At 43.6% G+C, this 72089-nt stretch overlaps 1 long non-coding RNA gene across 1 annotated transcript; it reads left to right on the top strand.

The window, feature by feature from the left end:
* Positions 1–35011: 35011 nt before the first annotated feature.
* Positions 35012–58733, top strand: LOC117513623. The gene is made up of 3 exons (XR_004561653.1): positions 35012–35022; positions 50572–50579; positions 58568–58733. It is a non-coding gene; the product is annotated as an uncharacterized LOC117513623 (long non-coding RNA).
* Positions 58734–72089: the final 13356 nt, after the last annotated feature.

Raw genomic sequence — 72089 nt, 5'->3', positions numbered from 1 at the left:
CTCTCCAGCGAGGCGTCCAGGGGGCATCCGGAAAAGATGCCCGAGCCACCTCAACTGACTCCTTTCGACGTGGAGGAGCAGCAGCTCGACTCCAAGCTCCTCCCGAGTGACCGAGCTCCTCACCCTATCTCTAAGGGAGCGCCCAGCCACCCTGCGGAGGAAACTCATCTCGGCCGCTTGTACTCGCGATCTCGTTCTTTCGGTCATGAGCCAAATCTCATGACCATAGGTGAGGATCGGAACGTAGATCGATCGGTAAATCGAGAGCTTTGCCCCCCTACTCAGCTCTCTCTTCACCATGATGGTCCGATACAGTGACCGCATCACTGCAGATGCTGCACCGATCCGTCTATCGATCTCACGCTCCATCCGTCACTCACTCGTGAACAAGACCCCGAGATACTTAAACTCCTCCACTTGAGGCAAGGACACTCCACCGACCTGAAGAGGGCAAAGCACCTTTTTCCGGTCGAGAACCATGGCCTCGGATTTGGATGTGCTGATTTTTATCCCGGACGCTTCACACTCGGCTGCAAACCGCCCCAGTGCACGCTGAAGGTCCTGATTTGACGAAGCCAACAGAACCACATCGTCCGCAAACAGCAGAGATGAGATTCTGTGGTTCCCAAACCACATCTACACTCTGGCTGCACCTAGAAATTCTGTCCATAAAAATAATGAACAGAACCGGTGACAAAGGGCAGCCCTGGCGGAGGCCAACGTGCACTGGAAACAGGTTTGATTTACTACCGGCAATGCGAACCAAGCTCCTGCTGCGGTCGTACAGGGACCGGATAACCCTTAGCAAAGGACCCCGGACCCCGTACTCCCGGAGCACTCCCCACAGGGTGCGTTGAGGGACACGGTCGAATGCCTTCTCCAGAGCCACAAAACACATGTGGACTGGTTGGGCAAACTCCCATGAACCCTCGAGCACCCGATGGAGCGTGTAGAGCTGGTCCAGTGTGCCGCGACCAGGATGAAAACCACACTGCTCCTCCTGAATCCGAGGTTCAACCATCGGTCGAATTCTCCTCTCCAGTACTCTGGAATAGACCTTACCGGGGAGGCTGAGGAGTGTGATCCCCCTATAGTTGGAACACACCCTCCGGTCCCCCTTCTTAAACAGAGGGACCACCACCCCGGTCTGCCAATCCAGAGGCACTGTCCCCGATCGCCACGCGATGTTGCAGAGGCGTGTCAGCCAAGACAGTCCCACAACATCCAGAGACTTAAGGTACTCAGGGCGAATTTCATCCACCCCAGGAGCCTTGCCACCGAGGAGCTTTCTAACCACCTTGGTGACTTCGGCCTGGGTAATGGATGAGTCCGCCTCCGAGTCCCCAGTCTCTGCTTCCTCTTCGGAAGACGTGACGATGGGATTGAGGAGATCCTCGAAGTACTCCTTCCACCGCCCGACAACATCCCCAGTCAGGGTCGACAGCTCTGCTTCCGCGTTCTGAGGTGTCGGACGGTTTGCCAGAATCTCCTCGAGGCTGACCGATAGTCCTCCTCCATAGCCTCCTCGAACTCCTCCCAGACAGTTTTTGCCTCTGCGACTGCACGGGCTGCGGCACGCTTGGCCTGCCGGTACCTGTCAGCTGCCTACCAACAAAGATAAGTAGGACTCCTTCTTCAGCTTGATGGCATCCCTTACTTCCGGTGTCCACCACCGGGTTCGGGGATTGCCGCCGCGACAGGCACCAGAGACCTTGCGACCACAGCTACGAGCAGCTGCATCGACAATGGAGGTGGAGAACATGGTTCACTCGGACTCCATGCCTCCAACCTCCCCCGGGATCTGGGAGCTCTCCCGGAGGTGGGAGTTGAAGACCTCGCTGACAGAGGGTTCAACCAGTCGTTCCCAGCAGACCCTCACGATACGTTTGGGCCTGCCAGGTCTTATTGGCTTCCTACCCTCCCAGCGGATCCAACTCACCACCAGGTGGTGATCAGTCGACAGCTCTGCCCCTCTCTTCACTCGAGTGTCCGAGACACGTGGCCGAAGGTCAGATGATACGACTACAAAGTCGATCATCGACCTCCGGCTCAGGGTGTCCTGGTGCCACGTGCACTTATGGACACCCTTGTGCTCGAACATGGTGTTCGTGACGGACAAACTGTGACTAGCACAGATGTCCAACAACTGAACACCACTCGGGTTCAGATCGGGGAGGCCGTGCTTCCCGATCACCCCCCTCCAGGTCTCACTGTCGCCGCCCACGTGGGCATTGAAATCCCCCAGGAGAACAATGGAGTCGCCAGTTGGAGCGCTATCTAGTACCCCTCCCAGGGACTCCAGGAAGGTCGGGTACTCTGCACTGCCGCTCGGCCCATAGGCCGAGACAACGGTGAGAGACCTGTCCCCAACCCAAAGGCGTAGGGACGCGACCCTCTCGTTCACCGGAGTGAACTCCAACACTTGGCGACTAAGCTGGGGAGCAATAAGCAATGCGACCCCAGCTCTCCGCCTCTCCCCGTGGGCAACGCCAGAAAAATGAAGCGTCCAGCCCCTCACCAGGAGTTGGGTACCAGAGCCCAAGCTGTGCGTGGAGGTGAGCCCGACTATCTCTAGTCGGTATCTCTCAACCTCCCGCACAAGCTCAGGCTCCTTCCCCCCTAGCGAGGTGACATTCCACGTCCCAACAGCCAGGGGCTGTGAGCATGGACCGGGCCGTCGGGCCACCCGCCCTCGACCGCCACCCAATCCTCTCTGCACCCGACCCCCATGGCCCCCTCTGCAGGTGGTGAACCCACAGGAGGGCGGGCCCACGTCACTCTTTCGAGCTGAGCCCGGCTGGGAAGATGGGACCTGATTATTCAAAAGCTTATAAGTAAGAAGAAGAATTTTAAATTCTATTCTGGAATTAACAGGGAGCCAATGAAGAGAAGCCAATATGGGTGAAATATGCTCTCTCCTTCTAGTTCCTGTCAGTACTCTAGCTGCAGCATTTTGAATTAACTGAAGGCTTTTTAGGGAACTTTTAGGACAACCTGATAATAATGAATTACAATAGTCCAGCCTAGAAGAAATAAATGCATGAATTAGCTTTTCAGCATCACTCTGAGACAAGACCTTTCTAATTTTAGAGATATTGCGCAAATGCAAAAAAGCAGTCCTACATATTTGCTTAATATGCGCATTGAAGGACATATCCTGATAAAAATGACTCCAAGATTTCTCATAGTATTACTGGAGGTCAGGGTAATGCCATCCAGAGTAAGGATCTGGTTAGACACCATGTTTCTAAGATTTGTGGGGCCAAGTACAATAACTTCAGTTTAATCTGAATTTAAAAGCAGGAAATTAGAGGTCATCCATGTCTTTATGTTTGAAAGACATTCCTGCAGTTTAACTAATTGGTGTGTGTCCTCTGGCTTCATGGATAGATAAAGCTGGGTATCATCTGCATAACAATGAAAATTTAAGCAATGCTTTCTAATAATACTGTCTAAGGGAAGCATGTATAAAGTGAATAAAACTGGTCCTAGCACAGAACCTTCTGGAACTCCATAATTAACCTTAAGCCCCGTTTGCACATAGACGGTAAGAGCTCCCGGAAGCATCCCGGAAGAGTTTTTGGCCGTCTTAAGGATCACATGCCGTTGTTAACGCCGGCACTGTGGGGCGTGGCTTAGTTCCGGCTTTATCGGGAATCGTCGAAAAAATTATTCAACATGTCGAATAATTCCGGGAGCGCTCCCGGAGAATTTGCGTTACGACGGAGACAACGCGAACAACGGCGTTTGATACTTTTTAATCGCCGTTTCATCCTGCCACTTCCTGTAGTGCCGCAGTTTACACCGCCGTAATTGGCGGCCGGCGTTGAATCCCTAATCAGCGGCATGTAAAACGGCAATAGAGCCCACATCGGCGTCCTCAAGGGCGTTTTAACCGGCGACAGAGGCAGACAAAATGGCGGTGCTAGTGGACAGTACACCGTTCTAAACGCCACCTCCCGGTTAACGGCGTTCCAAACGGCCGATAAGTGGCGGTCAATATAAAAACGCTAGGCCTCTCACTTGCGGCCAGCTCCAGATATTTTTGCAGAGAAGCTCCAGTATGCCTCCTAAAAGAAAATTGGCAGCGGCAAGGACTTACCAAGAGGTCTGGTTCAGAAGCAGAGGGCAGCCCTGTGGTGGAGACGGAGCAACACGTTGAGGAGGGGAAAAGGAAGGAGAAGAAAAGGCTGAGTATGATCTCCCTCCCCCCGCAGTGACAGAGGCATGTATTCCTGCTGCTTCAGCCTATTATACTCTGGGGGCGGTGCCTATATGCAAAAGTTCCTGGAGTAACGCAGGATTTGCCTGGATAAATCCAGCGGTACACAGGGTATTATCGGCGGCAGCCTAACACCACCGTTCTCACGCACATCTTAACCTGCGATTGTAAAGGATAGAACTGGGTATTAACCCCGTTGCCTGACATGTGCTGGATGCTACGGCGACAAAACACCGCTTTATTCGGTGGATTTAGTGGCATTTTATCCGCGTATTTGCGGCTAGTACGGCGGTCAAAACGCCGGCGAAATGCTCCACCCCTTTCCACCGCGAAAACAGTTGGAACTACAGCGAACTTCGGTCTACGTACTACCCGCCGACAAAACCGTCTATGTGTAAACGGGGCTTTAGTCCGTGAAGAAGACTCCCCATTTACATGAACAAATTGTAATCTATTAGATAAATATGATTCAAACCACTGCAGCGCAGTACCTTTAATACCTATGGCATGCTCTAATCTCTGTAATAAAATTTTATGGTTAACAGTATCAAAAGCTGCCCTGAGGTCTAACAGGAGGAGCACAGAGATGAGTCCACTGTCTGAGGCCATAAGAAGATCATTTGTAACCTTCACTAATGCTGTTTCTGTCAAAAGATGGATGATCAGTTTTGTAATTGTGTGATCAGAGCCCTGATCACAAATCAGGCTGAAGAAGTTGGTCTTTGGTGTCTGGTTGGCACAGATGTCTCTGGAGTCAGCGCACAGATACTGGCAGACCAGAAGGACTGAGGCAAAGTCTGTGATGAGAATCAGCACCTGCAAATCTGAGAACATCAGAAAAGGGTGGCATGTCACCTCTGGGTCAGAGAAGAGTTATTGCCCCAAGTGGAGGAGTTTTAGTATCTCAGGGTCTTGTTCAAAGCCCCTAAAATTTCCTGGCTCTACCACTTTTTTCACCCTAAAATTTGAGGGTTTTTTTTTCCAGATGAGACCCAACCATCAAACCAGCTTGGCTGAGCAAGGGCTGATTTGCACAATGGTAATAAACAAATAAACAAACAAACAAAAACAAAATGTTCTGGCTCTGCCCCTTGAACTCATCAAGTAGCTTATCACCAATGTGTGAATGTTTGAGCGAATGAATAAAGTAACTTGCTTTAGGTGTCTTGAAAAGCGCTCTATAAATCCAAGTCATTATTATTATTATTATTATTATTATTATTATTATTATTATTATTATTATCACACTCCAAAATTTATTAGATTCCAATTTATATATATATCTTTTCCAGGATCAATCCAATTATATCTTCATGTTTCATGATTTTTAATTTTTTTTTTTTTTTTGGTACTACAATTTGACAAAGATTCATGACCCTCCTTCCTGTGTGAAATTATGGGTTTTTTTTTTTTTTTTTTGGACCTGTTACTCCTCCTAGCAACAACTCAGAAGAACTAAAATGCATGTAAATGTTCAATATTACCTTAATAAAAGTTAGTTCTTTTACATTCGTGATGTTATTATGAAATAGCCTGATAAATGCAGACATATGAAACCTGGTTTTAAGGTTGGATTCAGAGTTTGCTCTTTGTGTTGAGTCAACTCATTAAAATCACAGTGCACTGATTATTTTTGATTGAGTCGGCTCCCAGTGGCTCAGAGTGTCACTTTGCAGAGTCTTTGTGTGTGTTCTGGTGAGACATCGTCTATAACGAGTGCTGATGAGTTAACGTGTTTAAATGTCTTCTTCTATTTCAGTCAGACGTCCCTGCAGCTCCGTCTCCGGACGCTCCCTCATCACTGGCATTGTCCTTCAGTGTCTGAGCCACAGTTCAAGGTGACCAGTGGGCCAAATGTCAGCAGGTCAGCACCATAAAGTCTTATTTTGTCCGTCAGTGGAGCTTTGATTTCAGTTATTTATCCGTTTTTGTTGATGAAACAAAGTTGCAAAAATCATAAAACATGGTGAAATGATTAGATCTGACCTGGAAGAGAAAACTCTGTCCAGCGGTCATACGGTTACAAATAAAGAGGCAGAACCAGGAATTTAATTTTTGCTAACAGGTACCATGTGCAAAAACACAGTGATCTCAAAAGGAGAGATTTGTTTCTATTTGTTTACTGATAGATGAAACCGATTCCAAGATGGGCCTTAATGGATTGATTGTCCGTGAACACTGGTGCAAAGGTTTGATCTGGACTGATACGGAAACACTCAACTTTGAAGTGAATCCAGACGAAGGAACGGAGCCAGAAAAGGTTTTATGATTTTATGTTTTAAACATCGTTGCATGATGAGGGTCTGGACTGGGAGAATGTGCTGCTTCCACCACATTACAGAATCACTTTGGCTCCTGGATGGCAACCATCAACGCAGACGCCCAGTCCATCCCCACCTCTTGAAAGTAACCATCTGTTTTCCACAGCCAAGTGAAATATGGGCGTGTCCTTGGCCTTCTTCAGGCATTGGGATCCTGAACACCAAGGCATCTCTGTGCTGGATCAGGCTCAGAGGAATATGTCACAAGGACCAAATGTTGTATAGCTGATGTTCCCGCACAATGCAAGTGATACTCCTTGTCTGAGTCTCACTAAGTAACTGTCATTCCAAAAGTACCCAAGGCTCCTCTGAACAGACCACTTGGACCTTCATTCTCCTGCAAAGGCATTGTTATTGCTGAACACCTCTGTCCAAGGACCTCACGAATCCATAATATTTCCAGAGTCATCTTTCACTCTCAACGACCCAGAATTAGGAGCACCACTACCAAAATAAGTTTGTTTCCACAAATTCCACACTTTGTCCTCATACAGACACACTTTGATGGCTGAGTCCAAGTAGTTATTGAAGGTCTGATCTTTGTCTTGATCCAGGACAATCACTCTGACTCCTTGCTCACCTTCTCAAATGCTACAGTCAGGATATTCATTGATTCATCTACCAAGTCAAGGCCTGTAAACTTTTCCCGGCAAACAAAGACACCTACTAAGCTGCTGGGTTCCTCAGAATTACCTAACTCCCAGTCCATACAAATGCTGAACAGTGTAGGAGCCAGAACATAGCCCTGAGGCACACCAGTATTCACAGAGAAAAAGTCAAACACTCAGCCAGCCAATACACATGGATTTTGAGTGTTGTGCAGAGTGGGGCCAATTATGTCCAGGAGCTTGTTGGAAATGCTGCACATTGCAGGATATCCCAAAGAGCAGACCAGTCTGTCAAAGCAAATGCATTGCAAAGATCAACATATGGTTTGACAAACCAACCTCAGTGGACAAGGAGGTTAAATTTGGGCAGTGATCCGGTTGACATTAATTTGTAGCATAAGAAATGTGACAATAATTGGATATTTGACAATAATTGGTGTCAAATAGTGAAGATTGTCCAGATGATGCAAATAGCTAACCCTGGTTATAGTACATAGCAATATATTCATGAATGCCTGGTTTGCCTTGTTCTCAATCTGTCTAACCTCCATTTCCCTACATTTTAACAGCCTACAGATGTGAGGAGGGGGTGTTTGGGTTTGGCAGTTGCTGTGCTGCCTCACCCTCCCGAAGCCACCTACGACAACAGGACCTCACCCTCGGCCTGTTATTCTTTCTAGCAGGGAGGTAAATAAATGTTCTGAGGGTGCAGAGGAGGAAGAGCTGTCATGGTCCACCCGTCTGGCTCTGTGATGCTGACAGCTGTTTATTTGTCTTCACGGCGTCATTCCCTTCAACCCAGAAGGACTAAAAATGTTAGCGACAGACTCGGCAGAGGTTGGTCTCAGGTCGCTGAGATGAAAATCTATTTTTGAAGTGAGTGAACTGCTGTTCACGCATAATCTGAGAAATGTGTGGTTGCCTGAATTGAAGTCAAGCTTGTGACACTCGAGGGGATTCTGTGCAGCTTCTCACAGCCCCGTTCAGTCCAATTTGCGTTTCCTGCTTAAACTGTTGGGGTGAATGTTGTAAAACTGGCCACGTTTCATACTTCCATTTGTTGTTTGTGACTCCTCCCAGCTGGGCAAATCGTTTCATTGAATGTTGATTTGGCTTCCTGCTTATTTGCACCATTTCCAACCAGTACCTAAAACTTGACCAACTGGTTACTGGGGTAAAGTGAATGCAGGAAGGAAATCAGTACACTCTAAAATATAACACAACACTAAAATACCCTCAGCCGTATGAGCCTTGTGTTCTTTATAATCTGCAGTTGTTTAATTATTAAGATCCTGTTGTCTTACATACAATTTGTACATGTTCAGTAAAGCCCCTCTATTAATCAATCAAAACAAATATTTACATTTTAACAGCTTCTGTAGGAGGCTTTGCATGTGCGTGTACATGAGCTTTTGACAAAAGCAGAAGTTATGGAAATCAAGGAATATTTGTATATCACCCTCTGTGCATTTGCTGGCATTAATGAGACAAACGTAACTCCATAGGAAGTTAGCTTTGAGTTAGTGGAAGGTAGCGTGCACGATAACGCCACAAAGTGTGCTATCAGGTTACAAAAAGAGTGTCTTCAGTTTTAGAAATGCATATTTCTCCCTATCTTTTACATAATATATGACAAAGAGGATATATTTACACACAAAGGAAACAGAATTTTGCAGCTGGTGACATCACCATGCTATCGTCCGCGAAATAAGTTCAAAGGGGTTATTAGGGTCCAGAAATGGCGTTTTCAGTTTTAGAAATGTTCATTTCTTACTAGCTTTTACATAATATATGAAAGACGTACATATAAACACAAAGCAAAGCAATTTTGAAGAGACCAGCCACTGACATCACGGTGCAGCGCTACGCTGACTGGCTATCATCTCTGTCACTCAAAAACAAAGCAGAACAGATTCAAATAGAATGTGACTTTTTAACCTCTTAAAATACCTCTTAAAATATGTCAAGGTTAGCCATCTTTGAACTTGTCCAAGGTCTGTGTCCCAAGAATCTTCCCTGTGAATTTGAAGACTGTGGCAGTAACAGAACTGGACTTATGCTGAACACAGAAGGACAGACAGACAGACAGATGCTACGCCAGGTCTTTGCAATACCTGATGGCCATATGTTGGCCTTGGGTAAAAATGAACTGCTGTCTCAACAACAAAAAATGATGTAACAATTTGCATAGATTGTTTTTTCAAGTTATTTCAACTTAACTAGAGAAGTCTTGTGGCATTAACTCAGTTGAAAGTTGAAATAACTAAGATGAAATTACTTTGAAAAAAAAAATGTATGCAAATTGTTACATCAATTTATCTTGTTGATATTAGGGTATGGAAGACTCCGCCAAATGTTGGGGGTGATCCAGATTGGTGGACATCACAAATCTCTGATTGCTCTTGTTAACTGCTGCAGGGAATTAAACATTATGACTGCTGTGTTCCATTTCTGCTAATAAGCAACCCAAAATCAGTCACACTGAGCAGTTCCTTTTTTAGAGTGCAGAAAGAAGTTAACAGTGGGTGTAGATCAGGGTTCTAGCTATAGTGGGCCTCAGTACTGCAAATTTCCTCCCGGCTCTCGGGTTCAAATTTCTTCTCCCGGCTGGCATGGATTTTCCAAAAAATAATTTGATCATATTTCAAGCTTAACGTGATGTACTTTTGTTTTATCTTGCAATTTCAACCAAATTATTGAAGAAATATGAAATATATTTCTCATTTTCTTCATATCTCTGCCGCAAACAGCAGAGATCAGCAGTCAGCTGCTTTCAGTGTTCACTGAAAGCAGATCAGAACAGAGATGCACAGCGTCTGTCTCCGCTCTGACTTAAAGGAAAAAACTCCATTAAAATGTTTCATTAAAATAATCCAGAGTGTCAGTGTTCGTAGATGCTCATACATTCAGAGGTTTACAGTTTATTTTACAGTTTAAAGGCTCCCGTTTCAAAAAAGCTCAGGAAAATGCATAGACAGTGAGAGTGAGGAGGAGGAGGAGGAGGAGGTGGGGGAGGGACAGGAGAGAGCATGCGCGAGAGAGACGGGGGGAGCTTCAGCTCTTGTTCAAACAAGACAATTAGTGGTTATATTGTTTTTGTTGTTTTTAAAGTAATGCAATCCCACTCAAACATGTTGGAAAAAAACTGTCATGACAGAAAAACTCTGCCTGCTTCACTTGATGAAATAAGAAGAGAGCAATTGCTATATGCCCATCAAATATTGTGTTTTTAACCTTTTCAACATTATTTATTTGATTAACTTAGACTTTGACAGAAACATTTTAAAAAGAACTTTGGTATTACAAATATTACAGAATAAATGTAATTTTTTGTCAATTATTCTTGCTTTCAATGCATTTAAAAGCACTCAAAATTGCTCAAAATAGGGTGTGCCAATAACATTTTAGAGGTATAAAACCCTGTAGCTTCAGGGGGTTCTGCCCCCTTAACCCCCACCGGGGGCCCCTACACCCCCGGCCATGAGCTGCAATCACATAATTTACCTGGCACTAAAATGATTCTAGCTAGATTCTAGCTACAAGACCTGTCATCCACTTCAATCCCAGTCCACTCAGAGGTAGTGGCTTTTATTGGAGAAGTAACCTGTTATAGAACTGGCGTCCCATCAAACTTCTATATCCGGTGATAAGCACTGACCCAGTGGGCCACAAGGGCTGTATAGGACTTACTTTACTTCTTCTATTTCTGCCTACTTTGTCCTCACCTTCCCCCAATTCTATGCGCAGTACATGCACAGCCATTTTGCAGCCAGAACAACCACAAACGTGTCATTGGTAAATGATTGGTGAACTTGATTGCATTCTCGTTGTGAATTTTATGGAAACATACAAAGCAAAAGTTAAAATTTATGATTTCCTGCTGTGGTGTGGAGATGGTGAGTGTTAGATGGATTATTTGTAGGTCGTGGCTATTTTACAGAACTGTTATTTGTTTTCTTGGCAGCTCGTGAGTCGAGGTAAAACTAAGGGAGGCAGAGTGGGAAGAGTACACAGAACCAAAATGCTGTTATGGATGTTTAAAAACCTTTACAAAACCTGTGTTTCACTAAAACAATTCTGGAGTCAATATCGAAATGAAGATGTCATGAAATCAGTTTCTATTTTTCTGAAAATGGCCACCACTTTCAAGGGGCCTCGATACATCAACGAGTGCTATCTAGACTTAATCAACGGAATAGTTTTGACTGTGTTGAATGTTTGGTCTCCAAAGTAAAGGTCAAACAAGCTTGACGTCAACTAGAGTCTACGGCATAAGACATGTTATCTTGTAATATAATAACTCAGCTCAGTCTCACTTTTTTTTTTTGTCCTCCTGTCATGAAATTATTCAAATTTTCATGACGGTTTTTTTTTTTAACTCACTATTAGTAACCCTAACCCTACCATAGCCATACCATAACCACCTCCGACTCCCAGCGCTGCACTTTTGATTACGTACAGCCATCACGGAATGTATTGGAATGAATTTGCGCTGCCATGACGAAAATATTGCATGACAATTGTGACAATATGACGAACCAATAGATTAATGTATACTCAACAAAAATATAAACGCAACACTTTTGGTTTTGCTCCCATTTTGTATGAGATTAACTCAACGATCTAAAACTTTTTCCACATACACAATATCACCATTTCCCTCAAATACTGTGCACAAACCAGTCTAAATCTGTGATAGTGAGCACTTCTCCTTTGTTGAGATAATCCATCCCACCTCACAGGTGTGCCATACCAAGATGCTGATTAGACACCATGATTAGTGCACAGGTGTGCCTTAGACTGCCCACAATAAAAGGCCACTCTGAAAGGTGCAGTTTTGTTTTATTGGGGAGGATACCAGTCAGTATCTGGTGTGACCACCATTTGCCTCATGCAGTGCAACACATCTCCTTCGCATCATCCGTGAAGAGAACACCTCTCCAACGTGCCAAACGGCAGCAAATGTGAGCATTTGCCCACTCAAATCGGTTACAACGACGAACTGCAGTCGGGTCGAGACCCCGATGAGGACGACAAGCATGCAGATGAGCTTCCCTGAGACAGTTTCTGACAGTTTGTGCAGAAATTCTTTGGTTATGCAAACCGATTGTTTCAGCAGCTGTCTGAGTGGCTGGTCTCAGACTATCTTGGAGGTGAACATGCTGGATGTGGAGGTCCTGGGCTGGTGTGGTTACACGTGGTCTGCGGTTGTGAGGCTGGTTGGATGTACTGCCAAATTCTCTGAAACGCCTTTGGAGACGGCTTATGGTAGAGAAATGAACATTCAATACACGAGCAACAGTTCTGGTTGACATTCCTGCTGTCAGCATGCCAATTGCACGCTCCTTCAAAGCTTGCGACATCTGTGGCATTGTGCTGTGTGATAAAACTGCACCTTTCAGAGTGGCCTTTTATTGTGGGCAGTCTAAGGCACACCTGTGCACTAATCATGGTGTCTAATCAGCATCTTGATATGGCACACCTGTGAGGTGGGATGGATTATCTCAACAAAGGAGAATTGCTCACTATCACAGATTTAGAGTGGTTTGTGAACAATATTTGAGAGAAATGGTGATATTGTATATGTGGAAAAAGTTTTAGGTCTTTGAGTTCATCTCATACAAAATGGGAGCAAAACCAAAAGTGTTGCGTTTATATTTTTGTTGAGTGTATATTTCGTGATGCTGAATCACGACAATCTGTGAGACTGGGTTGGATAACTAAGCATGTCGGATGGCGCAACCTATTCCTTTTTAGAATCCAATTAACTCGACTGTAATTTGCATTACTTTTTAAAAAATTTTCCAAATTAAAGAAACTTTAGCTTTTGACCCCTGTACAAACTGAAATTGACCTTTGTCACAATTTTTATTGTTTATACCTTATAACATTCAGTCAGATAATGCAGACTATACCTTTTTGGAATTCGTATGATGATACAAATAATGTGGTATAGTTTTCAGTATATTGGAGCTTTTTAAATGTTGGCACTTGTGTAATCCTTCATTGATCTCTACCAGTCTATAGCTACCCTGGGATGGCCTCCACTACATTTTATGTAGGACATGGTATACTAAGGCTGGACTGTAAGTGTTGTTGGCCCAGGGACTCATTTGGTAAATTTGATAAGTTAGTTAAGAAACCTGCTTCAAGTCAGTTGCCTTTACTTTATACCTTAAGATGCCTTGAAAAGCCAAATAATAACAGTTAGGGTGGCATGTAGGATTTGTTCTTTCTTTCTTCCTTCCTTCCTTCCAGTAGCCATCAGGTGAAGAATCTAGCAATCTTGGTACTTTAATACTTTCCAATTGTACTTTATCCAGTGACAAGAGCCCAGAATCTGGTGACTTTAATACAGTAAGCCAAGCTGAAGTTCTGGGCATTACAAGTAGCAGAGCAGCTTATCTCTCAGGTCGAGCTGTACTGTCTTTCTTGTCTTGTTCTGAGCAGGGTAAGTATCTGAACTCGGTGTGTGTGTGTTCACGTGTGCACACTTGTGTTGGAGTGCCTGCCTGCTGCGAATGCTGCAGCCATGGTGTTTGCACGCACAATAAATAGGTTTTTATCTGATGGATGGGGGTGTGTGTTGGCTGTAGTGCAGCGAGGTGGATGGGGTCTGCCTCCAGAGAAGCTTTAAGCCAGCCAGAGATAAAGCCTCAGAAGTGATGGGTTCTCTCTGATGCCCTTTTGTGGGAGGAAATTTAATGGAAGTGGAAACATTGGTAGCAGATGGAGCAGTTTCCTGGATCTTGGTCATGCTAGAAATATTACCCGCCTCATACGCACACCATCCACTCCTTTTAAATTTGTTCCCCAGATTCACAGTGCGATAGAGTAAAATTCAAAGTGTTTATTTACTTGGGACCTAAGGCGCAGAAGGTTCATGTTTTTTCTCTCCTTGTTTTCTGAATTCTCACAATCCCCTTGGTGGATCCTGTGGACGGCGGAGCTGCAGGGTGACAAATTTGGTGACACTTTGAGGAACGGTTCTGGTGAAGAATGGATGCATGAACACATTTACGGATGGGTTGAAGAGAGAGTTGTAATTTGTCTTTTCCTGCATGTGGGAAGGCGTGCATGGAGGGGTGGGAGTGAAGGGTGGCGTGGGAGGACTTTGTAGTGGTTGAGTGGGATGACAGTAATAAATTTATTTTAGTACCTGTTGATTGCGTCATCAGTCACATTTATTGATCACGTGTTTTGCAACGGCTGCTAACTGACAAACCAACGGATGTCAACATGTGACGCTTTTGACCACTTTAAAACAGCTGATACCACACTGAGATATCATTTAACCCATCTCCCCCCTGGATACTCTCAATCCAAACTGAGTGGGATGTTTCAGATATTCTCCACACCTCAATCTGCCCCAAAACCAGGAGATGCAAATAAAGCAGTGGCGGTCCTAGAGTGATTTACTCCCCGGGCGAAACCCCCTGCGTGCGCCCCCCCCGCACGCACACTAACGTGGCCACCACCTCCGCCCCACCACCCATGAAAACACTAACTTCGTCCAGAACACCCACAATCCCACAAATTAACTCACAACAGCTATTTTCAAGAACAAATTTCCGGTTTTAATGTCTATTGCAATAACAAACACAAAGATAAACAATACTTACTTCAATAAAGTTTTTGAACATAAAAAACAAAAGACTCAGTGACTTCACATTACAACTATGTACAGTACAGGTATTTAAGAAAGCACAACTGCACTACAGCACCACCCGATGGTCAAAATATTGCACATCATTCAGTTTTACCAACAGAGTGCACTTTGCATTATCATAGAGTACCGTTCACCATAATGAACAAGACTTAAACCTCCATTAAAGTCGCACCATATAAATAACAAAAGAAGTTAAACAATCTGTATATTACAGAATACCATGAAGTGACAAAAAATGTACAAAAAACCCCCCTATACATTAAAGTGGAAAAAATGGTAAAGCGCAATCATGTATCATAAATAAATGAACTAACGACAGGTAAATTCTATACCCATTACTGTACACATAAGAAGAAATAACAAACACTATTGTGTATCATAAGTAACAGGAAGCAACAAGTGAAGAAGTTAACACTCTTTAAAGGCAAAAATGGCAAACCACAATAATTTGTCATAAATAACAAGAAGTGCAAAAGAAGTAAGAGGAAAACAGTCTATATACAAAAGTTTGCAGGAGGACATCATAACTGTTTGCCACAGTGCTCACTATTTATTTATTCATTCAATAAATAAATCAATATTTCTGGGCAACCTTGAGCAGCCTGCAGACTCAAGAAAAGACATCCTCTTTGTGGATTTTGAGAAAAAATGTGGCAAACCCAGAGAGTGAAGCAAAAAATATTCTGCACTCAGATAAGCATTTAGCCCCCTGAGACAGAACCAGATTCAGTCTGTGTGCATAGCAATGCGCAAATATTGCACTGGGGGCTGTTGCTTTAACTTTGGCCTGCAAACCATTGAGAGCTGAAGCCATGACAGCAGCCACGGCTTCTTCGTAAGGAAGACTATCAAATGGCATCGCCAAAATACGGTCCACAACATTCAAATTGTCTGCCATCATGTGCAGCTTGTTACCTAGCTAGCTCGCTTGCTGGGACTGGCGCGAGGCTAGTGTGAAGTGTGTCCGCCTGTGAGTGCTTTGTGACGGTGGAGGAGCTCAGCAGCACCCGCTGCTCGGTAGAGACAGAAACTGCGATAGAAGTCAGAAAGAGTGATATTAGTCAGTCTCCAAACACAAGCAGCTACAAAAAAACCCCCCACCAGAAATCGAAGCTCGATTTGTCGCTAGTCGTTTTTAACAAAGAAAATGCGGCTAAGACGACTAAGAAAGTCTCCGGTTCAACTCAGAACAGAATGAAAATTAAAAAATGCTCCCACGGATGTTTACACCAAAAGATCGCTGATTCGCTCATTTCGCTGTCAATCAAAAAGGGATTCAGCCTCGGACAGATCATCCAATCATCATGCAGAAGCTGAGCATCCGGGCCGGCCGAGGCCAGCCCACTGCCCCATAGACCCCCAGACACGCTGAGTGTCCGATGGGCGGGACAAAGACCAGCATTTATCCAATGACTCGTCTCGTTTCGCTGCAGTCTTTGCTTCGCTAAAGCACTGTGAAGCTGCGGGAATACGTAAATCGTAAAACATTTCTCCTTTTCTTCTTTCTTTTTCTTTCGAAATTGGGCACTTGATGGCTTTGATCGTTTCCTATCCATGATTATGTCTTACTCCGTTTCGACCACCTCCTCGTCCAAACATTGAATGATTCCCCCCTCCCCCTGCACAAACTCTGCACTGTGCAGCGCTGCTCACCTAACACCAGAGGTGAGATGGGGGGGGGGGGGGGAGCGCTCTGCCGTTACGTAACCACGAACTCCCCCGTCAGGACAACCCCACCCCGGTTTTATTTATTTATTTTGGACAGTTTTTTTGTTTGTTTGTTTGTTTTTGACCGTTTTTTTTTTTCGCACGCTCGTCGGCCCGCCTCCAGGACCGCCCCTGAAATAAAGTTAATGTTGTGAGGGGATTTTAAAATTTATTTCATGCTAATTTGTTGTGCTGAGGCCAACATCTGTAATGCTGATGAAACTTACTTTTACACTCCCCCTGGTTTTGTTTCTGATTTATATTTACAGTGTTACTTGAAAAAAAACGGTAATAATGCCCATTGACTTAAAGACAGTAACAGCTGGCAGTCTGACATTTGACCCCAAAGACCTTGTTCCCAATAACTGATGTTTGGAAATTTGACTTGGGCACTTCCATATATGTGTGTTAGGTTTGATGGTTGACTCCCATGACTTTGACCCCAGTGAGTGACCTTTGGCAGATCTGACTGCATTTGGGTAATTCCAGAACCCACCTCTATATGTGTAAGAAGGTCATGATTTTTATGCAGGACAATGCTCCATCATGTGCATCCAAGTTCTCCATTGCTTGGCGAGTCAGCAAAGGCCTCGAAGATGACAGAATAATAACATGGCCTCCTTCCTCACATGACTTAAACCCTACTAAGAACTCATGTTGGCCCTTAAATGAGATTTACAGTGAAGGAAACCCATACACCTCTTTGAACAGCATTTGGGAGTCTGTGGTTACTGCTGCACCAAAAAGATGATCTTCAACAGATCAGGAAACTGACAGACTCCGTGGATGGAAGCCTCATGGCACTGATTGAAAAGAAGGGTGACTATAGAAGTCAATGAATATGTTGTAATTTTTGTCTTGCATGGAGTCAAAAGTACCTGACATGTACTAGAAAACACTCCCTCAATGGTTGCTGACTTTAGTGTTGTGATATACAACACACTCTTAGGGTAATTTCTTATCACGTCTTAAAGGTGGGCCCGTTTCAGGCATTCGACATACAGCCATCGGCACGTCTCTCCCACGTGTATCTCTCTCTCATTCTCCTTCAGTCCTCTTCAGCCTGCCACCTCCTTTTCTGCTTCTGCTCTGTTTGGGAAAGCTGTGTGTGTAGCCCTGTTGATGACCTCTCAGGGAGGTCATAAATTTAGTGATGACAGACAACACAGTGAAAAAAATGAAGGATGGTTGGTTGTAGAAATCTTAGTTCTTGTAGCGTAAAATGTTTAACGGTCAGTATCTTCAAAGTATTCATGATCAGGAAGGGCATCCGGCGTAAAACCTGTGCCAAATCAACGTGCAGATCCTCCTCAGATCTACTGTGGCGACCCCAAGTGACAACAAGGGAGCAGCCGAAGGGACTTCCTATCTTCAAAGCATTCATGACGGTTAGAACATCTCTCATGAGTGCACAGACGTCCGTCACAGGCAAGTAGTCCCAGCGTTCCAAGCATCTTATTGTTAAAATTAGCTTAACTCACATTACACTGAGAATTTCAGCATTAAAGCTACACTTTATAGGATTTAGTGCCATCTAGTGGTGAGGTTTCAAATGGCATTATGCTCTCACTGCTTACAATTTTGTTTCTCTTCACATTTTTTCTTCTTTTCGAGACGGTAATTGGATGTGTATGATCGTCCATTTCTCAAAAATGAAAGTTCTCCAACTTGCTAGCCTGCACTAGCAATCAGCCCGTAGTGTGCACGAGAGAAACCATTGATTCCTCTTCTTTTGTCTTCAGTCTTCTGGGCGGGCTGCACAATGAGAAAGGCAGAGTCAGTGTGTCCTTTTGGGCTACTATCATCATGGTGGTACAACATGAGGTGGCCCACTCCCATCTACATGTGAAGGGCTCATGCTTATTACATCCACTGGGACCTAATAAAATCATTGGTGTTTATTTATTGGTCTGTCTGTCTGTTAGTAAGATTACATCAAAACTACTACACGGATTTTGCTGAAATTTTCACCACAGGTACATATTAGGCCGTGGAAGACTCCATTAAATGTAGGAGGTAATCCAGATCCAAATCCAGATTCTGGATCAAGTTTCACTTTATACAGGCTTTCAAGGATTACGTTAAAACTAGTTCACGGATTCTCACCAAATTTGCACCACAGATAGATATTAGGGCATGGAAGACTCTGCCAAATTTTGGGGGTGCTCCAGATTGGTGGACATCAGAAATCTCTGATTGCTCTTGTTAATTGCTGCAGGGAATTAAACATTATGAATGCTGTGTTCCATTTCTGCTAATAAGCAGCCCAAAATCAGTCACACTGTATCTTAAAAATCTTTCATTAAAATGGGGCCAATCAGATGTGTCAAATAAATTTTTACACACACACACACACACACACACACACACACACACACACACACACACACACACACACACACACACACACACACACACACACACACACACACACACACACACACACACACACACACACACACACACACACACACACACAGCTTCAACAGCCCTGCACCGCCCCCAGGGGCAGTGATGTGTTACAACAGACGTCCTCAGTAACTAGACTTAAAAATGAAATAAGGTGCAAGTAAGACATATGAAGGTTATTGCAAAGAAAAAAAGGGGAAAGACGGGGCAGAGGAAGGTTGCTAAAAGTGATTGGTACAAATAACTGGCACATGGTTTGGTACAAAAGCGGAACTTTGGTACTTTTGCTTCTCAAAAGAGTCTTTGAGAAGCAATGATGGGCAGAGGATCTCCAGTTTGTCAGTAAATGCATGTGGAAATTATTCAAATATTTAAAAACAATGTACCTCAAAGAAAGAATGAAATGTATTTGCACATAATATTTCTCCCTCTAAAGTACATAATATGAAATGATTGAGGAATCTGGATTTATTTCAGTGTGTTCAGGGCTAAACTGAATGCCAGTGATCTCTGACTCCTCAGGCAGCACTGCATCAGGCATCGTCATTCATCAGTAGCTGGTATAATCACACCTTTGTCAAGCACTGCAATACAGAGTTAGTTACGTTCATGAATACCACATCAAACGTAACTGTGCAAAACACAAGCCTTATGTTAATCTTGTCCAGAAGCAGTCTTGAGTTCTCTGGGCTCAGAGGTATCTGGGTTGGACCATCACACGATGGAAACATATATTGCTGTCAGACAAATGGGATCTTTTCCAGCTCTTTTTTTTTTTTTTGGAAAAAATGAACACCGTGTGCTCCAGACCAAAGACAAAAGGGACCATCCAGACTGTTATCAGCATCAAGTTCAAATGCCAGGGTATGTCATGGTATGGGGTTGTGTCACAGCCCTTGGCAAAGGTAATTCGCACTTCTGTGATGTTAGCATTAATGTAGAAAAGTACACTGATGTTTTAGAACAACATTTGCTGCCTTCAAGATGACATCTTTTCCAGGGACGTTCATGCACTTTGCAACAGGGCAATGCAAAACCACATTTTGCACATGTTACAAAGGCATTGCTGCAGAAGAAATGGTATGGATACTGGACTAGGCTGCCTGCACTCCTGACAGTTCTACAGAGTGTGTGAAGGGTTTTGAAATGAAAAAGGCAACCGTGACCACGTACTGTTGCACACCTTAAGACACATTTACAGGAAGAAGGGGACAAAATAACACCTGAAACATTTCATCTCTTGGTATCCTCAATGCCAAAACTTCTTTTCAGTGTTGTGAGAAGGAAGGCCAACATTACAAAATGTCAAATATCTTCTCTTACCAGCCTTTTTGGAAAGTGTTGCAGGCCATGTTAAAGTAAATGTTGGAATCAGTGTGGTGTTTTATTTTTACCTTCACCATTGAAGTTGGAGAAGGTTATGTTTTCACCCCTGTTTGTTTTTCTGTCTGTTTGTGAACAGCCTGGAACCCACAGTTTATCATATATTGTTATGAAGTTTTTACTTAGGATTCATATCCTGATAGGCAGGAAGTGATTACATTTTCAAGGTCATAGGTCAACAGTCAAAAGTCAGGAAAAAATCTTGGAATATTGGAAAAATCCCTAACCTTCAACATTCAAAGAATTTTCAAAACTTCATATCTCTGTCAAAAAAGATCGACTTCATTTCATATTTGACAGCATTATGTAGGATGGTATCTTTTATTGACTGACAAAGTTTGATTCAGATCTGATCCATATTCCAGATTTTGTGGTCATTTAAAAAACACAGAAAACCCCATTTAATGTATATTTTGGATTAGATCTTAATCAAATGTGCCCCAGTCACTCTCATATTTGAAGGTGAGGTGCAGACTGGTGCTCACTATCACCTGACAAAGTTTGATCAAGATCTGATCCATATTCCAGATTTTGTGGCCATTTAAATTTAACATAGAAAACCCCATTTAATGTATATTTTAGATTATATCTTAATCAAACGTGGCTCAATCACTCACATATGTGAAGGTGAGGAGCAGACTGGCACTCAGTAATGCCTGACAAAGTTTGATCCGGATCTGTTCCATATTCCAGATTTTGTGGCCATTTAAATTTAACATAGAAAACCTCATTTAATGTATATTTTAGATTATATCTTAATCAAATGTGGCCCAATTACTCTCATATTAGAAGGTGAGGTGCAGACTGGCACTCACTATCACCTGACAAAGTTGAATCTGAATCTAATCCGGATTGTAGATTTTGTGGACATTTGAAGTTAATATTGAAAAACCCATTTGGTGCACAGTTTGCATAATATCTCAATCAAAAGTGCCTCAGTCACTCTCATTTTTCTGTTATGGATTTACCTACACCACCAAAATTGGATGGAGATTCCAATTTTAAGTCTAGCTTCCAGTTACCAGTCAGACACCAAGTGCCAAAAACCAGTGACAAAGTGTGCATAGCAGAGCTCATCAACATTCTGTGAAAATTATCTGAAAAGAGAATTTAGAAACCAAAAAATAAAAAAAAACCTGACAACACCAAAAAAATAAAAGAAATGCCCCCCCCCAATAAAACCCAAACAAAACTTAGATTCCAGTGCATGAACTAAATACACACTCCTGACATTTGATCATATCTAATGTAGCCTTTTTTCCAAGGTAAAATTTTGTGGAATTGGAAACTAGTGTTGACAGAGGGTTGTGCTCTTTGAGTGCGGTGCTCCAGTATAAAATGACCATTTTCCTTATTCTCCCAACTTTCTTGATTTGCAGTTGCATCTGTAAAGGGCTTGAAAAGAAGGGCACCTTCAAATCTTATTAGCTTGTTAATCTTGGTTTCACTGATCCAGACAGTGCTAATGCTAATTCAACAAATGCACTGTGCCAAGCGTGTCTTATCACTGAGTGATGTGTATGAGACCACTGATATCTTTAGATGGTGTGAGAGTCTGAACACGCAGACAGGTCTGTACGTAACACAGGGGCCGGTCTGCTCCGCACCACATTCCCACATATCCTCATACATCACATCCCGGCACATTCCCGGACTGCTCACAGATAATGATATCACGCCTGATGACTGCTTTTGACCTGCTCCTCACTTTGACCCCATGGTACGCCCCGTAGGTTGGGCCTTCGGTTTTCCAACAGCAGATGAGTTTTAATGGGGTGATGAAGACAGCAGTCTGCCCCGACCCCATTTGATCCTCATCCGCCCTAAACACTAACCCCCATGTCTGAGGTGGCCAGACTACTGCATAGATAGACCACAATGTTAATGACAAACCCTGACTCAATCACCCACCACAGGAAAGCACGAATCCCCTGAACACCCTTGATATTATACCCCACAACCATTTCTATTTTGATAGCTGCTGTTGTCGTTCCAGACATTTTTTCACAAATTAGGGAGCTGAAATTACAGGGCTGACTCGTCATGTTGTGCCAGCCGAACGGCAGCTTAATCCCTAATATCAAAGGTTGGCTGGTGATTTGAGCATTATGGGATACAGTGGCCTCCATCCGAACCCATCAACCATCCCCCCGGGCTGGTATTTGAAGTGACAGAAAGTTAATGCAGAGTTCCAGCAGCTACGTGAGTGTAGGAGAGGAAAGGGGTTGTTACAAATCACTGAATGATAGCGGTCTTAGAGGGGGAGCTGAGGCCAAGGGAGTCTCAGGGATGTCAGTGCTGCCTGGCTGCTTTTTGTTGGAGGAGAGCTCCACAGAGATGGGAGATGATAAGATTACCAGGGGTTAGAAGTAGATGCAGTGGAGGTAGGGATGAAACAGAGCAAGCATGGGGTGGTGGTGGGCCCTGGGGGGGTGGGGGGTGGGGGTGCTCTTAAGTCTTGGTATTACTCATTGGAGGGAAAGCCCATGGCTGCCTGGAAACCAGAGGGAAACACTTGCAAATATAGCCATGGTGCATTCTCGATCCTGCTGGAGATAGCATCCTATTTAGGTGATCGGTATTCAGTGTGGAGAGTACGAGCCGCTGTCGCACCAGTACAGGATTAGTAGACTAGTGGACAATAAAGTCTTCCAGTACATCTGCCCCCAAATTTTATCAAACACTTTTTCGGGTGGAATCAGATTGTAATAGCTTTGAGATACAAAAATGGGTTCTACATCTTGTCAGAGATTAAACATTCCACTGCATTTGGTTGAGACTGAAGTTTTGGACATAGTTTTGCTTTTAAAAAGAAAAAAAGACATTCTGGTTCAAATGGAAACACACTACTTCCGGGGAGGTGGGACTGTGTGAGTCTGTCCAGGTTTGAAGACTAGTATCATCATTTGAATGATTCTCCTTGAAATCAGCAGTCAGCTGCTCCAGTAAAAGTGAATAAATTTATCTTGTAAGTCATTGTTGGAGGTCTCGAGGTAGATCGTTTTGGTGCTGTGGCCTCGGCCTCCCAACGTAATGACTCGGTGTTGGCCTCAGCATTGTCCAGCCTTGAAAGATAAGCCGAGGGCACTTCAAGACTGCTTGTTTTTACTTATTTTTGGCACTAGTTATTTTCCATCAAACAAAAAAGTACACAGTAAATTTTGCAGAGTAAAATATACTCTGCCAGGATAACATTTGGTCCAAGTCCAAATAGAGTTAAATATACTCAATCACAGCGCTAAACCAATTCGAACACAGCTCCATCACGCTGTGAATGACTGTTATTGGAGTTGAAAAATGTGATTTGATAAGGCGGTAGAGCTGATTTCACTCTATAATAGAGTGTATTCTTTCAATATTTGTACCATTGAACTCATAAGCATTCATTATTTGTTTTATATAACACTCGCCTCAGCCTCGAATTGTTGTAATTTGTTCTTGGCCTTGGCCTCGGAGACCCAGGCCCCAGACTTGGCCTTGGAGGGAGGTGGACTAAACCATAACACTGTTGTAAGTGTTGCATTTAAATAACTTTATGTGGATATGAAGTTGACGTTATATTTGACTGAACAGTTATTGTTTGATAAAATATAATCTGCGCCGCTGGTGAAAATAGTTTGAAAATGTTTCAGCCACGCTGTATGCAAACGTATGACCGCAATTGTAGCCACACTTCCCATGAAGGTCAGTGTCCCCTGAAAGGCTGTAATTACCGTCATCTTTGATATTGACTTTGTCATTTTTACAGGTCGTCTCGATGGTTCTCATGAGCGCGCTGCCAAGACGGCCTCATTGGAAGCACCGGCGAGAATGTTTTCAGACATTTACTCTGTGTGCCCTGCTGCACGGCGAGTGCCAGCCCCGCCTGTGTGTGTTGTGAGCGCGTCAACGCGTGCGTGTGTGGATGTTGGAAAGGGCGGCCTCGGTTATTATCAGGGTAAGCCTGAAATTGAAGTCAATATTAAAGTTGGGCATGTCATTTCAAGGGCAGGATTCCTCCGATGGATTGACTCCTGTCTCTTCTCATTAGACAAAACATTTCCTCAAAGCTGTGCAGATTGAGGAGACTAATGCACCTTTTTTTTTGGATGAACACAGTTAGCTAAGATGAAAAAAGAAAAACATCTAAATTGTTCCAAGAGTATGACAGCGTCCTCCATAACCTCCTTTCCTTCCACTCTCGTCCTCACCTTGGGACCCGTCTGTTGTTTTCCCATGAATCCTTCTGTAATAGGTGTGGATATTAGCTCGACCGGTGCAGTGTCGGGTGACCGCGCGCTCAGCTGTGGCCTGTGCAAGACTGCAGACCTGTCACACGCTCCTCTAGACGCTGCTGATTGAGTCATTTGTTTTTGCACATTAATTCAATTCTGTCCCCAGACCAGGGTCAGACACCTGCTTTCCATTGCAGCAGGGAGGCCATGGATTGGTGGGTGGGGGGTGGGTGTAAACGGCTAGCTGGGCCATCTGATGATGTTATTACTATTATTAAGTTATTATTTTTAACAGCACAATATGTCTGAAATGTGCATGTTGCATGCACTTAAACATTAATACTTTGCTTTCAATATTCATTCCATTTGGATGACTTTTCTGCACAAGTTCTAAGTGCACACACATGTTTTGGTAACCTTTTAATTCTTAATACAACCCTGAAACTCTGCAGAGTGGATGGATTTTTACTGTTACGCTGCAGCGAGGCCTCCTCTCGCACCACCAGTTGTACAAATTCCATCCGTGATTTCCGCTGGTGGAGGTGAGGAGCGCTCCGGGTCCAACACCGCAACAGTCAGACTATTGTTAGCCCAGCTCACCCATGTGGAGCGTGATGGGGCGTGTGGTCGATTTAACTCTACAGTACACTGCCCCCCAGTGCTCACTAACATATGTCTGAAATCAGAGTCACGGACGCCTACTGTTCTCCCGCTCACCGTGTGACCGTCATCACTGGAACCCTCATATTTCCTCTAAAAACAGCCACGTAAACATGGGCTCACACGCTTGATTGCACACATTCACAAAAAAAGAATCCCACGTTAACATCTATTAGATATGGCTCGGCTCATCACTAGTAACCCGCAGGTAGAAATCTAATCTCCGAGCATGTGACTGAAATCTGGCAGCGCTTAGCAGCCTGGTCCCTGGTTACCCATCAGAACGGGGCAAGTACATGTGGTGCAGTGGACACGTCTGTCTGAGATTTTACGATATATTAAAGCTCTGTGCATAAAATGTCCTCTGGCGAGCCGCAGAAAAAGGTGTCAAAGAGAAAGCTGTGTTTCCAATCAAGGCCCCTAGAAGGGGAACGCGATGACGCTTATGGATCAAGTTTAAGGTCAAACATGCTCGTGCAAAGTTCATTCATGTTCCAACGTTGTATGTATGTGAAGGCGTGAAGGTGATGGTTTTCTTAAATGTGCTGTATGTCCAGAATCAGCAGGTTCAGATTTATGCTTCATGTCCCATTTAAAGTACTAAATGAGGGTTTTCGGTCCATGCGTTGAAATTATTATTTGTAGCATCTGTGAAGGCTGATGTTCAACATTCAAGAACATCATCATTGAAATGCGATGGAGTCAATTTGAAGCCTTTAGTGTATAAAATAGTCCCAATGTTTGGGTCGTGACCCCGTGAGTAATGACTTCACATTAGAATAATTAAGTTCTGTAAAGGCCCTGAGACCTATTTGTGCCCATGCTTGTCCCCCAATTCTGTAGCGTGAAGGGGATAAGAGTCCAAAACTCCCTCTAGACAGGTTATCAGTCCATCACAGGTAACGTCCCCAACCAAGCTGGTGCCTTTTTACAGCTGGGTGAACTCAGGCAATGGAGATGAAGTGTCTTGTCTCAGGACACAGACAGGTAGTGTGATGAGGAATCAAACCCAGGTCTACACATCAGCCACCCAACTCATTATCCCACTGAGTTACCAATCTGAAAGACACATCATATATAAGACAAAATGGAACTGGGTAAAAGTAGAGGACAATTTTAAGTTAGTGGGGAAAAAATATATGGTAAATTTTTCTCAGCATTGGAAAAGCCCAGATATATAACGTGTAAAATGCAGTGAGCGAGCAGACGTCCATCCTGTGCCATCTGTCAACAAGCAGACTCAAATACAAGAAATTCTGTTGTGTGAGTTTCTGCATTAAAAGGGCAGATAATGAGGATAAACCACCAGAGTTAGTTAGCTGTCCAGCTTCGTTCCTGTAGGTGGCACTTCGTCAGAATTTTCAAACTGTTGAAAAATATGAACGTATCCCAACGATAAACTCAATTCATCTGTCTGTCTTGACGGTTCCTCATTGACTGCATAGTTCCCCTAACATCAGCGTTCCGTTTCTCTGTTGGCCAACTTCGTCCAACCTCCTAAGTCTGACGTCTTGCACGAAAATTGGAGATATCTGAACGGATCAATAACTAAAGATCCGACGAGCTGAACGTGACTCGTCCATGTGTGAGACGAAACAATGTTGTCATACAGAAACAATAGTGGCAAGAACGTTTTATCAACTACTGTAACTATTTACGCACGTTCTGGCCGTTTGTGGCTGGCCAGCGTGTGCGCACATGTTGTTGTCAAGGCAACCAAACCCCGCACCTGCCAGTGCTGCAGACACGAGGGAGCGGCTGGCTGCACTCGGTCTCATTACTCACTGTCAGTCACATCATCATGAATGTTTCCTTTTTATTTAGTTTAAAGCATCAAAGTCGCTGTTTGCTTCATTTTTCTTTTGTTAGTTTTGGTTTTGTATAGTTACTTTTGGCGCTCTTGACTCACAGGCTTTTCAGTGATGGGAGAAGTGCTGGATCATTCGTCCATTTTTTCTCAGCGATTTGTGACTTTTTGCTTTTGTTCAGCTATCGTCGTGTGCCGTGTGACCGGGCCCTTACATATTATACCGTAGATGTCTGCCCCCTGCTGGACATGTTTGGGATAATCACATATATGATAGAAATTAGGAGCATGCATGGTTGAAGATACATTTAGCCAGAAATGATCTTGATTTTTAATTTCTTCGATTTCCAAAGCCTACAGTAGGTTTGGTGGCCACCAAGGTTACCGCTAAGTGTTTGCAGTACATTAATATAAAATCTAAATATACATATTTATAATATAAACTCAACTTTGCTTATGGAAAAACAAATTTCTAAAAGTAGAGGGACAATTAATAGCCTAACATCATCTGCCAAGGAACAGAAAGTCAATCTTAAGTCCAGCCCTTCTACTACATGTGTATTTTTTAAATCAACATTTGTACCTAATGCCATGAGGGGTCCCAGAAAAAAAACCTGAGAAGAATTTCTGGATGTTTCATAATTCTCTTAAAAATTGCACAAAGATGGGGAGGTGATGGTCTAGTGCAGGGCTGCCCAAACTTTTTGCCTCCAAGGGCCAAAATGAAAATGTGACAATGGGCCGTGGGCCAAATATAGCAATTTTACTCATGATGCAGAAATAAATGTAACAACGTTGCTTTAATTAACATAAAGGAATGAATGTTTAATTTTTCAACTAAGTGGAAATCAAATGCAACGCAACAAAAACAAATTGCAAAAAAATACTGCAAACTCAATCTCAAACTCAAACTCCACTAAACAGCAAACCACTAGTCACTAGTGGTTTGCTGTTTAGTGGAGTTTTTTCATTTAACCTTTATTTTACCAGGGAAGTCCCATTGAGATTAAAAACCTCTTTTTCAAGGGAGCCCTGGCCAAGATGCAGCAATAAAAATAATTATAGTAAAAATACTAATAGTTTACATCAATGTGTCTCACTAGTGACTAGTGAGACACATGAAGCTAATCTTTGCACATTATTAGCCTCTCAATGTTTGGTTGGAGCTTCAATAGATTGCAGAAAGCGTTACCAAAACAATTTATTACTCAAACTCAAAACATACTAGAATACCATCCTATAACCCCACAATTAGCCACTCTATCTATTGAAGGTATCTCATTCACTGACAAAAAAATTTAATAACCACACAATTAGAAACCATCTAAATGAAACTTTATTCCCAGGTAAAGTAAATAAAAATAACATACTTTATAAGTTTGACAAAAAAACAATTGAAAAACTACGAACCCTATATTTAAAACTTCCTATACAACCAAAAGCTAAAGAAACACACTTTAAAATCTTAAATGCAATTTATCCATCCAAGGAACTTTTAAGAAACCGTTTCAACATTGATGATAATAAATGCTTCTTCTGTGAAAATGATATAGAGACAACAGACCATATTTTCTATGAATGTGACAAAACCAGAATATTTTGGAATAACTTGGATCTTTGGCTGAAACAAAAAATAGTACTTCCAGAATCTATTACCAGAGACATAATAACATTTGGAATATTATTGAAGAACAAAAATGATGAACTCTGTAGCAACCTAATCTTGTGTTTAGCCAAATTTTTTATTCATAAGTAAAGAGTGTTAAAATCACCCCCTGTCTTTCAAGTCTTTTTAAATGACTTCCATTTATATATGAAATCTCTGAAATATGTTAAAACACATGAAAACCTGTATGAAGCCTTACTCGAATTTCCCACAAATATGGACTAATCTGAATATCTATACCCCCCTTGTAAATGTATTTTATTTATTTTTTCTTTATTTATGTTTTTGTATGCCTCTCTTATGTCTACTTCTGGACTTGCGATTCAACATTACCATTCTTGTTTGTACATTAGTACATTGTTAAATAAAAGTTTAAAAAATTAAAAAAAAAATGTTTGGTTGGAGCTGGCTAACTGCCAAGGTAAGTATGTCATCCAGGTGTGAGTCAGTCAGGGTACCTCTGAGCCTGGACTTGTTTAGGTTCATCACACTAAAAGTCTGTTCACAAATGTAAGTGCTGCCAAACAGTGAAAGCATCACCTGTGCATGTTTCTTAATGTGTGGGTAGTTTTGTAGTGTAATCTGTGTGTAGAAATCCTTAAGACTCAGTGAAATGAATTTATTTTTTAGCTCAGTATCACACTGAAAGTCAATTAACTCCATCTGAAGGTGGTCTGGGACAGAGTCTGGGCTAACGCTGAAGGGTTGTGAGAACAATTCCATATCTCCAGCACTTTTTCTGAAGTCCATAAACCGCACATCAAACTCCTTGTTCAGGTTGCTGACAAGTCCTGCATATTCACGCAGCTTCTCCTCAACCAGGTTTAGTTCTCTCAGACTAGGGAAGTGAGTCACGTTTCCTGGAAACAAATAAACAGCCTAAGTTTTCACTACAATTATCAGCACAACTACCACATAAGCTCATAACAGTAAATGCAACAGTGCATTTCAAGTAAAACACGCATCTATACTGTCTCCCACACAACGGAGAACTCAGATGTACAATGGCGCACAGACATGACCTGCACTACTTTACATCAAGTATAAATACAGACCATTATATACATGTATACAGCATGCGATTTTTATGATCAGTCTTACCTGCTGACAGATGTCGAGAGAGTAGCCCCAGCTTCATTTGAAAGGCCTTGACGTGATCATAAAGCTCACTGATAATCTGCTCCTTGCCTTGAAGCTGAACATTCAATGAGTTAAGGAGGTCCGTAATGTCCACCATGAAAGCCACGTCACAAATCCCACTGTCTTCTGTAGGAACTTGGATGTTACTGTCCTTGGTCATCAGAAAGTCTGCGATGAGATGGCGCAGCTCAAAAAAATCTTTGAGCACTTTCCCTCTGCTAAGCCAGCGAACTTCTTGGTGGTACAACACATCTCTGTATTGAGCATCGACCTCGTCCAAAAGAGCTCTGAACTGGCGGTGTGAAAGAGCTTTTGAGCATATGCAGTTTATGATTTTAATGACGTTGCGCACAACATCTCCAAGCCGATTGATTTGGCACACAGCTGTTCTTGGTGCAGGATACAGTGGTATTGGGTCAGCTTACCTCCACATTCGGCAACCTTTTGAGACATCAGTGTGGCAAGACCTGCTTTTTTGCCAATCATTGCAGGGGCACCGTCCGTCGTGATCCCAACCATTTTGTTCCAGCTCAAACTGTACTTGTCCAATACTCGTTCAACAGCCGCAAATAAGTCCTCGCTTTTTGTCGTCCCATACAGCGTCTCTATTCCAGCCAGCTCTTGAGAGATTTCCAAGCTGTCACTCACTCCTTGGATAAAAACTAAAAGCTGTGCTGAATCAGAAATATCCGTGCTCTCATCACACGCCAGTGAAAAAACTGAAAATCCGTGTGTTTTTGCTTTAAGTTGTTCCTTAATGTCCCGGCTCATGTCTTCAATACGGCGTGTCACCATGTTGCGGGAGAGGCTGATTTGAGAGAAGAGCCTTGCCTGGGATGGACACACAAGTAACTCCGCTGTGGACAGACAGTCTTTGACAAACTCGCCTGTTGAAAATGATCTTCCAGTCTTGGCAATAAGGGCTGATATTTCATAGCTGGCCCGAGTCATGCTGTCCTGGACAGAGGATGGCCGTGGTAGGGCACTTTGTTTTGAACGAAGTTTTGCTAATAAGTCACTAGACGTCTTCTTACGTGCATCTCCTTGGTACGTTGAAAAAGCTGCATGTTTTGTCTCGTAATGGCGACGTATGTTGTACTCCTTTTGTACAGCCACAGACTGATTACAAATGAGACAAACCGGCCTACAATTAATGTCTGTGAAAAAATATTTTTCCTCCCACGTTTGTTTAGAATGCCTCTTGTCCGTATGCCACTTCCTTTGGTGCTCCATGTCCACTGGTTTAAGACCGCAAAATTGATGCTGCCAGCGCAAAGGTACATGGGAAATCTTCCCAAATAAGTAAAATATATATTTTGTAATATAAAATTTTAAAAAACATATTTGAAAATAGAAATAGAATGCACAACAGTGTGACATACCCACTGTGTTAAAATAATGTATTTTAAAGACCTTCCAGTTTGGTATGAACAGCGCACCATGACTGAGAAGAAACTGTCCATGCAGCCCTATATAAAGCATTCACTTTGTGGGGAGGGACACAGGTTGGCTTTGCAGCTGAGCAAGAGTTATTATGTCAGCACTTGTGCAAAGAATTATCAGCTGAGGCCCGGCTGGCCAATCAAAACATCCCTGCGGGCCAAAGTTGGCCCGCGGACCCCACTTTGGGCGCCCCTGGTCTAGTGGTTAAGCGTTCAAATCCCAGCCTAACCGAAAAATCACTAAAGGCCATTGGGCAAGGTCCTTAATCCTCTAGTTGCTCCTGGTGGGTAGTGAGCACCTTGTATGGCAACAGCCTGGCATCGCGGTAAATGTGAGGCATTATTGTAAAGAGCTTTGAACGTCTGATGCAGATGGAAAAGCGCTATATAAATGCAGCTCATTTATGAATGACCTCCAGACACAGGTGAAATCTTTACCTTCTTTGTTATGTGATGTCACAAAGAAACCTTTTTATTCACCAGAGGCAACAGGTGCACAGAATTTGTTGTGGTGTCAGTGTCAACATACGTACATGATTAGAGGAACGTCTTCCAAGGATTTTTACTGTAATATTTTTTACATTGGTTTCATAGAAATCAGCACCGTGAGAATATGTTTGAGTGTGTGAAATTTCACTCACTGACTTTCTGTCAGGAGAAATGCATTAGATTAATGCATTACTTTGATAAATGACTAAAGTGTTGAAAGATGCTGATATTAAAATAAAATGAAAGGTGATTTAGTTCACATCTGGATCCTAATCGACACCATAATGTCCTCTTGATAAGACTGATCATTCCGGCAGGTTTCTGGAGGCCTTTCCAGCAAATACAAACATGCAACCTCTTCACTGGACCAAAGGATTACAACAAGAATAAGACGCATGGAAAATGAATACAGCAACACTGAGAGCATTTAAAGCTACAGTGTGTGGGATTTGGGAGTGCTTATTTACAGAAATGAAATATAGCATCATAACCACTGGTTCATTAGCATATAATTACCTGCAACAATGAATTGATTTATTTTATTATCTTAGAATGAGCCCTTCATATCCACATGGGGGCTGCTCACTCATCTATAACACTCCGTAGGTCATTGGCCAATATTTTGGAAGCAAATCGACCACCATATTACCACTCGCATGTACCACTCATGAACGGTCTTTTCAACCGTTCTTTAACCAGGGGCACGCAATTTTATTCTTCATGATTTTGCCAAAAAAAGCCTTTATGTGCAGCTATAAACTGCGCAAACTGCCACTTCAAAGGCTGTGGATGAACAAGTAATGAGTAAAGTAATGAACAATAACTTGAAGAGTTCTATCCCTTATTCCAGCGTAAAGGCCTAGGCCTGTTAATTACCAATCAATTTTCTTTGATTCATTTTGTTTCTTCAATACATGAATAATAAGATGACATGCAAGGCGAAATGTCAAAAATTTACATGATTTACGTGATGAAATAAATCAACTTTGTTAATCATGGCAGACATAGATTAGGAGAGATGAAGGTTACATTAAGTGGAGAACAAAAAGAAGGAAATGAGAGAATCAGCTCGGTTATTACTCGAAATTGTTGATGTAATAAGTCGGCTAAGTGCGGTCCACATACGTTATGAGTGGTAATATGGCCGCCCTTTTGCTTCAGTGGTTTGTATGGCGTGTGTGGGCCAATGAGCTACCCAGTGTTGTATACACATCAGTGGGGCTGCCGTGTTGCAGATCTGGGTAGCTACAGTAGCCCAAAATGGACATAATGACTCAGTCTTTTGCATTTTGCAATGTTGCAGAAAGACTGAAGAAAAAAGAAGAGGAATCAGGGATTACTGCTCTATACACCATCTACTGTAGCTTTAAGTAAAACTCAATTTTACACACACAAATGCATAATTAATAAAATGAAAATACACACATGGAAATGTCTCATGAACGAATGAACCCTGAATGTCGTGTTAGTCTTTGATGTATTTTTTTTGTTCAATGCATCATTTTTTGTAAAGACATAAATCATAATAACAATAAACAGTAAATGCGACACAATGCAAAATCAGTTTTTAAATAGAAAATAGGTTAATAAAGACACAAATAAATATATAAAACCATGAATGATGAAATGCTGCTGTTGGTCAGAAGACAATAACGTAAGATAAATAAATTCACATTTTTCAAATTGCCAGAGTCCCTCCAAAATATGAGATTTCAACCTGCACCCATGGAAAAAACAAAAGGTTTGGAACCTTTTTTAAGGAAAGAAGATCAGACTCGTTGCTTCGCTTCTGTTAGGTAAACAGGAAGTAGATGGAACATGGCGCTGCTCCGTCATCAGTGCGCTGACTGCTGGGACTAACCCGATCAGTGCCTGCCGCCCAGATGGAGCCTCTGTTTAAAGACTCCGCTTGTTTTTGGGGAGCGGGAGGCAAACCGAGGCTTCCTCTGGAAATGACCAATTAGGGGGTAATATGGACCTTGTTTCCTCGGTGCCACTTTGAATCGGTGCGCTGACGCTAAACTGCGATGTGATCTGTGAGACACGTGAATGGAGGTTGTTTGGGATAGAATGAAACAGTTATCCTGCCCATCCTCCACCAAACGGCCTCCGTCTCCCCCTGCATGAGTAAAGTGGACTTCCTAATTGCTGCACGTGAGTCTAATTGATTCCTGCCTCCCTTTGGCTACTGGCAGAGAACTGTGTCGGAACGAATCTGTAGTGGCCACACATCCAGTTTTTGCTGCGCTCCTCTGTCCAGGATCTCATTTCTGTGCTGAATTTTTTTCTTAAAATGAAATATATTTTGCCTTCTGTCAGCTGGGGTCAGATTGTCAGTTGAAACTGGGGTCAGACTGTCAGTTGAGGCTGGGGTCAGATTGTCAGCTGAGGCTGACCCCAGATCCTGACCCTAGATTGTCTGGTATTGAAAGTAAAAGTCATAGATCAAGGTCAAAGCCTATGTGTGCATGGTATGTTTGAATTAAGTGACCTTTGACCTTCATTTTTGGCATGTGCCTGGTAATAACCTACAATACAATGACCTTGTCTGGCATTGAAAGTGAAGATCATCAATAAAGGTCAAAGCCCATGCATGCATGCTTTGTTTGAACTATACTCAACAAAAATATAAACGCAACACTTTTGGTTTTGCTCCCATTTTGTTTGAGATGAACTCAAAGATCTAAAACTTTTTCCACATACACAATATCACCATTTCCCTCAAATATTGTTCAAAAACCAGTCTAAATCTGTGATAGTGAGCACTTCTCCTTTGCTGAGATAATCCATCCCACCTCACAGGTGTGCCATACCAAGATGCTGATTAGACACCATGATTAGTGCACAGGTGTGCCTTAGACTGCCCACAATAAAAGGCCACTCTGAAATGTGCAGTTTTATCACACAGCACAATGCCACAAATGTCGCAAGATTTGAGGGAGCGTGCAATTGGCATGCTGACAGCAGGAATGATAACCAGAGCTGTTGCTTGTGTATTGAATGTTCATGTCTCTACCATAAGCCGTCTCCAAAGGCGTTTCAGAGAATTTGGCAGTACATCCAACCAGCCTCATAACCGCAGACCACGTGTAACCACACCAGCCCAGGACCTCCACATCCAGCATGTTCACCTCCAAGATAGTCTGAGACCAGCCACTCAGACAGCTGCTGAAACAATCGGTTTGCATAACCAAAGAATTTCTGCACAAACTGTCAGAAACTGTCTCAGGGAAGCTCATCTGCATGCTTGTCGTCCTCATCGGGGTCTCGACCCGACTGCAGTTCGTCGTCGTAACCGATTTGAGTGGGCAAATGCTCACATTTGCTGCCGTTTGGCACGTTGGAGAGGTGTTCTCTTCACGGATGATGCGAAGGAGATGTGTTGCACTGCATGAGGCAAATGGTGGTCACACCAGATACTGACTGGTATCCCCCCCCAATAAAACAAAACTGCACCTTTCAGAGTGGCCTTTTATTGTGGGCAGTCTAAGGCACACCTGCGCACTAATCATGGTGTCTAATCAGCATCTTGGTATGGCACACCTGTGAGGTGGGATGGATTATATATTATACATACATTATATATTATATTATACATATTACACTAGAAGTCTTTCAGAAAGCGCTGTAACTAGGTTTAAGGATATGATTCCTTCTTTATGTTCTCTAATGCCATATACCAACACAGTGCAGAGTAGCTACCTAAACTCTGTAAGGGAGATAGAGTATCTCGTCAATAGTTTTACATCCTCATTGAAGACAACTTTGGATGCTGTAGCTCCTCTGAAAAAGAGAGCTTTAAATCAGAAGTGTCTGACTCCGTGGTATAACTCACAAACTCGTAGCTTAAAGCAGATAACCCGTAAGTTGGAGAGGAAATGGCGTCTCACTAATTTAGAAGATCTTCACTTAGCCTGGAAAAAGAGTCTGTTGCTCTATAAAAAAAGCCCTCCGTAAAGCTAGGACATCTTTCTACTCATCACTAATTGAAGAAAATAAGAACAACCCCAGGTTTCTTTTCAGCACTGTAGCCAGGCTGACAAAGAGTCAGAGCTCTATTGAGCTGAGTATTCCATTAACTTTAACTAGTAATGACTTCATGACTTTCTTTGCTAACAACTTTTAACTATTAGAGAAAAAATTACTCCTAACCATCCCAAAGACGTATCGTTATCTTTGGCTGCTTTCAGTGATGCCGGTATTTGGTTAGACTCTTTCTCTCCGATTGTTCTGTCTGAGTTATTCTCATTAGTTACTTCATCCAAACCATCAACATGTTTATTAGACCCCATTCCTACCAGGCTGCTCAAGGAAGCCCTACCATTATTTAATGCTTCGATCTTAAATATGATCAATCTATCTTTGTTAGTTGGCTATGTACCACAGGCTTTTAAGGTGGCAGTAATTAAACCATTACTTAAAAAGCCATCACTTGACCCAGCTATCTTAGCTAATTATAGGCCAATCTCCAACCTTCCTTTTCTCTCAAAGATTCTTGAGAGGGTAGTTGTAAAACAGCTAACTGATCATCTGCAGAGGAATGGTCTATTTGAAGAGTTTCAGTCAGGTTTTAGAATTCATCATAGTACAGAAACAGCATTAGTGAAGGTTACAAATGATCTTCTTATGGCCTCGGACAGTGGACTCATCTCTGTGCTTGTTCTGTTAGACCTCAGTGCTGCTTTTGATACTGTTGACCATAAAATTTTATTACAGAGATTAGAGCATGCATAGGTATTAAAGGCACTGCGCTGCGGTGGTTTGAATCATATTTGTCTAATAGATTACAATTTGTTCATGTAAATGGGGAATCTTCTTCACAGACTAAAGTTAATTATGGAGTTCCACAAGGTTCTGTGCTAGGACCAATTTTATTTACTTTATACATGCTTCCCTTAGGCAGTATTATTAGACGGTATTGCTTAAATTTTCATTGTTACGCAGATGATACCCAGCTTTATCTATCCATGAAGCCAGAGGACACACACCAATTAGCTAAACTGCAGGATTGTCTTACAGACATAAAGACATGGATGACCTCTAATTTCCTGCTTTTAAACTCAGATAAAACTGAAGTTATTGTACTTGGCCCCACAAATCTTAGAAACATGGTGTCTAACCAGATCCTTACTCTGGATGGCATTACCCTGACCTCTAGTAATACTGTGAGAAATCTTGGAGTCATTTTTGATCAGGATATGTCATTCAAAGCGCATATTAAACAAATATGTAGGACTGCTTTTTTGCATTTACGCAATATCTCTAAAATCAGAAAGGTCTTGTCTCAGAGTGATGCTGAAAAACTAATTCATGCATTTATTTCCTCTAGGCTGGACTATTGTAATTCATTATTATCAGGTTGTCCTAAAAGTTCCCTAAAAAGCCTTCAGTTAATTCAAAATGCTGCAGCTAGAGTACTGACGGGGACTAGAAGGAGAGAGCATATCTCACCCATATTGGCCTCTCTTCATTGGCTTCCTGTTAATTCTAGAATAGAATTTAAAATTCTTCTTCTTACTTATAAGGTTTTGAATAATCAGGTCCCATCTTATCTTAGGGACCTCGTAGTACCATATCACCCCAATAGAGCGCTTCGCTCTCAGACTGCAGGCTTACTTGTAGTTCCTAGGGTTTGTAAGAGTAGAATGGGAGGCAGAGCCTTCAGCTTTCAGGCTCCTCTCCTGTGGAACCAGCTCCCAATTCAGATCAGGGAGACAGACACCCTCTCTACTTTTAAGATTAGGCTTAAAACTTCCTTTTTGCTAAAGCTTATAGTTAGGGCTGGATCAGGTGACCCTGAACCATCCCTTAGTTATGCTGCTATAGACGTAGACTGCTGGGGGGTTCCCATGATGCACTGTTTCTTTCTCTTTTTGCTCTGTATGCACCACTCTGCATTTAATCATTAGTGATCGATCTCTGCTCCCCTCCACAGCATGTCTTTTTCTTGGTTCTCTCCCTCAGCCCCAACCAGTCCCAGCAGAAGACTGCCCCTCCCTGAGCCTGGTTCTGCTGGAGGTTTCTTCCTGTTAAAAGGGAGTTTTCCTTCCCACTGTAGCCAAGTGCTTGCTCACAGGGGGGTCGTTTTGACCGTTGGGGTTTTACATAATTATTGTATGGCCTTGCCTTACAATATAAAGCGCCTTGGGGCAACTGTTTGTTGTGATTTGGCGCTATATAAAAAAAATTGATTGATTGATTGATTGATTATCTCAGCAAAGGAGAAGTGCTCACTATCACAGATTTAGACTGGTTTGTGAACAATATTTGAGGGAAATGGTGATATTGTGTGTGGAAAAAGTTTTAGATCTTTGAGTTCATCTCATACAAAATGGGAGCAAAACCAAAAGTGTTGCGTTTAGATTTTTCATGCACCTGATAATGACCCTACCATATCTAACGTTAAAGCTCACGGTCATAGGTCAAGGGTAAGTGGCAAAGTGTACATGGTCTAAGGGTTGAACTAATTGAGCTTTGTCGTTAATGTTTTGGCATGTGCCGGGTAATGACCTTACCTTCTCTGGGCTTCAAAGTCAAGGTCATAGGTAAAGGTCAAAGTCCATGTGTGCATGCTTTGTTTTTAACTAATTCACCTTTGAACTTGATTTTTTCAAGCATCTCTCTGCGATTGAATGTTTAGACAACTGAATGTTTAGACAATAGGTCAAGGGTCAATGTCAAAGCCCATGTGTGCATGCTCTAAATTTTCACTTCACAATAATCTGAATCACCATAATGTGTAATAACACAGTAATAAATTGACCATTAACTCATGGAGCCACATGATGGCACAGTGGGTTCTTCTCTTATACAGTCCAGTTATCTTTGACTGTTGAGTGTCAGGCAGCGGTTAGAGAGGTCAGAGAGGTGGGCTTGTGACCAGGGGATCCTTGGCTTGAATCCCCATTAGACAAGAAACTCACCAAGGTGCCCTTGAGCAAGGCCCTTAATCCCCAAGCCACTCCCGTTGTGGAGTAGAACATCTTGCATGGGAGGAACAGAACATGCTTTCAGCATCTGCATTGAAAGAATTGTAGAATTGCAACCCAACAACAGTAACTCCATCAGATATTTATTAATAATGATAATAATGATGATGGTGATGATGATGATTACATAAAAACAAGCCTGTGGGAGAAAGAACCAGAACAAGATCAGGTTACTGAATACATTCACAGACGGTTTCATCACGGTTGTATGATTGTGTGAGTGCAGGTCAGCAGAAATTTGGTTTCTGCTTCTGCCACTGGTTCTTATGAACCTGTCAGAAACCCTCTGGGTCTGGGGCCCCCTGCCTCGGGTCCAACACTCGAGGAATCTGGCTGGTGGCAAAGGCAATGAGCCGAATCTCCCTCTCACAGCTGCACACACAGCCGTGACATGCACCGGAACGCCTGCATGACTTCACACAGCCGGTGGATACTGCAGCTCTGCAGACACACATCAGACACCTGCAGAGGAGCCTGAGACTTTGTTTTAATGGGGGATGAATATCAGGGAGGTGTAGGATTTTATCAGCCTCACAGGCACCATGAACAAAGAATTTGGAGTTTTGATGGATGGCTGCAGCTTCCATCGACCAGCCAAAGGTTTGAATCTGTAGACTGTTACCGTGTTGATGACATCACAAGGGCTGTGATCTCATCCTTGAAGAAGAGTTGAAACAAGCAGCACTTTGAAAATCTCATCGGCCCAGTGTTCTGAACTCCATCCCAGACCTGAAAAGCTTCACAGCTTCAGCTCAAGGCAGCAACATTCTTCCAAACTCAGCACAGCTCTGATCAGAAGATCTCAGCTCAGCTCCTTTCACCCCAAAACAAATGTATTCGGCTTTACGCCAGCCAAAGAAAGTTGGGATGGGGACAGTTTATTCTAAATATAAGGATTAAATCATCACTTTTACAGCCAGTTGATGAACACAAAAACATTTCCAAGTCACTGAGCATGTCTTGAACTTCATGACCATAGGTAAACTGAGGGTTTCCCCTTCGGGCTCAGCTTGGTCTTCACCACGGGGGTCCGGTAGAGTCCACAGGACCTCAGAGGCTGCCTCAATCTGTCTGTCGATCTCACACTTGTTGTTGGAGTGTTGTCCTCCCCCCCAACCATTGTCATATTTTATATTAATGTTGCCATCTTTTAGTCTGTCACAGTCTGCACTGTGCCACAAATTCAGTTAGTTGAGGTGATTATGAGACGTGGACGTCACTCTCAAACAGAACCAGACTCAGCTGTTTCACAGCCCGTCAGTCTGTTCAAAGCCTGACTGAGTTTCCATTTGAAGTGACATCCAACCCGCCCGGCGTCTTTTAAATGATTTTTTTCCTAAACTCAGCAGCAGTAGCTCTCATTTTGGAGCGACTTCAAAGAGCTGCTGGAAGAACCTTGTTGTTGCACGTAGTCAGGAGACTGAACCCCCCCGCTCGCTCTGAGGGCTGGTGCCTGCTTCATGAGATTACACTGGTCAAAAAAAATTCTTGCATGAACTTTTGCAATGGATTTAGGGTAATTTTGGGGTGCTGAATCCAAATCTGAGCTCAGATTTCTTCTATCACATCACGCTTTTTGCAATCTGCATGTTCCATATTGGTGGATTACGCAAAAGTTGCTCATTCACTCACAAGTTTGACGTCACTAATCATGCACAAAAGCAGCTTCAAAAGCATTGTTTTTAAACCAGGTTCATAAAATGTGAACACGAGTTGTAATACGCCAAAGAGGAGTGCGAGACTGCAGCTTTTGCTTCCATGCTTGATATGAGAAGTAGCCACAAAGTTAGAAAAATAGCTGTTTCAAGACAAAGTGGTAAGGCTAAGAAATGTTGCCATTTTAAAACATATACGAGGTCTGTTAGAAAACTATCTGACTTTTTTATTTTTTTCAAAAACTATATGGATTTGAATCATGTGCGGTTGCATCAGCCAAGCTTGAACCTTCGTGCGCATGCGTGACTTTTTTTTACGCCTGTCGGTTGCGTCATTCGCCTGTGGGCAGGCTTTGAGTGAGCACTGGTCCACCCCCCGCGTCAGATTTTCATTGTCAGGAAAATGGCTGAGCGATTGGAGCAGCGCTGAATCAAATTTTTCCAGAAACTGTGAGAGACAGCCAGGTGGAAACCATTCGGAAGATTCAGACAGCTTTCGGTGAGGATACTCTGGGCGTCACACAGATTAAGGATCATTACAACCGGATTAAAGATGGCCCACAGCGGCGCAGGGTGCACCGCGCTTCGAGCGGCCATCGACAGGCTGAAACGACCAGATCATTTCCAAAGTGAAGGCTGTGTTGATCCGGGACGTCGTCTGACTACCAGAGAAATTGTGGAAGAGTTGGACATCAGCACTTTTGCGGCACATTCCACTGTTACAGGAGATTTTGTAATGAAAGACGTGCGGAGGAATCCGCGCGTCAGGACGGAGCTGCTCATGGAGCACAACAAAAAGCACGTCCGTGTTGGAAGTCTCACAGGACAAGTTGTGACATGTCCAGCTGTTACACAATTTCTCGGATACTCACTCGACTGATCCTGGATGTAACTTTCAGCATTGATGGTGCCATCACACGTGTAAGTTGCTCATGCCATGGGCACTAACACACCCCCATACCATCACAGATGTTGGCTTTTGAACTTTGCACTGGTAACAATCTGGATGGTCTTTTTCCTCTTTTGTCTGGAGGACACAACATCCATGATTTTCAAAAACAATTTGAAATGTGGACTCATCAGACCACTGCACACTTTTCCACTTTGCATGTGTCCATTTCAAATGAGCTTGGGCCCAGAGAAGGCGGCAGCGTTTCTGGATGTTGTTGATGTATGGCTTTCGCTTTGCATGGTAGAGTTTTAACTTGCATTTGTAGATGTAGTGACGAACTGTGTTAACTGACAATGGTTTTCTGAAGTGTTCCTGAGCCCACACAGTAAGATCCTTTACACAATGATGTCGGTTTATAATGCAGTGCCGCCTGAGGGATCGAAGATCACGGGCATTCAATGTTGGTTTTTAGTCTTGCCGTTTATGTGTAGAAAGTTCTCCAGATTCTCTGAATCTTTTGATTATGTTATATAGATGATGGAATCCCTAAATCCCTTGCAATTGAATGTTGAGAAACATTGTTGGACTGTTGGATTATTTTTTGACACAGTTGTTCACAAAGTGGTGATCCTCACCCCATCTTTGCTTGTGAACAGCTGAGCCTTTTGGGGATGCTGGTTTTATACCCAATCATGACACTCACCTGTTTCCAATTAAACTGTTCACCTGTTGAATGCTCCAAATAGGTGTTCTTTGAGCATTCATCAACTTTTCCAGTCTTTTGTTGCCCGTCTCAGTTTTTTTGAAATGTATGCAGGCATCCATTTCAAAATAAACAAATATTCGCACAAAAACAATAAAGTTTATCAGTTTGAACATTAAATATCTTGTCTTTGTGGTGTATTCAACTGAATATAGATTGAAGAGGATTTGCAAATCACTGTATTCTGTTTTTATTTACATTTCACACAACGTCCCAACTTCATTGGAATTGGGGTTGTATTTGTATACTTTGGTCAATAATGTTCAAAAAGGGTGCAAGCGTAAAAGCAGCTTTGTAAATGCATTCTTAAGGGAGTAAATGGCTTCCATTGCAAACATTATTCCATATATGAGTGCTTAAACGCAACATAATTTTTTAAGTTTCTGCAAAAAATATAATTCTTTTAAAACTTGTTTTCCTATCTCAAAACACTGGCAAAAACGAATACCAGATTTGGATTCAGTGTCCTCAAATGACCTAAAATCTGTTGAAACCCTCCATGCAAGAAAAGTCGTGTTGACCAGTGTTATCTCATAGTATAGCAAAGGTGGACAAGCATGATGTCCATTAACTTAAAGGTCGGTTGTTCAGTTCCCACCTCAGGTGCCTATAAATTCTTCTTGCTCCCAGTTTGCTGTTCATCATCTGGCATGGCAGCACCTGACGCTGGTGTGTTAATGAGTGAATTTATGAATTGCTGTAAAGCACTTGAAGGATCGGCCGTCACATGAATCTGATTTTTAGAAAACATTCCATTTACTGTAATGTGCGTGTAGGTTGAAGTCAAGAGGAGAGTTTGCCAACACCAAAACTATTCCCACTTTGCTAATTTTTAGGATTTGATCAATTATAAGTTGGCATAATGGGGGTATGCAGAGCAGGCAGCTCAGTGGGAGAGATATTGGCTACCAATATGTCAAACTGGCTTTGATTCCCTGTCACGCTACCTGCCTGTGTCCTTGGACAAGACTCTCCATCAGTCTTGTTCCAGTCCATCCAGCAGGAAACAGATACTGGCCTTGGTTGGGGAAGTAACTTCAATGGACTGGAGGCCTGTCCGGGGGGAGTTGTAGCTTCATGCTGTAGTATCTGGGGATAAGCACCGGCACCAGTGGACCTCAACGCCAACATAGGACTAACATCCTTATTCTATTCTTCATAACAGTGTCTAACTGTAAACAGAATGGTTAAATGCAGAGGACAAATTTCATTATATCTACAACTACAGTATGTACAGTGACAATAAAGATGCTTCTTCTTCTAATGGAAATATGACACATTTCAAAAATAGATGAAATGGGGATGGATGGATGGATGGATGGATAGATAGATAGACTTCCTCGTCACAGTTGGAAAGCTTTATAAAGTTTTTTTTGGACAACAAAATATAATTTTGATAACCAGCAACAAGTTTTCTCTTTAAAGTTCAGCAACAGCAGGAAAAGTAAAATCCAAAGTGTTTTTGCTTCACTAGAGCGGTGCTGATGTGCATCGCTCTCTCTCACTAAGTCCTTTATAGACCCCAAGACCTGCTGGTGCATATCTCCAGATTCTGTACAGTGAACCGGATGAGAGCCTGTGACTCCCCCTGGGTGGGACGTCAGTCTGACGTAGGTTATTTCTCCAGCCAATGTCAGCACCCATTTACAAAGCATCTTGTCCAAGGACACAGACAGGAAGCATGAGTGGGATTCGAACGCGGGTCTACATGTTGGCGGTCCAGCTCCTTGTCCACTCAGCTGCCCACTCTAAACTCTGCAGGCTGCTCTCTTCTGCTGTCATGACAACCAACTGCATCATATTGATGAGTGAGTGAGTGCTGTTTTTCTCCTGTGTGTGTTACCTTTCCTTGAAAGCTCCACTTAACTAAATCCATTCGTTGTAAGCTATGACAGCAGTGGACACACAGACACAGAGGGAACAGAACACACAGACACACTGACACTGAAAGGTCACTGCTGCTTGATGGGGTGATTTTTCAATCTATTTCATTCCTGTGGAAGTAATGATCTCGGACAGATCGGTGCTTTTAGCAGCTGAGATGTTTGACCGAGGACACTGGAGGCACAGCTGGGAGCGCTGGTCATTTCTGGCTCGTGGTTCAGACTGGGTCTGATTTCTGCTCTTGGGCTTTTAGGTCACCTGCAATTTGAAACAGCACCACGAGATGTCAGTGTTGCACCAGCTATTTCTACATTAGCAGCTTTGGTGTTTTTGTGATTTACTGTGGACTGGCCTTTGAGCTGCACTGTCCTAGCAAACTGCATCTGTGAGACACAGCAGATTGTGAAGTGGGTGTTGTGATTAAAACAACTACACAACTGAGAAACAAATGAAATAGAGAGAGACACAGAGAGAGAGAATTCTGGAGAGGGAGAGGAAGGGACATGGAAATAGAGACTATAATGAGACTCAACGCCATAAGTTCTTTTCATTAAGCTGCGTTCACATGCATACAGATATAGAAACAAAAATGTTTAAATATATTTATGTATATATACTTGCAGTGTTGTTTAATATAATATGTACACGGTGGTCACAGGCGGCATTTAAATTTTAACTGTGGTTGGAGGGGATGGAGGAGGTAAAAGCAGCAAAGTAAATGAGCACAATGGCAAGGCATAATTCAGATTTATATTTTAATCCATAAGGATTGTTTATCCAGGCATGTATGGGTTAATTAGAGCTTTGAATCAGCTTGAATACAACTTACAAGGCCTCATTCATAAAAATCCATCAAGAATCATGATGACAGGAAAAAAAACCCATCACAGTAAATGAACAGAATGGCATATTTTCCCCCCAAATTTCCACACTTTACATAAAACATTTTTTTCTACCCAGGCATGTATGGCTTCATTAGAAAGAACAGTTAAAGGGCTTTAAAACAAGCCTACTTTTATTAAAACATGTTAACAAATATCGACAATAGAGAGAGAAAAGCAGCACAGTTTGTCAAAATTTCTCCAAATTTCTGCATTTTACATAAAAGTTTTTTTCACCCACACATGCATAGGTTCATTGGAAAGAGCTTTCAAAGAATTTGCAATCTGTAATCGAATTAATCGATTAATTGTTTCAGCCCTAATCTCAAACCTTTGAAACTTTCATTATTTGGGTTTTTTTAAGCTCTTCACCATCATCATTAGTGATACAGATTAAATTATGTCACCTCATGATGTCACAAAGCCCATGAGAACAAAGTCTCATATGTCATCAAGGCATGTGACCTATAACCCATCACAAAGGACATAAAATGCACTTTACAAATGTTTGTACAGTTGACAGCATCACTGTGACCACAGCAGCGAGCAAACAAAGAAATTAATTCTCCACATTCAAGAAATTTTAAGAGCATCACTACATATTTAAATATTCAAGGACAGACTGGTAAGTTTTTGCTCATTTTGTTCTCCATTATGTTTATCCTGGACTTTCTGTCAAGCATTTACCAAAAGGTAAAGGTACTGTGAGCGCTGTATGGAAGCAGAATCTCTGAGTCTTTTGCACTGAATACTGGCGTTCCTCAGGGATGTGCTCTGTCCAATGCTTGCATGTACTGGGAGTTTGGAAACCAGCACTTTAGGTGCTTTGTTGGTGAAAAAGATGAAACGACATTGACTTCACAGGCGATGCTGTGATCTTTGCAGTCAAGAATTGGATTGGATCAGTGTATGATTGAGACCACTGTTTAACAGGTTTGTGTTTTTTTTAAATCATTGACCCAAAACAAACGACACGTGACGTCACTGCTAAAGGCTTTGTCAAATAGTTTGTTTTCACGCTAATAATTGTCACATTCTGATGATTACAGTGTAAAGGGCAAAGCAGAATAATAGGCCGACTCGTGTTTATTGATAGAGATCAAACTGTTTCTACAGTTTAAGTAATTTATGTGAGAAACTTAAATTTAACATATTTTCTCAATGGAGTTTGGCACTACGCTGTACGATTGGAAATATTATTCAGAAAACTTGCCGTTTCCAGCTTTCTCCAGTCTTACTTAAAGTCACACCGACCTGCTTTGGGCCTCAAGACGTCGTTGTCCATTGTTGACCCGGTTTCGTCTGCCTGGACTTGAAGTGGGTTCGTTTCCAGTGCGGATTCAGGCCACAGTTTGTGACAGATCGTGTCCCTGACAGCTTTAACACTATCGCCCGTAACGGAAAATAAAAACTCCATGTCGATTTGCAGCAAGTTTAACTAACTAGGAATAAAGCTTCCATGGCTGTTTAAAAGACGCTGCATGAAGCTACAGACACAGACTGCTGCGCAAAACTTTTGAGGATTTACATTCCAAAACAGTATCAATCAATCAATCAATTTTTTTATATAGCGCCAAATCACAACAAACAGTTGCCCCAAGGCGCTTTATATTGTAAGGCAAGGCCATACAATAATTATGTAAAACCCCAATGGTCAAAACGACCCCCTGTGAGCAAGCACTTGGCTACAGTGGGAAGGAAAAACTCCCTTTTAACAGGAAGAAACCTCCAGCAGAACCAGGCTCAGGGAGGGGCAGTCTTCTGCTGGGACTGGTTGGGGCTGAGGGAGAGAACCAGGAAAAAGACATGCTGTGGAGGGGAGCAGAGATCGATCACTAATGATTAAATGCAGAGTGGTGCATACAGAGCAAAAAGAGAAAGAAACAGTGTATCATGGGAACCCCCAGGCAGTCTACGTCTATAGCAGCATAACTAAGGGATGGTTCAGGGTCACCTGATCCAGCACTAACTATAAGCTTTAGCAAAAAGGAAAGTTTTAAGCCTAATCTTAAAAGTAGAGAGGGTGTCTGTCTCCCTGATCTGAATTGGGAGCTGGTTCCACAGGAGAGGAGCCTGAAAGCTGAAGGCTCTGCCTCCCATTCTACTCTTACAAACCCTAGGAACTACAAGTAAGCCTGCAGTCTGAGAGCGAAGCGCTCTATTGGGGTGATATGGTACTACGAGGTCCCTAAGATAAGATGGGACCTGATTATTCAAAACCTTATAAGTAAGGAGAAGAATTTTAAATTCTATTCTAGAATTAACAGGAAACCAATGAAGAGAGGCCAATATGGGTGAGATATGCTCTCTCCTTCTAGTCAATCAATCAATCAATTTTTTTTATATAGCGCCAAATCACAACAAACAGTTGCCCCAAGGCGCTTTATATTGCAAGGCAAGGCCATACAATAATTATGTAAAACCCCAACGGTCAAAACGACCCCCTGTGAGCAAGCACTTGGCTACAGTGGGAAGGAAAAACTCCCTTTTAACAGGAAGAAACCTCCAGCAGAACCAGGCTCAGGGAGGGGCAGTCTTCTGCTGGGACTGGTTGGGGCTGAGGGAGAGAACCAGGAAAAAGACATGCTGTGGAGGGGAGCAGAGATCGATCACTAATGATTAAATGCAGAGTGGTGCATACAGAGCAAAAAGAGAAAGAAACAGTGCATCATGGGAACCCCCCAGCAGTCTACGTCTATAGCAGCATAACTAAGGGATGGTTCAGGGTCACCTGATCCAGCCTAACTATAAGCTTTAGCAAAAAGGAAAGTTTTAAGCCTAATCTTAAAAGTAGAGAGGGTGTCTGTCTCCCTGATCTGAATTGGGAGCTGGTTCCACAGGAGAGGAGCCTGAAAGCTGAAGGCTCTGCCTCCCATTCTACTCTTACAAACCCTAGGAACTACAAGTAAGCCTGCAGTCTGAGAGCGAAGCGCTCTATTGGGGTGATATGGTACTACGAGGTCCCTAAGATAAGATGGGACCTGATTATTCAAAACCTTATAAGTAAGAAGAAGAATTTTAAATTCTATTCTAGAATTAACAGGAAGCCAATGAAGAGAGGCCAATATGGGTGAGATATGCTCTCTCCTTCTAGTCCCCGTCAGTACTCTAGCTGCAGCATTTTGAATTAACTGAAGGCTTTTTAGGGAACTTTTAGGACAACCTGATAATAATGAATTACAATAGTCCAGCCTAGAGGAAATAAATGCATGAATTAGTTTTTCAGCATCACTCTGAGACAAGACCTTTCTGATTTTTGAGATATTGCGTAAATGCAAAAAAGCAGTCCTACATATTTGTTTAATATGCGCTTTGAATGACATATCCTGATCAAAAATGACTCCAAGATTTCTCACAGTATTACTAGAGGTCAGGGTAATGCCATCCAGAGTAAGGATCTGGTTAGACACCATGTTTCTAAGATTTGTGGGGCCAAGTACAATAACTTCAGTTTTATCTGAGTTTAAAAGCAGGAAATTAGAGGTCATCCATGTCTTTATGTCTGTAAGACAATCCTGCAGTTTAGCCAATTGGTGTGTGTCCTCTGGCTTCATGGATAGATAAAGCTGGGTATCATCTGCATAACAATGAAAATTTAAGCAATACCGTCTAATAATACTGCCTAAGGGAAGCATGTATAAAGTGAATAAAATTGGTCCTAGCACAGAACCTTGTGGAACTCCATAATTAACTTTAGTCTGTGAAGAAGATTCCCCATTTACATGAACAAATTGTAATCTATTAGACAAATATGATTCAAACCACTGCAGCGCAGTGCCTTTAATACCTATGGCATGCTCTAATCTCTGTAATAAAATTTTATGGTCAACAGTATCAAAAGCAGCACTGAGGTCTAACAGAACAAGCACAGAGATGAGTCCACTGTCCGAGGCCATAAGAAGATCATTTGTAACCTTCACTAATGCTGTTTCTGTACTATGATGAATTCTAAAACCTGACTGAAACTCTTCAAATAGACCATTCCTCTGCAGATGATCAGTTAGCTGTTTTACAACTACCCTTTCAAGAATTTTTGAGAGAAAAGGAAGGTTGGAGATTGGCCTATAATTAGCTAAGATAGCTGGGTCAAGTGATGGCTTTTAAGTAATGGTTTAATTACTGCCACCTTAAAAGCCTGTGGTACATAGCCAACTAACAAAGATAGATTGATCATATTTAAGATCGAAGCATTAAATAATGGTAGGGCTTCCTTGAGCAGCCTGGTAGGAATGGGGTCTAATAAACATGTTGATGGTTTGGATGAAGTAACTAATGAAAATAACTCAGACAGAACAATCGGAGAGAAAGAGTCTAACCAAATACCGGCATCACTGAATGCAGCCAAAGATAACGATACGTCTTTGGGATGGTTATGAGTAATTTTTTCTCTAATAGTTAAAATTTTGTTAGCAAAGAAAGTCATGAAGTCATTACTAGTTAAAGTTAATGGAATATTCAGCTCAATAGAGCTCTGACTCTTTGTCAGCCTGGCTACAGTGCTGAAAAGAAACCTGGGGTTGTTCTTATTTTCTTCAATTAGTGATGAGTAGAAAGATGTCCTAGCTTTACGGAGGGCTTTTTTTTTATAGAGCAACAGACTCTTTTTCCAGGCTAAGTGAAGATCTTCTAAATTAGTGAGACGCCATTTCCTCTCCAACTTACGGGTTATCTGCTTTAAGCTACGAGTTTGTGAGTTATACCACGGAGTCAGACACTTCTGATTTAAAACTCTCTTTTTAAGAGGAGCTACAGCATCCAAAGTTGTCTTCAATGAGGATGTAAAACTATTGACGAGATACTCTATCTCACTTACAGAGTTTAGGTAGCTACTCTGCACTGTGTTGGTATATGGCATTAGAGAACATAAACAAGGAATCATATCCTTAAACCTAGTTACAGCGCTTTCTGAAAGACTTCTAGTGTAATGAAACTTATTCCCCACTGCTGGGTAGTCCATCAGAGTAAATGTAAATGTTATTAAGAAATGATCAGACAGAAGGGAGTTTTCAGGGAATACTGTTAAGTCTTCTATTTCCATACCATAAGTCAGAACAAGATCTAAGATATGATTAAAGTGGTGGGTGGACTCATTTACTTTTGAGCAAAGCCAATAGAGTCTAATAATAGATTAAATGCAGTGTTGAGGCTGTCATTCTCAGCATCTGTGTGGATGTTAAAATCGCCCACTATAATTATCTTATCTGAGCTAAGCACTAAGTCAGACAAAAGGTCTGAAAATTCACAGAGAAACTCACAGTAACGACCAGGTGGACGATAGATAATAACAAATAAAACTGGTTTTTGGGACTTCCAATTTGGATGGACAAGACTAAGAGTCAAGCTTTCAAATGAATTAAAGCTCTGTCTGGGTTTTTGATTAATTAATAAGCTGGAATGGAAGATTGCTGCTAATCCTCTGCCCCGGCCCGTGCTACGAGCATTCTGACAGTTAGTGTGACTCGGGGGTGTTGACTCATTTAAACTAACATATTCATCCTGCTGTAACCAGGTTTCTGTAAGGCAGAATAAATCAATATGTTGATCAATTATTATATCATTTACCAACAGGGACTTAGAAGAGAGAGACCTAATGTTTAATAGACCACATTTAACTGTTTAGTCTGTAGTGCAGTTGAAGGTGCTATATTATTTTTTCTTTTTTAATTTTTATGCTTAAATAGATTTTTGCTGGTTATTGGTAGTCTGGGAGCAGACACCGTCTCTACGGGGATGGGGTAATGAGGGGATGGCAGAGGGAGAGAAGCTGCAGAGAGGTGTGTAAGACTACAACTCTGCTTCCTGGTCCCAACCCTGGATAGTCACGGTTTGGAGGATTTAAGAAAATTGGCCAGATTTCTAGAAATGAGAGCTGCTCCATCCAAAGTGGGATGACTTAGTGATGACTTTTGCCAGTTATGAAGAAAAATATTACATGAAGGTTTTAAGAAAAGAGATGAGGAGCCACACTGTTAAAGTGTACCAATATTAGTCATAAATATAACGTTAGTCGTGCTACCTATTACCCATAAACACAATACGCACATATTAAGTAAAAATTTACGCCATAAAACAAGCATACTGAATAATTTTATCACAGGAATAACCCGCTTAGAGAGAACCAATGGGGAGCAGTTTTTGCTGGCCAGAAGTGACGTACAGTCGTTTCCGGGTAAGCACGTTCACATCTCATTTAGTCAAGATCCGCGGTTCATACAGCGTTTAATATGCAAAATCACGGCTTATCACTTCAATGAAGTCGGTGTAAACAGCTACCTGTACGAACCGGAGAGGGAGGAGGAGGCTTCAGGGGATGAGTCCTCACATTCTAGTGATTCCGAGGAGGAAAATGCGGCCAGAGATGTGTGTGACGGCAGGTCCAAAATGGCTAGCACTCCATGGTGCCAAAGCGGGCATTGCTCTGTCATGCAAACAGACATGGAGTCATACTGTTGCAAAGAGCATGAAGTCATTGCAGACCGACTATTAGACAGCTGCATAACTTCAACTCCTCATATTCACAAATATATACTGCACAAACCGTCCCTCAGGGAAATGTATTTGTTAGTGTGTCATTTGAATGCTTCCCGCTACTTCATCCGGGTGTAACAGGTGTATTCTTCATTGGGGTGGATGTAAGTGGGATGTTTTGATCTGTACTGTGATAATTGTGATCATGTGTTATTTTCTTTCTAAGTGGTGTTTAGTCCCCTGATGTGGACTGAAAACCTGTTTGGTCTATGGACTATGAAGACAAATTATGAAGACAAATTTAAAAGTAAACAATTAACCATGTAATTTTCTGTTATTTATCTCTTTCAGATATCTTCCTTCAAGTCGTGTGGCCTGAATCTTCAAACAAACTCAGTGCAGCTGTCAGACATGGAGGATAAGATGCACAGGCTGATGGAAGTTGGCTGATGGCTGAAGTTAAGGAGAATTATCAGAGGGCTATGACACAATCTCTGGAACATTACCAACAGAAATTGGCTGTTCAGGAGGCACACTACACCAGAATGCTGGCAGCCCAGGAGGAACACTATGAAGAGATGCTGGAAGCCCAAAAACAGGTCACCAAAGAGCTGCTGGAGGCCCAAGCTGGTCACATCACACACTGTTGGTCTGTTTTTTGCCAGACTTTTCAGGTGTTTCCTCTGAATATGTTTCTGGATCCTCCTCCTTTGAGAGTGAGAGAGGCCTGGAAGAGTGCCTGGAGTCATTGGACAGAGGTGTTTGGTGATGCTGACATCTTTGCAGGAGAACGAAGATCCAAGTGTTTCAGGTCCCGGTGCTTTCTGCCTTACTGTATGGTTTAGAGAGCTGGATGTTAACCAGTGACCCTCAACAAGTATAAGAGGTCTTTGGTACTCTCTTGGGAGGAACCTTAGGCACTAGTGGACTGATTGTGTCTAATGAACATTTCCTGGGGAAGACTCAGAAGAAACATGGCATTTCCATTGTGAGGCAAATCCAGTTGTGACATTTTAGACATGGGACGCATTTCTCTGTGCACAATCCAGCACGCAGGTGCCTCAGTGTTAAGGATGCCAGCACTTGGAGAAGGTAAAGTGGATGTCCACATTTGACCTGGCTCTGGCATATATTTGATTGCTGTAAAGAGGTCGTGATGGACGACTGGTTCTCTGCCTGGGTGGATGACGTTAACAACCCAAGGTGGCTTGCATGGATGCAGAAATGCACAGTACCAGTGCACGGCTCCCATACCTGATATAAAGGACCAAACTGTTTCCACTGGGAAATTTGCTTTCCACCTGATAGTTGAATCAAAGTCAGAAAATGCAACAAGTGGGGAGGTTTTTTGTGTCAAATGACAAAGTTAAGGTCATTGGCACCAAGAGGTTAAAAAGCTGAAACTACTGACGCCATTCAAAAATTAATCATATTTTGGAAGGAATTAACCTGCACTCAGGGTGTGATGTGTCCACAGCTGAATATGGCACCAGGCTGTTTTTACAGATAGTCCGTCATCCAAATTGAGGCAAAGTGGGTGAACGCCGCAGCAGGAGGGGCCCGCGCTGTCCAGCTTGGGGGTTGAAGGCTGCAGCAGTAAAAACTGCGCTGCCTTTGAGGTGGCAAGGAGGAAGCCAGGGTGAGGGGAGTGGAGAGACACGGGGGGGGGGTAATAAGGATGGAGGGAGGGAGACATGCGTCATGTGCAGATGAATTAAATTTCTGTCAATTTCTGTCTGTGTGTGTGTGTGTGTAAAGTCTGAGAGTTTCTGTCTGTGTGTTTGTAAAGTCTGATGTTGCTCGGCAACAGCAGGCTGGAGCATGGGAATAGATGAGAAGGGGGAGCTGAATTCCTTCTCCAAGGTCGTAGATCCTTCTGGGGGAAGAGCAGGGAATTCGGCCTTCAGGAGCCGATAAGGCTGCCATGTTGATGTTTGGCGGAGAGATACAGAATTCTATTTACTGCACCCCTGACCATCGAGAGTCCAAATTTATGAAGAATATTCTCTGGTCCTCAGCATTACAATCCTTTTCAATGCAGTGATTTGCTCCGAGATTGAATCCATATTGCATTTGAGTTCAAGAATTCACGCAGTCTGAGATTACACAGCATTGCCCAACTCAATCATGAAGGACTGATGAGGGGACAAAATTCTGGAAGCAGCCATCTTGCTAATATTCCTGTGGGTCAGGGCAGCACACAAACCAATCAGCACCAAACCTCCCACCATAAAAGTGAATACGAATGAATCCTCAATGTCTTCCACAGAGAGTGGAGCCACATGTCACACTCCATTCTCTCAGGCATCGAGAGCATAGCCCGCTGGGTAGGCTCCATTAGGGCACGCAGGGTCCTTCAACCCTGATCTCCTTGTCGAAAACAAATGGTGTCAATGGTGTTGAAAGACCAGCTGATCAATTCTATAGTTAATCCAAATCATAATTTGAAGAATTCACAGTCTGGTGAAGCTGAGACTTTGAAGGTCAGAGCAGAGATAGAGAGCAGAAAGGAGGAGAAGAGAGGGGAGGAATGCGACCGTCCTTGCCAGAGTACCAAGCGACTAAAAGTGGAGAGGAGCGCTACAGCGGCCTCAGCAGAAGCAGCAACTTATGAGGCTGCAGCAGCAATGGAGTCAGATCCTCTGGATGACGCCCAGATTTCTCCTGAAGATCGTGTTCAGCAGACCAGCGAATATGTGCAGGCCCACTACGTGACACCAAACGCTCAACACGGTTCGCATTTCCTCCACTCTCCCTTAGCGTGTTTTGTCTGTGAGGCTGCCAGCCCTGCTCCTCTGCAAAAAGGCAAATTGGATCTGATCTAGTGGTCTCTGAACACTACTGATACTATTTTTTCCACAAGACACTCGGGAGCGGAGGACCTGACCTGTCCTGCCGGGACACGTGGCGGGTTACGTGATGGACAGCTGGAGGTGGCAAGTCATGTGCCTGTACACATTGTCGATGGAGGACGTTGAAGATGTTTACTTAAATTTGGAGCTGTGGTGACTGGGTTTCTGCTGTGTGGAGCGGCCACAGCACTGGTGTACTAGAAAATTAAGAAGGTGGAGGCGGCATTAATCGGCCCATCCAGGCTGCCCCACATGATTGATTTGATTGGAAGGGCAGTGTCAGCTCAGTCAGCAGGTGTTAACCGTGCGTTGGAATCCATCTCGGGGAGAATGGCTGCACTGGAAAACTGCTTTGATCGTCTGTAAGACCACATCTCTCCTCTATTCAGATGTATTGGGAGCCACTCTGAAGTTTCAGACTGTGGAATCTGCCAGGCGTCTGTTAATCTGGATATCTATTTGGTTTCCAAACACCAGCTGTCCTTCAAGGCCGCTGGGAGAAAATCCTCCCCCTGAGGAACACTCCTGATAGCCTCGCTCCTCGTCTCCCCCTGCTTCCTCCCTCCCTTCCCAGTCCTGAGATGTTGACTGTGGGACCTTGTGGACTGATTCAGGACTGGGATCCCCCCCAGGATGGACAGATAAGGCCTGTCGATGGCGCCTCATGCGGCCTTCCGGGCTGTCTGTCTGGACACTGGACCACTCTCTGCCCCTCCCTCCCTGTGGCAGGCCTCGTTCTCTCTCAAGCTGGTCTTGGTGGCGTGACTTACAGTTGCAGCGGCCTTCACCCACTTTACCTCAATTCGGATGACGGACTGCGTCAAGTTTAGTGAACATAAACAATGTCAAATGTATATGTGTTGTCTTTAATTTTGATGTGTGCCATTATTACGGTAAACAAGTAGTAATTGTGGATTAATTACTGTATCTTGTCTGAGGTAATCGGAGTGTAAACATAATTGCCCTTTTTTGGGATCAATAAAGTTGTCTGAAGTCTGAAGTCAAACCAAACCAGTGGCATCATGTTACCACCAAAACCCTGCAGACCATGGGACTAGACCTGTTCTAGCAGCTCATCTGCAGCATACCACCTGGCTTTCTGGCCCACAGTTCCTGTCACAGGCTGACACTGACCAGAGAGACACAGTACAGGACAAAGAGACTTTTGACCTTGTGGACCCCTCAGCCGATGTTGAAATTGCCACTTCCCTGGCAACAAAAATAGAGGAAAAGGGGCTTGGGTCCCACAGGTTTGCATGTTTCTCAAGTTGGAAGTCCCTGGTAAGAGCAATAAAAACTCTTATTCACCTTGCTAAGTCATTCTCTAAAGCATCAAGTACATGTAAAGGTTGGCACTGTTGCAATCTTACAAATACTACAGAACTCTCACAAGCCAAAACAGCAATCATTCAGTGCATTCAAACAGAGACTTACAAAGAGGAAGCAGAGAGCCTTAGGAAAGGCAAAGAGATCCCCTCCTGCAGTCCACTTAAAAAACTTGACCCCTTCATTGATAGTGAGGGTTTGTTAAGGGTTGGGGAACGCTTAAAATCAGCAGATCTGGCAGATCTGGAGAAACACCCCTTGGTAATCCCGGGTACTCATCATGTGGCCGTTCTTTTAGTTATGTTATGTTTCGGACGCGGGCGGAGAACCGACCCAGCGTTTGAAGGACCCAGCATAAAATAAGCAGAGCACGGTTCAAAAGGTAACAGAATTTAATAAACATAACAGTGAGTGATATTAAACAACTAAACAGTCTGCGGTCTGGTGAGGTGAAAACACGGCACGCTCTCAGCAGCGCAAACGGTCCGGAGCCACAGCAGTTCGGACCCAGGGACCCCGCCGACACCCCCCAGGTGGCCGCGACAAACCGAGTCTGTGAAGAAAGAAAACATGAGGTGAGTCCAACTCCACACAGAGAGACACAACTCAAAGGTGCACGCAATCAGCAAACACTTCCTGGCTTAAATCTATATATCAGCTTCTCACCCTGCAGGCACGGAACAACTCAGTTCAAATCTCCACTGCAGCAGAAGCTGATTAGACAATTAGCATAACGTGACAGCTCACTAACACAAGCTGTGAGGGACACCAAATCCACTGTCATTACTTCATAAAAGTCACCAAAACCAAATTACCTCAGGAAGTGTGCTGAAGAGCGTGAGACCTCACCCAATCCTCCTTCACAGACTGTGGCGTCAAACCTGGAGCGGTCTCTGCGTCCGTGATGGTGAGATTGTTCTCCTGACGTCGATCTCACACGTCTGCTCACAAGGTCGAGTCTCTGGCAATCACACACTGTGCATTCAAGGTTTAAATGCAGCAATCTCTGATTAAGACAAAATACACCACAGCTGTGAGTCCTGATGACCTGCACGTGATAACAAGCCTCAGGTGTTCAGGGTGAGGTCCTGATGCTCAGCCACTCAGTCCTGAAGGCATACCACCTGGTGGGAGAAACAGAAAACAAAAACCAAGCCAGCCAAACACCCCAGCCCACAACAAGTTAGACATTACCACAACCAAGTAGCTAACCAAGGTCGACAGTTCACTGAAGGGGCTCTGCGCACAGCAGGACTATGGGTTGTTGGGGGCAAGAGACTAATTTCCAGCACCCTTCACAAATGTGTCACATGTAGGAAACTGAGAGGCCGACAAGAACAACAAAAATGGCCAGCTTGCCTGCAGACAGACTTGCAGTTGACCCACCATTCATTCATATAGGCCTGGATGTTTTTGGGCCTTGGAATGTCACATCCCACCGCACAAGAGCTAATAGCGCTGACAGTAAAAGGTGGGCTGTACTGTTTACCTACCTGAGTACCAGGGCCGTACATATAGAAGTCATAGAGTCAAGAGTTTCATAAATGCCTTGCGTCGATTCCTGTCAATCAGAGGACCTGTGAAACACCTACGATCAGATCAAGGCACGAACTTCATTGGTGCCTGTAAAGAATTACAAATCAATCAATCAATCAATCAACTTTTTTCTTATATAGCGCCAAATCACAACAAACAGTTGCCCCAAGGCGCTCCATATTGCAAGGCAAGGCCATACAATAACCATGAAAAACCCCAACGGTCAAAACGACCCCCTATGAGCAAGCACTTGGCCACAGTGGGAAGGAAAAACTCCCTTTTAACAGGAAGAAACCTCCAGCAGAACCAGGCTCAGGGAGGGGCAGTCTTCTGCTGAGACTGGTTGGGGCTGAGGGAAAGAACCAGGAAAAATCCATGTTGAAGATCCAGAGATCAAAAACTACTTACAGGTCCAAGGCTGCACTTGGACATTCAATGCCCTGCATTCATCCCACATGGGAGATATGTGGGAGAGAATGATTGGACTCGTCCGACACATCCTTGATGGCTTGCTATTAAGAACCTCAACCACCTGGCTCAAACATGAGGTATTAGTCACCCTTATGGCTGAGGTTATGGCCATAATGAACACTAGGCCCTTAGTCCCTGTTTGAAGGCCAGTGCTGTTTCAACACCACTTGGAGACTTTGAACTCAAAGACCTTTACAAGGCCCAGTGGTGACAAGTTCAGGGTCTCGCGGATTGTTTTTGGAAGAGATGGAAACAAGAATATCTTGCCACACTGCAGACAAGGCGAAAGTGGAAGGGAGAGAAACCAAATGTTAAACAGGGTGATATTATTCTGTTAAAAGACAATCAAGCAAAGTGTAATGAGTGGCCTGTTGGTTTGGTAGTCAAAGCTATTCCCAGTGAGGATAACAAAGTGAGAAAGGTTAAGGTTGTGAAACAAGGTACTGCCAAAACATACCTTAGACCTGTTACTGATGTAATAGTACTTTTGTCTTAGATTGATAAAAATGTTTAAATAAGAGTGGTATATTTATTAAGGCGGGGAGTGTACTGTTACACAGAGAGATGCGTATGCAGAGAAGACTGTGTGTATTCTGTTTAATTCCGCTGCTGCCCCCTAGTGACCGGATGTGAGTAGGGTTTAGTTTCTTCTTCTTCTTCTCTCTCTCTCTCAAAAAAAAAGGTCAGTCGGGCTAACCACAGTGTGGTTCAAACACAGTTTCATCAGCGTTCTTTAACCCTTGGAGTATCTTTGTCCGTAAGTTACCAAATGTTATGGTGTTGTAACCAGTGTTGGGCATGTTACTTTGAAAAAGTAATTAGTTACAGTTACTATTTACTTCTCCCAAAAAGTAAATGAGTTACTAACTGAGTTACTCCACTATAAAAGTAACTAGCTACCAGTAAAAGTAACTATTGCGTTACTTGCCCCGTAGCCCCCCCCCCTTCTCAGAGCATGTTTCATAAGCCAGATGCATAGAGAGCAGGACAGCAAAGACAAGTACCTGCACAGAGGTTTGCATTTATTGCAACTCAACGCGAACTATAGACAACGGATGGACATACAGTTCTCAAAATATGTTTTTAAAAAGAAAAGTATACAATTTAACAGAGGCTCATTTAAACTGAACTGAAAATGTATATGGATTTGTTAAATCCAACTTAAAGTCCATAACATGAATTCATTCATCTTGCATGTATGCAATCATTTATCCAACCAGCCAACCCAGTCGTCTCACCAACAGCAAAGACCTGCACAAAGGTTCTCATTTACTGCAACTCTAACTTACCAGAACGAGTACACAACTATCGCCAACGGATGGACATAAAGTGCTCCAATTTTGTTTCTTAAAGAAAGTAAATAGCTTAACAGGAGTGCTTTTTAAATTGAACTGAAAACGTTCATGGATTTGTTAAATCCAACTCTAAACATGCATGCATTCCTCTGTCCATCCATCCACCCACCCAACCCAGTCATCTCAACATTTTAGCCCTTAAACCAGTGGTTGTATCGTAGGAGAAGCTTCTCAAACTTGAGGCCAGAGAGTCTGTTCCTCTTTGGTGTGATGACCAGCTTCCTCAGGCTAAACAGTCTCTCCACTGGAGCACTGGATGGAGTGGCAGCATTATACTTCAGGGAAATTCTCTTTATAAGAGGAAATCCATGAAGTGAGTCCATCCCTTGGGCTCCTGATTTCAAATAATCTGCGACTTGACTTTCCGCAGTAGCAGAAGTGTCATCATCATCATCAAAGGAGAAGAACGGTTTTCATCATCAAGGTCTCCAGGGTAGGTAGCAGCGTGCCGTGGTAGCAGTTGTCCTCTCCCTGGAGGATATCTAGGGCGACTGTCAGCGGCTTCATCGCAATGCAATATTCCTTCAGGAGCTGATGCTCTTTTTCTGTGATTGCTTTTGAGCCCAACTTGAATGAGATGGTGTTGAGGTCGACTATGGGAATCTCGCAGATCCTAGCTAAGGCTTCATAAAAAGAATTCCATCTGGTACTGCAAGGCACTATCAGCTTCTTTGCACCCACATCCTCTACAGTCTCTGCGGCCACTGTGGAACGGCTGGCCTTATTCCACAAGGCTGTGCATTTTGCAGTTGCACTCCTGTAAACTGCCTTCTCTGGTCTGGAGAGAATCCACTTCTCAATGTCAGAACAAGACACAAGGTTCAGTGTGTGTGATGCACACCTGTAGTGTGGTGGCAAATTAATCACATCGTCATCCTCATCAACGCGGCTTTGCAAGACATCATTCATGTCATCAAAAGTCACATCATCTTCCTCATCCCCAGAGTCATCCTCCTCGACTGACTGATACCTCTTAAAAGCCTTAATGAAATTTGAGCCATTGTCAGTGACAGTTGCCGTTATTTTGTGAGAAATGAAATATGACGAGTGGATGTTGTCAAGCTCTGTGGCAATGCTCTCGTGTGTATGACGGCCCTTAAACCATCGGCATGCCAGGGCAGCTTTTTTTCGTTCCATGTTTGCTGGTGGATGTATCCAGTGTGCAGTTATGCCAAGGTAGCTTTTATTGTGTGCAGTCCGTATGTCTGCAGTAGTTGCCAAATATTCCAGCTGTTCAAATTCTTTTTTGAGCTCAGCATTCATTTTAACATATTCGGCATCAATGTATTTCGAAAATGTCTTTCTACAAGGCGGGCCGATGCCTCCTTTTCTCTGTATTTTTCCCTATCAGAGCCCTGAAGGAGTCTGACTCCACTGTTGACATCGGCAGCATGTTCTCCACAATATATCTCCCTATCAAGTCATAGAGCTCTGTCTGCGTTAGTTTTTGGGGAGCTGAAGCACAAAAATCAAGCTTTTGCTGCTTACACGGTGAGGGTCCTTCACCATGCCCTTTGTTAGCGGACCCCACGTTAACACCAGCCTTGCTACCTGTGTCTTGGGCCACTAGTTTCATGGAAGCGTGAGCCGTCGACAGGTGTTTCAGTAGGTTTGAGTTGCTTACACAAGACGTGGACAAAGTTTTTGCTCGGGGACATAATGTACACTCGACGTGTACATTTTTACCTTTGACCTCAACGAGGTTAAAGTAGTGTCTGTATTTCCATCTGGCAAACGCTGTCTTCCCACTTGAGTCCTCCTCACTCACCATCTCTCGCTATGTGCTATAAACACCCGCCCACCTAGTTTCTCTGATTGGCTGAAGACGTAATCTTACTATACCTTAGCCAATCATCATTGCTTAGGCGGTTATCTCACCCTCCCCTCCCTTGTCACTCACACACACACACTGACAAGACACACACACTTGCAGCTGAGAGTCCTGTGTCTGTATGCGTGAAGTAAAAAAAAAAGTTTATTGAGCGGCTTCAGTAACGTGCAGTAACGGGGTGTCGGTAATGGTAACGGCATCATAGTGACAGTCAGAGTAATTAGTTAGATTAATCACTACTGAAAAAAGTAACGGCGTTAGTAACGTTTAGTTATTGGGACCTAACAAACTGGCTGTAGTAAAATGCAGAGGACATTCAAAAGACCAAGCAGTAAATGTCTATGAAGGAAACAATCAGGCAGACATGGCAGCAAAGGCAGCTGCAGGGTACCAAGGAGAGTTGATTATGTACACAGAAGAGGAAGAAACAAAGTTGCAAGGACATACATTAACAAAGTGGGATGTGTGTGAGATGCAAGATGATGCAGGAGCATATGAGAAATCAGTGTGGAAACAATATGGAGCAATAGAAAAGGACAGGCTTTGGAGATTTATTGATGGGAGAATCTGCTTGACATCAGCATTGGCACATATAATTGATGGAGCACATGGTATGGCTCATTTGTCAAGAAGGCATACAGAAAAAATCGTGTTAACACTGGTGGCATCCCAGACTAACTGAACTGATTAAACATCAATTGAAAAACTGTAAGGTATGTCTGGAGTACAATGCGCGTCCAGGCATGACCCCACAATGGGTCATATCCGGTGCCATCTGCTCCTTTTCAGGACATAGTAATTGATTACACAGACATGGGCCCAGAAAACCGAACTTAAGGCTACAGGTACTTGCTGGTCATTGTTGATTCTATACAAAGTGGGTAGCGGCCTTCCCCACCAAAAAGGAAGATGCTGCATCACTGTGCAAATATCTGATTAATCAGTTCATACCTAGACATGGGTTTCCAAGATCAGACAATGGTTCACATTTCAAAAAAAAAAAAAAAAGTATGGGCATTAACCACAGATTTGGCTCCGTTTATCACCCACAGTCCCAAGGACTGGTGGAGAGAGCTAATAGGACATTAAAGGAGAAGCTGGCTAAAATTTGTGCTGACTCAAAACTGACCTGGGTACAGGCATTGCCAATTGCCTTGATGGCTATCAGGGCTTCCGTTAACTCATCAACAGGATTCTCCCCGCATGAACTTTGCATTGGAAGGACTTTTCCCAATCCACCTGCCACTGGCATAAGGGGGACGCCCCTAGATGTCAACCAAATACAACACACTACCTATTATTTGCCACTAACTGTATTGGATTTTTTTAACTGGTTATTTTCAGGAGGTTGGAGACAATGGATGATCAAGATGGCTATGATATTTTTGTTGTGTTCTTAGTAATGACATTGATTGTATGTTGTGTTGTTCCATGCCTTAGAACTCTGATTACCAAGTTCATTGATAGTACTATTGCTAGTCAGGTACTTGTGTCAGGTACATGCTGTGGGTATCGGTTTTGTGGCATTATTAAAGATGTGTATGCATTCTGAACCCATTTTTGCGCAAAGATGAATGATTTTTGATGACTGACCTGCTCTGCTGTTTTAATAAACCTGGTAGGATTAACTTGAATTCAAATTATTGTTGTCTGTGTATTCTATTTGTACTGCCCACGGACTCACGAGGGGAAACCTGAGATTTTCTATGTTTTGAATAAAGGTTATTTTTTGTGGTTTTTTCCCTTTCAAGGACCAAATTGTTTCCACTGGGAAATTTGCTTTCCACCTGATAACTGAATCAAAGTCAGCAAATGCAACAAGTGGGGAGGTTTTTTGTGTCAAATGACAAAGTTAAGGTCATTGGCACCAAGAGGCTAAAAAGCTGAAACTACTGACGCCTTCACCAGTGGATGGTGAGGGCCTGTATGCAAAGTAGGAAATTATGCTATAATGAATGAAAAATAAATAATGTCCTATTTTGACAGCAGCAGGAGCATTGAAGTAGACAAGATTATGTGATCTCTTAATTTTCCTCATATTTTATTGCATTTTCTGTGTCATCTATTTGATGCACAAATGCAAAATGTTACAGGTGCTGAAGATAATGTTCAGTATGAATTAAAAGGCCCACAACTAGTGACATTAAGAGTGGGTTTGATGAGTCTCAGAAAAGTGCATGTGTGTTTTATGATGTTCAAGCAGCCTTGTTTTGTTTGCGCCTGTATCGTGATGCTGTGGATCAGTCAAAAATAAATCATACTTTGTGAGGAATTAACCTGCACTCAGGGTGTGACGTGTCCACAGCTGAATATGGCACCAGGCTGATTTTACAGAAAGTTGCCATTCAAGTTTAATTCTTTGTTACTCTGTAAAATCTTCCAAAATAATGTAAAATGGGATGGAGGAGGTACTTTTTACCCTGACTGAGGGTCAGTTTTTGCTCTTTTTTTTTTTCTCCATTATGTTTATCCTGGACTTTCTGTCAAGCATTTACCTAAAGGTAAAGGTACTGTGAGCGCTGAATGGAAGCAGAATCTCTGAGTCTTTTGCACTGAATACTGGCGTTCCTCAGGGATGTGCTCTGTCCAATGCTTGCATGTACTGGAGTTTGGAAACCAGCACTTTAGGTGCTTTGTTGGTGAGGAAAGACTAAATGACACTGACTTCACAGGCGATGCTGTGATCTTTGCACAGTCAAGAATTGGATTGGATCAGTGTATGATTGAGGCTGTTTTTACAGAAAGTTGCCATTCAAGTTTAACTGATAATATGTACATGGTGGTCACAGGCGGCATTTAAATTTTAACTGTGGTTGGAGGGGATGGAGGAGGTACTTTTTACCCTGACTGAGGGTCAAAAGTCATGAATTCTGAATGGATTTATATCGACTTGGAATAAAATGTTAGTAAAAATCATATATATGTTGTTGTCATTAAAAGACTAGCAATAATATTACAGAGGAAAAAGCAGCAAAGTAAATGAGCACAATGGCAAGGCATACTTCAGATTTATATTTTAATCCATAAGAATTGTTTATCCAGGCATGTATGGGTTCATTAGAGCTTTGAATCAGCTTGAATACAACTTACAAGGCCTCATTCATAAAAATCCATCAAGAATCATGATGACAGGAAAAAAATCATCACAGTAAATGAACAGAATGGCATATTTTCCCCCAAATTTCCACACTTTACATAAAACATTTTTTTCTACCCAGGCATGTATGGCTTCATTAGAAAGAACAATTAAAGGGCTTTAAAACAAGCCTACTTTTATTAAAATCTGTTAACAAATAGCGACAATAGAGAGAGAAAAGCAGCACAGTTTGTCATAATTTCCCAAAAATTTCTGCATTTTACATAAAGATTTTTTTTTCACCCACACATGCATAGGTTCATTGGAAAGAGCTTTCAAAGGGCTTTAAAACAAGCCTACATTTAGTAAAATCCGTTAAAAAATAGCGACGCTAGTGTAAAAAAAGCGGTCAGTTTATTATTGATGATCTGCACATTTCCACCCTTAATAATGGCGCCTTCCTGTCCTGAGCGACGATAATAGATTGAGGCGCGCACATCCATTCCAGGTCTATATTTCCATGTTGTAAACTTGTAGCATCGGAGGGATGCGGCAAGATGGCGGACAGGGCACAAGCAAACTTTTGAGCTCCGTACGTCTGGGTCCCAACGTTAGACCAGAACTGTCCTCTTTTGACAAAAAAAAATCGCTGTGAACTCTGCGGAATCACTGTCTAACCTACCAGTGAAGAAAGGTACGTGAATAAAAACTGTGTGTGCAAATAAAGACAAAGCAAACGGAAAGGCGGGAGATTCGCTAGCCTTTCATAGCTATGCCGCTGCTGCCGCATCTCCGGAGAAGGCCACCCCGATGGACGCCATCAACCAGGGCAAAACCAGCACTCCCACCAAACAACCACCTGCTAAGAGGTTGGCACAAAACACAGAGAAGACGACATTAAACACAGAGTTGGAAATAAACAGTATGGAATTCACGTTTGCTGACATGGTGAAAATCCTGAGGAAAGTTGAACGCAAAGTAGATGACTTGACGGAGCAAGTGAAAGAACAGTCAAACATGTTTGCCGAGCTACTCCAGCATGTCGAGGTAAATGGGAAAGCAATCGCTGAATGCTGTTCGAGAGTCGAAACTCTGGAATGCGAATGCAAAGAGCTGAAAAAAGAAAACACTGCTCTGAAAGAAAAGGTTCTAGAAGTTGAAAGTTACAAATGACGCTGGAATCCTCGACTATCCGGTCTCAAAGAACAAGATGGCGAAAACATCAGGGAGAAAATCGAGGAGCTTCTGCTGAAAATCTTCCCACAGTGGGCTGACAACATCGGAGACGTGATCGACTCCGTGCACCGTGTCGGAAGAAGGGAGAATGGATGCAGCCGGCAGGTCATCATCCAGTTTGTAAGAAGAATTCATCGAGATGCAGTTTGGAAATCAACCAAGGATTCACCAGTCTGCAAGGATCGAGGAGTCCGCTTTGTCCAGGATTTCATCAAGGAAGATCTGCTATCTCGAGAGAAACTTTGGCCAATAATAAAACTGACCAGATCACAGCATAAGGTGGCTTTTTACAAAGGCCACACTGCAGTCATTGACGGCCGCATAGTTACAGCCTAAAAACGAAAATATAAGCACTTGAAAACATTCAAATTATTCAAATCATTTCAATCCAGTTTGTTCTAATGAAATTTCTAACACGTTCAATTGATATTCACAATGTTACTTTTAGATGGACAAATTTCCACGTTTGTTAGGGACCTGCCTAAAGTTTCTCCTTACTTAAAGTAAGAAACTTTACCGACCTTGTACAACTTTTTGCTTTTTTTATATATATGTGTATGAATGTATGTATGTGTGTGTGAGCAACAATGCTACTAAAATGCAACTTAAAATTATTGACAATTAATACTCGAGGTCTAAGGGATAGTGTCAAAAGAAAGGCTCTGTTTTTATACTGCAAAAGTAGACAAGCACAATGCATTCTACTACAGGAAACTCATTCAAATGAAATGGATGAAAAATTTTGGACGTCTCAATGGGGGGACAAAATGTTTTTTTCACATGGTACTTTAAGATCAGCTGGTGTAGCAATTTTATTCAACAACTGCCAAGGGAAAATAGCTAGTACAAAATTTGATGATAATGACCACTGGATTATAACAGTAATTCAACTTGATGAAGCTATTTTAATACTAGGGAATGTTTATGGTCACTGCAGCATTATGCTAAATAGAAAACTGCTCTCTGAAATACAGGAAGTGCTATTTCAACTCAGAATTAAATATGCATCAGAAAACATTGTTTTAGGAGGAGATTGGAATATGGTTAAAGATGACTGGCTTGAAAGACATCCCAGTAAATATAACACTCCTCACCCTAATCTCATGTTAACAGATTACTGCGTTTCCTTAAATCTTACAGACCCATGGAAACAAAGACAGGTTCTGTGGCGGTGGAAATCGTGTGGTTCGGGCTCTTCTCAGGACAGACGTCTTCTATCCTCGAGCCTGCCCACACGTCACCTTGGTGTATTGACTGCTATCAGATTCTGTGATTGTCTGTATAATCGTTGTGCACATTCACAACATTAAATTGTTACCTTTTGGCTCATCTATTGACCGTTCAGTGAGCTGCAGCACATCCTCACCGCCTTTACCGCTCGGATGGACCTGATGACCGAGCAAAACATCATCCTTAATCTCAGGATGGAGGCTCTCACTGCGCAGGTGGAAGCGCGCGCTGCAGCTCCTCCTCCTGCCGACCCGGTGCAGAATACAGACATTCCACTGGTCATTCAACGACCCCCCCCACCATCCCCTGAAGCATACATAAGCCCCCCAGAGCCATACGGAGGTTGTGTGGAGACGTGCGCGGACTTTCTTATGCAGTGTTCGCTCGTCTTTTCACAGCGTCCTGTGATGTACGCGTCTGACGCCAGTAAGGTGGCTTACGTAATTAATTTGCTTCGAGGTGAGGCACGCGCTTGGGCTACAGCTCTTTGGGAACAAAGTTCACGGCTCCTTGCCTCTTATACTGGGTTTGTGAGGGAGCTCAGAACTGCTTTTGATCACCCTAACAGAGGCGAAACCGCATCTACCGTGCTGCTGTCAATGAGACAGGGGCGCCGGAGCGCAGCCGAATATGCAGTCGACTTCCGCATCACGGCTGCCAGATCCGGCTGGAATATGACTGCGCTCCGCGCCGCCTTCATAAACGGACTGTCGTCGTTCCTGAAGGAGCACCTGGTGGCCAAGGAGGAACCGCGGGACTTGGCTGAGCTTATTGATTTGGTTATACGATTGGACAATCGGTTAGAAGAACGCCGACGGGAGCGAGGCGAAGGGCGTGGTCAGGCACAAGCCGTCCCTCTTCCTCCCGGGTCCGAAAGGGAGCCGTCTTCCCCACACTCCACAGCCACAGCGCTCCGTGTGGCTAAATCTCCCCCTGCTGACGATGCTAGGGACACGAGCAGGGCCACATTCAGACAGAGGAGGCTGGTCCGCGGGGAGTGCTTTGTCTGCGGCTCGAGTGAGCATCAGCAGAGAGACTGCCTCAAACGGTCAAAACACAAACGCCCGCCCTTAGAGACTGGGCTGAGGGGGGTCAAAACATTCACGTGGGTCATACACATCTTTCAACACGACTCCCAGTTATAATCCTGAGCGGGGATTTAACCCTTCAAGCCCCAGCACTGGTGGACACGGGGTCAGAAGGGAATCTGCTGGATAGCAGATGGGCAAGGGAGGTAGGGCTCCCTCTGGTGGTGCTTTCTTCGCCAGTTAAGGTGCAAGCACTAGATGGCACTCTTCTCCCTTTTATCACACACAAGACACTACCTGTAACCCTGGTAGTGTCTGGGAATCACCGGGAGGAGATTGAGTTTTTTGTAACTCTTTCTACCTCCCGCGTGATTTTGGGCTTCCCATGGATGATTAAACACAATCCCCGGATTGATTGGCCGTCTGGGGTTGTGGCTCAGTGGAGCGAAACCAGCCACCGGAATTGTTTAGGATCCTCCTTCCAAGCATTGGTAAACGACGTCTTGCGGGACTTCCTGCACCGATTCGTCTTCGTATATCTGGATGACATACTCATCTTTTCCCCGGACCCTGAGACTCATGTCCAGCATGTATGTCAGCTCCTGCAGCGGTTGTTGGAGAACCGGCTGTTTGTGAAGGGCGAGAAGTGTGAGTTTCACCGCACCTTTTTGTCCTTCCTGGGGTTCATCATCTCCTCCAACTCCGTCGCCCCTGATCCGGCCAAGGTTGCGGCGGTGAGAGATTGGCCCCAACCAACAAGCTGTAGGAAGCTGCAACAGTTCCTCGGCTTTGCAAATTTCTACAGGAGGTTCATTAAGGGCTACAGTCAGGTAGTTAGCCCCCTGACAGCCCTGACCTCTCCAAAAGTCCCCTTCACCTGGTCGGATCTGTGCAAAGCCGCGTTCAAGGAGTTGAAACGCCAGTTCTCGTCTGCACCAGTTCTGGTGCAGCCCGACCCTAGCCGCCAGTTTGTGGTTGAAGTGGACGCCTCTGACTCAGGGATAGGAGCCGTGCTATCCCACAGCGGAGAGACCGATAAGGTTCTTCACCCGTGTGCCTACTTTTCTCGCAGGTTGACCCCAGCTGAACGGAACTATGACGTCGGCAATCGAGAACTCCTTGCGGTGAAGGAGGCTCTTGAGGAGTGGAGACACCTGTTGGAGGGAGCGTCTGTGCCGTTCACGGTTTTCAATGACCATCGGAACCTGGAGTATATCAGGACCACCAAGCGGCTGAACCCCAGGCAAGCCTGCTGGTCACTGTTCTTCGGGCGTTTTGACTTCCGGATCACCTATCGCCCCGGGACCAAGAACCAGAGATCGGATGCCTTGTCCCGGGTACACGAAGATGAAGTCAAGACGGAGCTGTCGGATCCACCGGAGTCCATCATTCCTGAGTCCACTATTGTGGCCACCATCACCTGGGACGTGGAGAAGACCGTCCGGGAGGCCCTGGCACGGAGCCCGGACCCAGGAACCGGTCCGAAGAACCGTTTATACGTCCCACCAGAGGCCAGAGCTGCAGTCTTGGACTTCTGTCACGGTTCCAAGCTCTCCTGTCATCCGGGGGTGCGAAGGACCGTGGCAGTTGTCCGGCAGCGCTTCTGGTGGGCATCTATGGAGGCCAACGTCCGGGAGTATGTCCAGGCCTGTACCACCTGTGCCAGGGGCAAGGCAGACCACACGAAGACACAAGGGCTTCTGCAGCCTGTACCGGTGCCTCGTCGCCCCTGGTCCCACATTGGCCTGGACTTTGTCACGGGTCTCCCACCGTCCCAGGGCATGACGACCATCTTCACGATAATGGACCGATTTTCCAAGGCGGCCCACTTCGTGGCCCTCCTGAAGCTCCCAATGGCCCAGGAGACAGCAGACCTCCTGGTCCGCCACGTCGTGCGTCTGCATGGGATACCAGCGGACATCGTCTCGGACCGTGGTCCTCAGTTCTCCTCACAGGTGTGGAGGAGTTTCTGCAGGGAACTGGGGGCCAGCGTGAGCCTCTCGTCCGGGTATCATCCTCAGACAAACGGACAGGCAGAGCGGGCCAACCAAGAACTTGAACAGGCTCTCCGCTGCGTCACGTCCGCGCACCCGTCGGCCTGGAGTGACCATCTGGCCTGGATCGAGTACGCCCATAACAGCCAGGTGTCCTCTGCCACCGGCCTCTCCCCGTTCGAAGTGTGTATCAGCCCCCACTGTTCCCCGTGGTGGAGGGAGAGGTCGGTGTGCCCTCGGTCCAGGCCCACCTGCGAAGATGCTGACGGGTGTGGCGCACCGCCGGCTCTGCCTTGTTGAAAGCCCGGACGAGGGCTAAGGCCCATGCGGACCGCCGGCGTTCCCCGGCCCCTGCTTACCAGCCCGGGCAGGAGGTATGGCTATCAACGAAGGACATCCCCTTACAAGTGGACTCCCCTAAGCTGAAGGAACGTTACATTGGACCCTTCCAGATCCTCAAAGTCCTCAGTCCGGCCGCAGTGAAGCTGGTAGCTTCAGCTTCACTGCGGCTCCACCCGGTCTTTCATGTCTCACGTGTCAAGCCATACCACACCTGCACCCTCTGCACTCCTGGACCGGCGCCGCCTCCTGCCCGGATCATCGACGGGGAGCCTGCATGGACAGTGCGCAGGCTCCTGGACGTCCGTCGTAAGGGCTGGGGATTTCAGTATTTGGTGGACTGGGAGGGGTATGGACCAGAGGAATGCTCCTGGATGAAGAGGAGCTTCATCCTGGACCCGGAACTCCTGGCCGACTTCTACCACCGTCACCCGAACAAGCCTGGTCGGGCGCCAGGAGGCGCCCATTGAGGGGGAGCCTGTTGTGTGGGCCGCCAGAAGAGGAGGTACTGCTGGTCCACCACCAGAGGGCGCCCTGCCTGAAGTGCGGGCTTCTGGCACGAGAGGGCGCTGCCGCCACGGACACAGCCGGGGTTGACAGCTGTCACTCAACTCATGACAGCTGTCATCCATCTCCACTTCATCAATCCACTCCATAAAAGCCGGATGTCATCTTCACCTCGCTGCCGAGATATCATCTACCTGTGAAGGTAATTTCTCTGCTGACTTAAAACTAAATAATAGTCTGAACTCTTTTGCAGCCGTTTTCCTGTGGTGTGCCTTATCTGCTGGATTGGCGTTTGGTGTGAACAGTGACGGCTTCGCTTCACACCCAAACCAGATAAGTGGTTTAACAGGAGCTGCACGAGTGTGTGATTAGAGGTGGAGGTGACTTTCCACCTTCTGACTGTTTTTGTTACTGGGTGTGCACACACCCACATCTCACTGTTTGTGCTCCTGCCAGCAGTACCAGATCCGACAGTCGGGGACGGTGATCACCTGGGAATTCGGGACTTGGCGGCTCCAGTATTCACCAGGTTCTGTGGCGATGGAAATCGTGTGGTTCGGGCTCTTCTCAGGACAGATGTCTTCTATCCTCGAGCCTGCCCACACGTCACCTTGGTGTATTGACTGCTATCAGATTCTGTGAGTGTCTGTATAATCGTTGTGCACATTCACAACATTAAATTGTTACCTTTTGGCTCATCTATTCATTTGCGCCCCCTGTTGTGGGTCCGTGTCACTACACTTTCCCCAACAACAAGAACATAAAACAATAAAATCTTTAATGATGAATGGTGAGGAATGCTTTAATGAAACATCTATTGCAAATGAAATTACTACTTCTATCAAAATCTGTACACCTCCTCCTATTCGGCTCCAAAGGCTGAAAGCTTTCTGAAACAAATTAAACATATCCCACAAATAGATGATGAGTTTAAAGAAAACTGTGAGAAAGACATAAACCTTACTGAGCTTGACAAGGCAATTATGTGCCTAAAACTTGATCGTTCTCCAGGTCCTGATGGGCTAACTGGTAACTTCTATAGACATTTTTGGAAATCACTCAGAAACCTACTCTTTCAAATGTTTAATGAGGCCATAGATAATTTAGCTCTACCAACAAGCATGAAACAAGGTATCATCACTTTAATTCCCAAACCAGATAAAGATACAAAAATACTAGAAAACTATCACCCAATCTCACTTCTTAATAATGATTATAAACTATTTACATATATATATATATATATATACACACACACACTAATAGACTTAAAAAGAAAATAGGCACTATTATTAATGAAACACAATCAGGCTTTGTGAATAAAAGATCTATACATAATAATATTAGATTGGTAAAAGACCTATTAGATTATAGTGACTTAATTGAAGACAAAGGATTCATTCTATTCCTTGACTTTTATAAGGCCTTTGATCAACTAGAGCATCAATTTCTTTTTGAAGTACTGCGGGCATATGGCTTTGGACCTAAATTTTGTAATGTAATTGAAACATTCTATAGAGATACTACTAGTACAGTGACACTTCCAACTGGTACCACACCATGCTTCTCTTTAAATAGAGGAGTAAAACAACGATGCAATACGAGGGCTGTCAGTAAAGTAACGGTCCTTTTTATTTTTTTCAAAAACTATATGGATTTCATTCATATGTTTTTACGTCAGACATGCTTGAACCCTCGTGCGCATGCGTGAGTTTTTCCACGCCTGTCGGTGACGTCATTCGCCTGTGAGCACTCTTTGTGGGAGGAGTCGTCCAGCCCCTCGTCGGAATTCCTTTGTCTGAGAAGTTGCTGAGAGACTGGCGCGTTGTTTGATCAAAATTTTTTCTAAACCTGTGAGACACATCGAAGTGGACACGGTTCGAAAAATTAAGCTGGTTTTCAGTGAAAATTTTAACGGCTGATGAGAGATTTTGAGGTGATTCTGTCGCTTTAAGGACTTTTCACGGTGCGAGACGTCGCTCAGCGCTCTCAGCCGCCGTCGTCAGCCTGTTCAAGTTGAAAACCTCCACATTTCAGGC

The sequence above is a fragment of the Thalassophryne amazonica genome, chromosome 7, assembly GCF_902500255.1.
Source record: "Thalassophryne amazonica chromosome 7, fThaAma1.1, whole genome shotgun sequence".
NCBI lineage: Eukaryota > Metazoa > Chordata > Actinopteri > Batrachoidiformes > Batrachoididae > Thalassophryne > Thalassophryne amazonica.
Note: the sequence above shows the minus strand (reverse complement) of the source record. Positions and strands in the feature narration are given on the sequence as shown.